The 72089-nt window shown below is 35.8% G+C and overlaps 5 protein-coding genes and 1 long non-coding RNA gene across 6 annotated transcripts in view; 4 read left to right on the top strand and 2 right to left on the bottom strand.

Annotated features, from left to right (window-relative positions):
* LOC132614496 (uncharacterized) overlaps window positions 1-8113 on the bottom strand; it is an 8790-nt gene extending 677 nt beyond the window's left edge. Inside the window, exons 1-5 of the mRNA XM_060328956.1 lie at window positions 7867-8113; window positions 6802-6934; window positions 6624-6727; window positions 941-1112; window positions 708-848 (exon numbers count right to left, since the gene is read on the bottom strand). Of these exons, the coding sequence (XP_060184939.1) occupies window positions 708-848; window positions 941-1112; window positions 6624-6727; window positions 6802-6934; window positions 7867-7916 (600 nt within the window). The 5' untranslated portion in view covers window positions 7917-8113. The remainder of the gene's footprint in view (window positions 1-707; window positions 849-940; window positions 1113-6623; window positions 6728-6801; window positions 6935-7866) is intronic.
* A 13824-nt stretch (window positions 8114-21937) lies between these two features.
* Window positions 21938-24333, bottom strand: LOC132615462 (uncharacterized). Its single transcript, XM_060330069.1, has 6 exons — window positions 23914-24333; window positions 23589-23833; window positions 23037-23246; window positions 22853-22945; window positions 22211-22765; window positions 21938-22060 (listed from the first exon to the last, which is right to left on the bottom strand). The coding sequence occupies exons 1-5, from the start codon at window positions 24242-24244 to the stop codon at window positions 22622-22624; spliced, it is 1023 nt and encodes a 340-aa protein (XP_060186052.1). The 5' UTR covers window positions 24245-24333; the 3' UTR covers window positions 21938-22060; window positions 22211-22621.
* Window positions 24334-28095: 3762 nt separating this feature from the next.
* On the top strand, window positions 28096-29676 carry LOC132613231 (uncharacterized). Its single transcript, XM_060327268.1, has one exon. The coding sequence runs from the start codon at window positions 28096-28098 to the stop codon at window positions 29674-29676; it is 1581 nt and encodes a 526-aa protein (XP_060183251.1).
* LOC132614879 (uncharacterized) lies at window positions 29552-32351 on the top strand. Its single transcript, XM_060329430.1, has 4 exons — window positions 29552-30360; window positions 30451-30759; window positions 31137-31191; window positions 31478-32351. Exons 1-4 carry the CDS (start codon window positions 29864-29866, stop codon window positions 31868-31870), a joined length of 1254 nt encoding a protein of 417 aa, XP_060185413.1. The 5' UTR covers window positions 29552-29863; the 3' UTR covers window positions 31871-32351.
* Window positions 32352-47837: 15486 nt separating this feature from the next.
* On the top strand, window positions 47838-48359 carry LOC132613232 (uncharacterized). Its single transcript, XM_060327269.1, has one exon. It carries the CDS (start codon window positions 47838-47840, stop codon window positions 48357-48359), a length of 522 nt encoding a protein of 173 aa, XP_060183252.1.
* Window positions 48360-62826: 14467 nt separating this feature from the next.
* On the top strand, window positions 62827-68176 carry LOC132613985 (uncharacterized). Its single transcript, XR_009572143.1, has 2 exons — window positions 62827-63069; window positions 67596-68176. It is a non-coding gene; the product is annotated as an uncharacterized LOC132613985 (long non-coding RNA).
* The last annotated feature ends 3913 nt before the right edge of the window (window positions 68177-72089 follow it).

A 72089-nucleotide genomic window follows, 5' to 3' on the forward strand; every position in this document is an offset into this window, starting at 1 on the left:
GGCAGCAAATAAAATTCAGGTCAAGAACAACAGAGCACTTAAAGTTCAATGGTGTCAGGTAGAGGGTGACAAAATCAGCCTATGAAAACATAACTCGTGCAACCGCCCAAGTTTGGGATGGTCATTGGCCCGCCCATTTATTATCTCAGACCATCAATAATTGGCTGATATGTAGCCCAAATTGACCCATGAATAATCTTGTCAAAATATTTTTAAAATACATTCTTTATTTGATATGATATATATAGCCATAATAAAGAAATATCAGTTTTAAATTTAACAAAAAAAAAAAAGGGAAGAAAAATCAGATTTATTAGGCACCAAAAAATTATATAAGTTGCAAACAAAAAAATTAAAACTTAGTAAGAATTGGGCGGGTTGGGTCTTGACCTGCTTTCTAGCCCCAATTTCAGCCCAAGTAACTTTTGGGCGGGTCAATAACCCACTCATTTATTAACTCATCCCATTTTGACCAGCCCAACCCGCTCACTAGACACCCCTAGTCGCAGGGATATACTAGAGTTGATTAAATTAACAATGCCCCAACACCTGGCAAATTATAGTGGAGATCCTTGTGAATGTCCGAAGTGTTAGTTCTAACAAATTTTAAGGAGTAGCTTCTAATTCAGACATTTTCAAGCTTCTGAAGAGGAGGACTAAATATTCAAGACACACATACAACTAGAAGATTTAACAAAGGAAAGTACCAGAAGGTCCTCTGGCTTTTTACTCAGTTCTGCTTCTGTGTTAGAACAATCCCACTCCACGTTGTACTCTCTTGCAATTTCCTTCAATACATTGAGCCTTACTTCAGCTGATGGAGCACCGACTGAAAGTTTCTCTATAATCTGCATATTCAAAGAATTAAACGTTTAATATGGTCAACCCTGCAAGTATATCATTAGCACAATGAAGAAGAAGAAGAAGTAGAGAGCATAACTGTACGGTTGACACTTGTATCAGGCCGAAGCTCAGATGCTGCAGCTATGAATTCCTTTCCATATTTAGCTGCAAATAGATTCCTGACATGCAATAAATCTGGCAAATCTGAACATCTTGGAGCTGCAAAGATTATACTTGCAACAGCTTCCCGCAATTCCGTAGGGCATTCTCTGATACACCAAAAGAGATATTTAATCTCATCACGTATAGTTTTTACCTTATATAAACGAATAAGACAAACTCTTGTGTCCATGAGTTCGTGTCCACTAGACAGATGCTCGAAATGATTTAGTTGAAACACAAAACTACCTAGAAAGAGAATATGTAGCTATTCTTGCTTTATAATGTGCTTGCCCTAGTGGCACCTTAAATGCTTCACCTACCAAGGTCAAAACGAAACAACGTTATAGCAACGATTTTGGTGGTCAACTTAGACTTTGCCATTTATGAAGGAACGAGGTCACTAGACCTCAACAAAAAGTTCAAGTCAGCCAAGGATCATATGCTTGTCAAGCTATAAATTTTAACTGACCAAAAATCACGTTTGACCAAGGTGCAAGTAACAGTTATTTATGATGAATAACTGATGGTTTGATCTACATAGACCTCTATAAATGCACCGCATGTAAGAGTTAAAATATGATGACTGAGGACACTGAAAAGAAAACAAGATAAATCCAAAATTACATGAAGTCATCTCAAATTCTCAATAGACCAAAACCTCTTGAAATATAACAAAACACAATGGAAGCGAAGTATCTGCATAGTCGGTTTCATTGTTGGGACTCTTACATTAGGTAGATGTTTTAGTTAGGTTACATTTTTCATGTTGGCTTAGGGATAACCATGATATTAAAAGAATCTCTAGTTCCAAAGAAACTGTAATCTGTTATAATTTAGAAAAATTTGAGCATTGAAAAAAATAAACCCACATAAAGCAGAATGAATATTGACAATATATATAGCCAGTCTCGTCTAATTGGAGATCAAGATCCCATTTGGATTAGCAGATTGTAAATAGTTGATAAGCTTTAAGTGCTGAAATTGATTTTATAAATAAGTAGTTACGTGTTTGGATAAAAGTGCTAAAACTATTAATAAACATCAAATGTGTTTGGTGAAAAAGTGTTGATAAGCTTTTAGTTTGTTAGAATGATAAAAATATCCTTAAAATTTTGCAACAAATTACAACATGCCCAATAAAATCCCACAAAGTGGGACCTGGGAGGGTAGAGTGTATATTCGAAATAATTCCAAGTACAAATTAACCCACTATGGTGTTTCACAACGGTGTATTAAAAAAGCGATGAACACAACAAAAGCTTTGATGTCAATGTAAGAATAATTAACGGGGCAAGAACGAATCGTGTTACCCTTTTTGTGTTGAGCAGCGTTGCCCTCTTCTAGGTGAGCCAAAGTGTGGTTAATACCTTCAAGAGCATTTTGCTCTTCCAGTACATACCACATTTTATGACTCGAGGTGTCGTAATTCTCACCGTTTAGTCTCTCACCCTTGTTAAATCAACAATGACGCTCTTTGATGTCATGTTTGTTAAATGAGATAGCAAGTTTTACTCATCAATATTTACTTTAAACAATTTCTGCATGTGGTATACCCACTCAAGCAAATCGATTTCCATAAAGGTTTCACATTTAGTGTAAAATTTGAAAGGTCCCTAAAGTTTCCAATCCTCATCTACGCACTAAATGTTTAACCAAAATTAAAATCATTTCTTAATGTGTATCAAAAAATATATTTGAGTCTAAAATCACATAGATTCTTAAACAATTTATGCATGACTTTCTTCACATTACGGGGGTGACAAGAATTTACAACACTTTCTCCCACAATTTTTAGTTTATCTATGGGAGAAACTCGAGAAAGCTGCGATTTAGGAACTATCGGACATAATCTAGGTCTAGAACAAGTCTTTAGTAGCCAAGATTTCTTAATCTTAGCTGCTATATCCTTTTCCTCCCACTTGGCTTCAAGTTCCATAGTGTATACCCAAATGTGCTTATTGAGACCAAACTTGTGATAAATACTAGCCAATTGACACCTCCAATAATATGGTAAGGATTGCTCCAATATACACAAGACTCTCCAATCCGAAACATATTTAAAATGTTCAAACATTAATTATGTCCGTTTCTTCCCAAAAAGGCGAAGATGATATGGTATAGATGCAGATAGGTCCATTTTGAATTTTTGGAACTCTTCATATTTTCTTTCTCCGCCCCTAAGCAGAGCCCTATCCTCCCTAAAGATATTTTGTAGCGTCCTTAGGACAATCCTGATGACTTCAGGCTCAGAGTCTGAACATTACTGAATCTAGTCCTTCGACGACGCATTCTTCTACATTGTCTGTTTGCTCGAGTTTTACCACTACTCCCACTTGAGTAATTCGAGCTTGTTCTCGTCCAGCCATGTCTGAAATGGGAATAAGGAAACAAAATGGTTGTTACAATTCAATGGGCATCTAGTTCGTGGAAGAATACTTTCTAAGAACACTAGATGAATTTTTCTCACACAGAGAAAAAGCATTCTAGTATCGTTTAAAGCAAAAGGAGGATAAGCGATTTAAGAGCAAAAGTCACTCCCACACACGTTTTAACATATAGAGTAGTGGTAACCTCTTTGTAGGAAACTGTTTATGTTTATCTTACTAACCAGGTCGGGTCAGCCCACATGGAGCGACCCACAGCCCATTATCAAACATCTCCCACTTCGCTCATGGGGGGCTAGACCCAAAACCAAAAGGACATCTAGTTCGTGGAAGAATACTTTGTTTCCAAGTGATTCAAAGTTCGACTTGGGGCGATTTGGTGGCAAGTTCAACCATTAATCTTCCGCTGCTTTAAGGTACACAATTCGTTGTTCTTGCTCCATGAATTATTCTAGCAATGGCATCAGCGCCTAGGGTTATTTGTTTCACACAGAAACACTACTGCTGCGAATAGAAGTTTGCTCTTCTTGTTTGTATTTTTTGAATAGACAACCATTTTGTTTCCTTGTTACCAGACATGGCTGGACGGGGACAAGCTCGAATTACTCCAAGTGGGAGTAGTTGTAAAACTCAAGCAAATGGACAACGTAGAAGAATGTGTCGTCGAAGGACTAGATTTAGTAATGATTCAGACTCTGAGCCTGCAGTCATCAGGAATGTCCCAAGGACGCTACAAAATATCTTTTGGGAGGATAGAGTTTTGCGTAGGAAAGGAGAAAGAAAATATGAAGAGTTTCAAAAATTCAAATGAACACATCTGCATTTATACCATGTCATCTTTGTTTTTTAGGAAAAAAACTAGCAGAATTAATGTTTGAACATTTAAGTATGTTTCAGATTGAAGAGTCTTGTGTATATCGGAGCAATCCTTACCAGATTATTAGAAGGGTCAATTGGCTAGTACTCATCACAAGTTTGGTCCCAATGAGCATATTTGGATATACACTTTGGAACTTGAAGCCAAGTGGGAGGAAAAGGAAATATCAACTAAGATTAAGAAATCTTAGATACTAAAAACTTGTTCTATACCCAGATTAAGTACGATAGTTCCTACATCTCAACTTTCTCGACTTTCTCCCATACATAAACTGGCTAAAATTGTGGCTGAAAGTGTAAATCCTTGTCACCCGCGTAATGAGAAGAAAGTCATGTAAATATAGACAAGTAGTATATGACTTGTAATTGTGTAAATTCTTTTTATGAACAAATATTTGTTTATCTCTTATGTTTTATATATATATATATATATATATATACACACACACATATATCGACATATATGTATATATAAAAGAATCTATGTGATTCTAGTCTCTCTCTCTTTTTTTTTTTTTTTTTTTTTTTTTTTTACTACATACACACTAAGATGTGTTTTTAATTTGGTTAAACATTTAGTTTGTAGATGATGATTGAAAACTTTAGTAACCTTTCGATATTACACTAAATGTGAAACTTTTATGAAATTGATTTGCTTGAGTGTGTATATCATATACATAAATTGTTCAAGTGAATATTGATGAGTAAAACTTACTTAATTGTCTCATTTAGCAGACATGACATCTAAAGCATCATTGCAGATTTAAACAAGGGTAAGAAACTAAACGGTGAGGATTACGACATCTGAAATTGTAAGATATGGTATGTACTAGAAGCGCAAGATGCTCTTGAAGGTACTAATCATACTTTGGTTCACCCAGAAGAGGGTAACACTGCTCAACATAGAAGAAATCTCGAGGCTTACAATGCATGGAAAAAGAAAGATGCCACGTGAGTCGTGATCCCGAGGCTTACAATGCAGTTTTACTGACTGAATCTTATCTTGCGTGGATTGCAAACTCCGGAGCCACCGACTATGTGAGCCATGATCGAGAAGCGTTTGTAGAGTTATGTCGAGTCTCACCTGGATCAAGGTGGATATATGTAGGAAATAATGCAACGCTTGAAGTCAAAGGAATAGGCAGTTGCAAAATGGACTTGTATGATGTAGGTGAAAATTTGAAAGGGCACTCAACATTTTGGTTAGTTATGGGTGTGTAGGAATGTCTTTGACACCAACCAAACAATTATATTAGAGTGCTAAATACAGAAACCTCTCTTGAGGTTACAGCATGTAAACATAGTTTATTTGGTTTCAAATATTATATAAACCTTCATATTCCAATATGGTGTATTACAAAACAGAATTTCACCTATAGCTTACTATAGAGGTCCTGTATGCATAAATTTTATTTATTTCCATTTCTCTTTCACTTTGCTATGACAACCCCTTCCTGAGCTAGCACTATGCTCCTTTCCTGCACTTTCCCCTTGCCAAAAGGGATTATTTTAACCAAATGGTACCTAACTTTTCTCTGAAAGCTGGTAATTCAGTAACCTAAAGGAAAACATTCTTTCTGAATACCCAAGGGTCCGCATCTTTTCTCACCTTTTCGAAGAGAAAGAACATCGCTCACATGGGTCTAAATCATCTTTTCATTGTTTTAGAGAAACTATTATTATAGAAATTCAGCTGGGTAAGTAGCACTGATTGTTATTAGAAAAATAAAGAAGCATATCTTAGAATTTTCAAGCACTCCTGAAGCCTTGAGGAGAAAGCATGTGGAAGATAGTTTGTTATACTGAAAATTTCATTAAAGATAACAAGAGGCTATAACTAGCATTAATTGAATCGACATACTAGAGTATGATCTTAACTTAGTCTTTTAAGTGAAAGAAATGGATAATAAATGTGAATACAAGCCTAGTATTGGCAGCCTCAATTGATTGGTACTCACATTAGAAACAAAAATGCCCTCCCCTTGCCCAAACCCTGAAATTGTAAGAGGAGAATAAGAAAACAAATACAAAATTGTACATATATTTTACTTGGCTGAGGGATGACTAAATCAACTTGAAAGGTATGTGAAGCTTCCCCCCCCCCCCCCCCCCCCCCCCCCCCCCCCTTTTCGAAAAGTGGTATCTGAAGCTAACTTTAAGCTGAGACTAGGCATATTGTTCACAGAGAGGAAACCAAAAGCACTTGGTGAAGTCTCTGTTTAACATAGTGCAAAGAGCATTTTGAAGCAACATACAAAACATCTCCTGATCTCTAAATAATGCCATAACAAACCGGACCTAATGAGTAAAGAAATTTCATTGATTTGAAAAAAGAAAGTCAAGCGAGAGACAGCTTACTTTTGGCTTTCAAGGATAGGGACACGGGCATAAACAAACTCGCAGAACAACTCCAAAATTTCATAGGCAGCCCATATATTTTGCTCACGTATAATATGCTCAACCTGAATGAAGGCATACTAGTTAGATAAATACCTAATTGAATGATCAACAAGTAAAAGTATCTCAGAATTTCTACCCTAATTCGAGCTATGGATTCCTGGCCGGCTTGCAGAAATTGGGCTATCTCCTTGCGCATATTTTTGAGCTGTGCATCTCTCTTGTTTTGTAATAATTTGATTCGTGAGATTGCCAAGGTCAAGCATGTCTTGCTACAAAGTCATCCACAGATAGAGTCACAAGAATACAACAACAATAAGCTTCAATCACTAAGTTCGGGTCAGCTATATGAATCCTGTTTTTTATTTTTATTTGAATAGTTCGACCTCTCTATAACAACCATCCTCTACAACAATATTTCATAATATCAGCCATGTTTTCTGTGAAACCAATCATTCATGTTACGTTATATTATACATTCTCTATAACAGCCGAAAAAATACCAGAACAAAACTACGCTGTTATAGAGAGGTTTGACTGAGATGACTGTTATGGTCTTATAGATAACTCAGTCAAACCTCTCTATAACGACCGTCCTCTATAACAACATTTCATTATAACATCCATGTTTTCTATGGAACCGATCTTTCATGTTATGTTATATTATATATGTTCTCCATAAAGCATTTCGTTATAGAAGCCAAAAAATATCGAAACAAACAACGCTGTCATAGAGAGGTTTGACTATAGTTCAGCTTTATGAACCTTATTAACCATTATGCTTCATCTGGACCAGTTTCATTCCAATGCTTAATAATTTCATTTTACACATTAATTAGGTATTCTCTGACTAACAATTTTCTATATTTCCTAACAAGCAGTCACATGAATAATTAGCAATTTATTTTTTATTTTTTAAATAACCTAGATACAAACATAAAATTAAGCAGAACAACAGTACAGTTCAGAATTTCATATCAATTGTGTTTCAACAAACACTAACTACCCTTAAATCACATAAACCCATTTTTAAAGCTTTAGAGGTGATACTTTTAGAAAATTGAAAAACCCCATAAACAGATCACTGACTTTTTTCGTAAAATTTGAACAAAAAATTAAAAATGAGTTCTTGAATTCATTAAGGGAAAGAAAATACAGTTGACAGAAAAAAGAAAAAAAAAAAAAGATGGAGTGTTTGACTAACCATTTCGAGCCTTGAAGTCCTCTGTTGAAGAGTTGATTCAGTAGAGACATGAGTTAAAGAACTCTAAAAAAATGGTTATAAGTGCAAAAATATATATCACAGTTTTGTTAAGAATTTTGGTACAAATTGATATATGTTTTGGAAAAGAGAACTTTAAACTTAGTTCTGATCGGTGATTTTCTATGTAGTTTAATTCCAATTCCAATTCCAAAGCTTTTTGTTTTTTCTTTGCAAAATTCCGATGATTTATTTATTGGCAGTATTTTTTTTCTTTACTAGTTTGGGCTATATGGGTAGTTTTTTAGGGGGACATGTGCACAAATAGCCAATTTGAGGACAATATTTATTTAAGCCATTTTATAAGTTTTTGTAAGTTTAGTCATTTTAGAATTAATTTCAGACCCATGAGATTGAAGTTGGTTTGATTGAAGAAATTTGAAATTTGAAGATTTATTGCTTATTTGAAGTTGTTTTGGTTGAAGAAATTTTGAAACCACCATCATTGATTTTATTAAGCTTTGATTATTTAAGAAGATAAAGTTGGATTATTGATTTTTGAAGGTTTATCTAGAATCTAACCATTAGATATTGTTGGATTGGTCCAATTTGTTACAATATATTAATGGCTAAAACCATTAGGAATCTAACAATTTAATCAGGAAGTTGATTTTTGCCCCTTTTTTTTGGTAAGCGTGTATTTGGACATACTTTTAGTCGGATGTAAGATTTAAACTTTATGAGTTCAACCTTAAGATTCTCAGTGTACATCCGTCGTATTTTAAAAGTTATGGGTTCATGTCTAATATTTATTGCAATTTTAATAAATATTTACCCATAAATTTATGCTGCGCGACGAAAGTTGAGGGTTCAATGAAACCCCCACCTAGAATGCTAGATCCGCCACTGCTTCTAGTAGGTTCAAATTGTCCAAAATGAATGTTTCAAAAAGCATGACTTGGATTGGCCTCACGTACATATCATGCGTCGAGTAAACTATACAAATATCCACTTTAGGGTAGGGGTGGGCGTTTGGTTTTTCAGTTTGGTTTTATCAAACTTCAGTTTGGCTATTTCGGGTTCGGTTTTTTGAAAGTGGACATCAAACACCGAACCAAACTAGTTCGGTTCGGTTCTTTCGGTTTCGGTTTTTTAAAGTTCGGTTCGGTTCGATTTCGGTTTTTTCAATTCGGTTTTTTTAATATAATATTAGAAGCGATTCCATTGACACTAATTCATATTCTCAAAAGCAATAAAACATAAAACTGATAAATTAAAATCAAAATTAAACAAACAGGATACACAAGAACAGAAAACTATAATCATGACATAAGATTACTAGGTGTTATATACATACCGTAAGAATAATTAAGAAAACACATAAAGGACATACATTAATCCTAAAGAGACATCCTAGTTACCTTTCTTTGTTAAGGATATTTGATTTTTTCAATTGAAGTGGAAAATTAGGGATACAAATGCAAAAGAGGACTTATTACAATTTGGTTTTTTTTTTGCTTTAAACTTAATGGGCCTGAACCATTTTAATTTTTTTGGATAATGTATTAAATTTCGGTGCGCGTTCGGTTTTTCGGTTCGGTTTTATCAAACTTCTGTTCGGCTATTTCGATTTCGGTTTTTTGACGATGGACACCAAACACCGAATCAAACTAATTTGGTTCGGTTTGGTTCGGTTCGGGTTTTCGGTTTTTAGTATTTATGCCCAGCCCTACTTTAGGGGCCACTATTTAATTTGTACCTGATTTTCTTTTTGGCAAGTTTCCCCACTCTGCGAGCAACTTTAGACATATGCAACTAAAGTTGAGAAAATGTGAGTCTAGAGTTTGGCAAACTTCATAAATTTTTGTCTGAAGTTGGCCTATTGGGCTTTAAAGACATAGACTTTAAAGATGAGTGTAGTGTGAATTAGAAAATGGAAGAGAAAATAAAATGGAGGAAAATGAAATTCAAATAAATTTCATTTTGTAAAGGCACTTTGTCCCTCATTGGTGGGGGAAAGCACTTCTTGTGTGCTTATATATAGAATCACTTCTTCTAACTCTTAAAGAGTTGAGAAGAGGAACTCCCCTCATGTCGTCGTCATCGCTCGGCTTGGCTTCGGATTTGGTCAAATGATTGATTGATAATTTTTTTGGACCAAATTTATATCTAAAATTCTATTATTTATTTTCCCTTAATAATATTTTCGTGGAATTTTAATTAAATAAAATTCGCGGAATTGTTATTTTTATTCCCAACCGTAATAACCGTTGAACAGACATAACACTTTAACGAACAAGCATTTCTGCACCTGTTCAGAACAAAACGTATGGCTATAAATTTCGAGGCTTTGCCTCAGTTTTCAACCATTGAAAATTTACATTTTTTTTACTCTCCTCTCTCTGCTGCATTCTGCATATTTTTCCAACGCAAAAACATAAGTGTCCAGTGCGATTTGCTGCCGCTCTTTGAGTTCACCAAAGTTTTGCAATTTGCATTGCCGCTATTGCAGAATAGTTTTCCATTTTATCTTGGGAGAAATTAATCCATTAACCTTAGCAACTGTGAGGGGATTAAATTTCTTAAGGAAACACAAGAAACTTGTGGGCTCGAAATTTTTTTGTTTCATCTAATTTCTGTCCTTCATGTTTCTGATTTTATAAAACAGAAACTGGTTTTAGTAAATTACTGTTAAATTACTGGTTTTAGTAAATTTCTAGTAAATTACTGATTTGAACACTTAGAGTAATATGGCGTTGTGAAGGTCAAACATTAGACATTTTTGCCTGAAAGTTTGGTATATATAACTTGTTAAAGCCAACTTCCAGTATAATTGACTGAATTTGTGGACTTGACAAGGCCAAATTATGGAATATTTTCTTATTGCACTTGGGGTCTTGGGAAGGCTCCAAATATATAATGGTTTGCCAAGGCTAACTTCAGAGATTCTTGACTTAAGTTATAGCCTTGGCAAGACCTAACTTCAGACATTTTTTTACTGAAATTGTGCTTGGCAAGGCCAATATTTAGATAAAATTTTGCCATGAGGTTAGGACGTATATTTTGCTGAACTTCAAACATTTTGACATGAAGTTTAGGTGAACTTATATTTTTTTTTCCTACAACTAGCAACTTGTTCTTCAAATTACAATAATCAACATACACGGTTCAACACCCAACTCTACCTCAAATATGATTAGATTTGACACATAAGTTGCATATATCATGAAGAACAAATTCAAACATCGATTTGTCAAAACAACAACATATCAAACAACTCATTTTAAAACAACGGTGGTTTGCCATTGTTTTCAAGCTTTTCCGACAGCACTCCTTTAGTTTAAGCTTTTCAACCATTATAAACTTATTATTTCATGTAAATTTAAACAAAATTAATACAAATTCGATCAATGAATAGAACATATCTGGTAATCTCACATCCCAGATACGAGAAGAAGAAGGAGCAGAATAGGAGGAGGAGGAGGAGAAGCATGAGCAAACGGAAGCGGAGCAACATTTCGTTTGAAGTTTATTAATGCTGGGTACAGATTAGATAACTTTTAAAAACTGGGTACAAATTAAAATAGCAGTGACCAAATAGAGCAAGCCGTGAAAATTTTACTAGGAGGGGGGGGGGGGGGGGGGGGGGGGGAGAAGGGGGGGGGTGTGGGGTGAGGGAAGGGGGAACCGCTACTTTTGCCTAACAATTCATTTCTCGTGTCCACAGGCCAAATTCATTTTACTAGCTTGTAACAAGTCTAATAAAAGATAACTCATTATAAAGTTAATAGAGAATTTGGTGCTGCATGACAACATTGACAAGCATGCTCACTATATGGCATAAACCCATATTTAAGAAGTCGACACGGCCCCGATAGCCAATATCCACATTTCAGGCTACAAAACTTTTGTCTCATAATTGAAAAAATCTTCCTTATATATAGAAAGATATGTTCCCAAATTTCTCAAATCTTCTCCCAAGTATCTTTCCAAATAAGCATACTTTAGCCACATATTGTGTTCAATATAACCAAATATAGCAAGGAATCTAGCACAAAACTTGACTTATTCTTAATAGAAAAACTCAATACCATGCAAAAATGTCACATTTTTTCTCTCGATCATTCAATAGAAAGGTATTAATCACGACAAGTATACATATTAGAAGATAACACATCTAGATTATCTTGAAATATATGAACTAAGTCAACTTGTTGGAAAATATACCACTTTATAACATTTGCATCTTCACTGAGTTTTTTTTATTTTTTTATTTAGTTCTTTGATGCTCTCTCTGCTGAAGTTTTTCGTCGAGACATGACATTATTTTTGGCATTCAATATTCAGACAAAGCAATAACAATAAAGGGTTGGTGGTTCTTTTCTTATGCTTCCTCAATTGTCAATCTCCACCACGGATATTCCAATCAGGGATATAGATTTTTTTTTATTTGAAATACATCAGCGATACATCATTGTTTTCTTATCTTCTTCTTATTCAGATATTTGGTCGTTACACTATACATTAGGGTTTTGTTTCCCTTGATTCGTCGGTGATTTTTTAAAATTGCCATTGATGATGAATAAAGGGTATGCATAGAGAAAATGTAACAGTGATATACATGAATATACACTGTTATACTAGATGATATACATGGATATATAGGTGCTGTTTTTGTACAAGTTTTACAGTGATATACATGAATATACATCAAAATATACGTGTTGCCATAGAATCATTTGAACTCGTGAGATTGAATCTGACTGAACTTCTACAATTTTTTTTTTCCTGATTCAGATGTGAGAACAATTTCTTTGGATTCGCTATTGATGCACCTTCCTCAACTTTCTAGGACACCACAGATATTGGTTTGTGTGAAGTTGGATCTGGGAAGGAGAAAATCATGAAATTTATATATATAGTATAAAGCTAGGCAAAAGAAGAATGATGTGACACCTCTCTATGGCCAAAGATGCTATTTTTTTTTTTTTTTTTTTTTTTTTTTTTTTTTTTTGGCAATTTCTCCTATTTTTATTTTTATTTTTTCTTGTACAAGGATAAATATTTCTTACTACTCCATCATAAATTCATATGCTTTAATGTAAAACCTTAATGAATTTTATTTTCATAACTCCCACAACTTTTTATTACCATAACTCCTAAATTACTAATAGCTATGACTTAATGGTCTTTATTCCATTACTCCCACAACTTTTTATTACTATAACTCCTAAATTACTAATAATCATGTTCATGGCATCATTTGATATTCCATTTGGTAGTCCTATTAATAGAGGAATTGTAAGACTTTGTTGCAAAAAGATATGATCACATTAGTCAAGAATGCCACCCTCCTTGAGCATCTAATATTGTAAATTCATATATTTTGTTTTGTGAGACCCTACCTAAAGTTATCATTTCATTCCATATTTAAAGTAGTAATGTTGTAATATTTACTGTAGTATTATATTCATGCTTTAGTTTGGCTTGAAAAAGAGAAGATTCCTGAGTGGTGATCGGCTTGTGGAAGTGAATGTCGACAAGAGTTCAGAAAATTATGCTTTGATTTCGTATTTTTCCTTTCTATTCTTTTATGATTAAGATTGTACTTTATTATTATTTTTTTGTTTGGTATATTTTCTCTATGATTTCTCTTATTTTGATTTTTATATTAATTTCTGATTGTCGTAAGCGTGTATATTCTTTTGGTTCAAAATAGTAACTTTAGACTTTGTTGGATTCATTCCATATTTGAAGTAGTAATGTTATTATATTTACTGCAATATTATATTCATGTTTTAGTTTGACTTGAAGAAGAAAAATGTTCTTGAATGGAGATCAGCTTGTAGGAGTGAATGTCGACAAGAGAGCTCGGAAATTTATGCATTGATTCTATATTTTTCTCTTCTAATTTTTTAATAATTAAGGTCGTAAGAATGATGTGTATGTTGTATTAGTTTCTTCTTTATTTTTCCCCCGATATATTCTCTCTATGATTTCTCTTTAGTTTGATTTTTGTATGAATTTCTTATTGTCGTAAATTGTGTAATTTCTTTTGGTTGAAAATAGTAACTTATGACCTTGTTAGAAGTCTGCTAATTACTAACCAAACGTTTGTTTTTTTCTATGGGATCAATTGTACGTCTAGATATTTGTATAGAAATGGCCAAGTGGGTATATATTTTTTTTGTTGTGTTTTTCTATTTTACATTCTTTTTTATGTAAGGAGAAACTCTTGAAAATAATTTAGAAACTCTGACTAAGATACACATATATTAAATATATATTAAATAAAGACATTGTTAGTTATATAAAAAGGGACATCGATTTTCTTCAAACTTCAACATTTTAAGCAATCAAGAAGATAATTGATATTTCTCTCTCTCTCTCTCTCTCTCTCTCTCTCTCTCTCTCTCTCTCTCTCTCTCATATATATATATATATATATATATATATATATATATATATATATATATATATTTCAATTTCTTATACTTCTCTATTTTTTATTGTGCAAGAAAAAAATATCAACGAGTACTTCTCCATTCGTCTATATTATTTAACATAAAAATTTAATGGTCTTTATTTTCATTACTCCCACAAATTTTGATTATTATAACCTCTAAATAATTATTAGTCATGTTCATGGCATTATCTGATATTCCATATTGTAGACCTAGCTGTGTGAAGAACCCAAAAGACACTTCTTACTTTCAATTAAATCTTAATTATTTGTTATCCTATTGATTTAATCACTAATTAAATGTAATAATTTCAGATAAGTTACAAACCTTTTCACCTCTCCTATCTTCTTCTTTTCCCATAAATTCATATTAAATTCATAATTGTGGGGATGGCTAATGCCACAGACCAGCTGATATATAATTGCACGTATGTAATGACAGTCAAGAAAACCATCGTGGAAATTGTGAGGGTGAAGTAATACCATTTAAAGAAGCTGCCGATTCGTCTTCTTCCTCTTGCAGTGTTGGGTTTAAATTGGTCAATTCCATATGCCGAGTTACAAGGCCTAATGTAGATTTTGTATTACAGTCATAGTTTTCGTTGTTGCTATATGATTTTCATTGTTTCACGTCTAATTTGATTGGAAGCTTATATTCTTATATTTTTGCTATGTTCTTTGTATAATGTGTGTAAATGAGGACTCAAATTGGCTTTTACTTTGTGCTTTCGGGCCGCCATACATTTTATCTTTATATATTTTTTGAAATGATCTTGGGATTTTTTGCCTTATCAAAGCCTTAATGCATGATATAGCACTGCTTTCGGGTTTGGGTCGGTAGGCAAAACGCCGCTACTATTACTTGCTTGCTTATTTTGTTTAGCTGGAGTTTATTTTGCAGTAATGTAAATGGAGAGACACAATGGGATTTAGTGCTAGATTAGAAAACAAAGAATTTTCTATCATATTCTAGGAAGAAGATGATGAAAATTGAAAATAATGTTTTTAGTTATTTTAGGGCGAGTCAAGAATTGAAATATGAAAAGGTATTATCTATTCTCATGGGATGCATATGTTCTTTGAAAAGGTGCCATAGTAAAATACGATTCCTTCTATATAATTCCAGCACTTGCAAAGACTTTCTTTGTTGAATGTCAATAAGGGCCTCTATTAAACACATATAGAGAAAGGTGAATCAACGTGCCAACTTTATGGTACATGAAAGTCACGGGCATAACGAAAGTTTAATAATCTAGAGAATAATGCGCTCAAAAATATGTTGTTTGTTCTTCCGATTCTTTCCCCTTTGTGGGGTTTCATATATATCTTTGATTTCAATCAAGCTAATATGGAATTATCACCCTTAAATTTCCTTCTCGAACTTCGATTCCCAAACATCTAAACAGTAAAGCCATCAAATTAATTTTCTCTTTAAACCTCTGTTTCATAAATTTTTGAAATATCTTGTTTTTCTAGTAAACCCTAAACCAAACCCGATTATCAAGTGACCTCGAGATCTCAGTGCTACGAAGCTACGGACATAGCCAATTCAACTTCACTTTGAAAGTGCGAGCCCTAAAAGTGAAATGATAGCAGAAGAGATTATCAAACGATTACATCAATTTATCCTCACCGAGGAATAAAAGGAAGCTGTGACAATTGAAATTCTAGAGATTCTGTCAAGCATGAAGGATTGTGAAGTAAGTCTTTTTGGTTAGGTGATTTCCGATAAAAAAAGTAAATTTTCAGGGCATAAAAAATGCTATGCCTTTGGCTTGGGGAAAACCTCCAGGATTGCAAATAAAGGAAATACAAAAGGAAATAGATTGGAACTTTTTCCAATTTATTTTAGAGATAAAGAAAGTATGGATAAAATTCTGTTTAGTACACCTTGGCTGTATGATAAGTTCCTCCTAAATATTCAACCTTGGGTACCAGGATTGAAGAGCAACTCTCCATGTTTTAATGTATGCAATTTGTGGGTTCAAGTGTGGAACATCCCTCTACATTGGATGTCAAAGGAGGTTGGGCAAAAAATAGGTAATGCTTTGGAAGGAACCGTTGATATTGTAATCCTGGAGAATGGAAGCAAAGAGGGACAATATATGAGGCTCAAAGTCAAGATAAATATTAGCAAGCTATTGCCTAGAAGCAAATTGAACAAATTAGGTTTGAAAACTACATGGGTTGAAATAAGATACGAAAATTTGCCATATGTTTGCTATTATTGTGGTTTGCTAGGACATAACGATAAAGCTTATGTACAAAGAGTCAAGGATGTACAATTAAGCACTATAAAAAAGGATCAATTTGGGACATGGTTAAAAGCAGAAAATCATATTCCTTTTTCGGAAAATCAGAGGCTTCAAGGGATTAACACTATGCGGAGAAATTATCACTCTACAATAGTCTAGGCGAAAAGAACTGCGGGAACTTCACCCAATCCGCTACACCTGGAAAGAGGAATTGATATGATTAGTATGCGGGATCAGAATGAATTGAAAGGGAAGAGAATTATTGGTTTGAACCGGGAAGACAATGATGTACTAAATATAGAGGACTCAAGCCAAGCGCAACCTATGGAGATAATAAATTCTAAATCACGAGAGACGAAATATTTGGTGTTAGAAATAACGCTAGTGAGGGAACTTTCGTTGGGGCAAAAGAGAATGCGAATCAACTTGACACGAAGGAAATGCAAGAAAACATACTTCAGGATACTAAAATTGCCGATCAGATGGAGTTCCACAACAAAAACGTTGTCAAAAAAGGAGAAAAGGACAGGTAGGTACTACGCCTCTTGTCCCAATGGGAAGGGAGGATACTGCTCAGAATACCACGAAGGAGACGCAAGAAAATATATACCAGTCTACCACATTCGGGAATCTGATGGAAGGCAATATCGGAATCACTAATTTACATGACAGAAAGGACCAGGTATGTACTACAGCTCTTAAGCCTTACCTTGCAGCTTCATCTCATTCTTTAGAAATTGAACCCTTGAAGGAAATTATTAATCTATTTCCACCAATGAATGTTGATCATAATGAAGGTAAAAATAAGAAAAAGTGGAAACGAATGGCTAAACTAGTTGGTACTTCTGATGGTTTAAATCAGGACACAAATTTAAATACTATTAATGAAAATCGTGGTGAATTTGTTAAAGGAGAAGGTATGCAAATTATAGGAACTAAACGAAAGAATGCTACTGTTTTGCTTACGGACGTGGAAAATAAAAAGAATAAAATCATGGTGGAGCGGGAGGCCAGCCCTAAATGGCTTCATTCATCACAATGAAGATTATGGTGTGGAATTGTCGAGGGTGGGGGGTGGGTGGTTAGGTGGGTCCTTGACAGTTAGACAATGCGACTCCACTCCCCGCAGAACACTAGCAGAATTAGAACATTTTCTTGCCATATTAATCTTATCATTCCACCACAAAGAGAAGTCAGTAATATTGTCAAGATCATTCCACTTAATAGGGCTCCTTTTCCAAATTATTTGTGAATCATGACACTTAAAAAGCATGTGTTCCACAGTCTCATTATCTAACCCACATCTCTTAGACACACTACTTACATGATTTATTCTTTTCCCTACTATATAGTTTACTGGTAAAGTATTAAGCACACGCCTTCTTAGAAAACGTTTATGTTCACTTTTAATAGTCATTCCTATAAAAAAAATCTCAAAAAGCTTTAGGAAAAGCATGACTTCTCGATTGACCATTATTACCCGTAGTATTCCCCTGCTTGCTTAAATTTTTTGCAAGGTGATAACCTGATCTACTCATAGCTACCTGATTTCGTAAAGTGCCAAATTAATTTGTCCTTAGAACCATTAGAAAATGAAGGAATAGTCAAAATAGCATTAACATCATTCAAACAAAAAAGTCTATTCAAATCGGTCATCTTCCAAATATGCACTTCCACATTTATTAGATCAAGCACTTTCACATCCAAATTTTCTAGATAGATAGTTCTATGAGGTTTAAACCCATGGTATTAGGAATCCAGGGGTCTTTCCAAACATAAACATCCTTACCAGTCACAACTCTCCATCTCAACCCTTTTTCTAACAATTCCAGGGCCCAAATTATACTTTTCCATAACTAGGACGCTGATGATTTATAATTGCATTCAAAAAGGATAAATTTGGAAAATAGTTACTTTTCAGAATTCTTGACAGAAATAAGTCTGGGTTAAGCAATATTCTCCAAGCCATCTTTGCCAACATAGTTTTATTAAAAGCATTAATATCTCTAAAGCCTAAACCCCCACGTGCTTTGGGTTCACATAAATTATCCCATTTCTCAAAAGAAATATTTTTCTTTCCATCACCCTGACTCCACCAAAAATTAGAAAGTATGTAAGTTATTTCCTTACATAACCCCTCGGGATGTTGAAAACAAGATAAAGCATAAGTAGGTACAGCGGTTAGCACTGCCTTTAACATAACATCTTTCCCAGTTAGACTTAAGAAAACACCTTTTCATCCTTTAATTTTAGCTCGGACCCTATCCTTAATAAAATCTAACATGTTTTAGGCCTTCCTATCATAGCGGGTAATCCAAGGTACATACCCATTTGATTTCCTTGGCTCTATCCCAATATAGAGAAAATACTGTCCTTTTCCTCCTCTAAAGTATTCTAGCTAAAATAAATGGCAGGTTTCTCTACAGTAATTACTTGGCCTAAACATTTAGCATAAGTACTTAATACGTCAACAACAGTCCTGCCATTCCGACTATTGGCCGAACAGAAAATTAAAGAATCATTAGCAAAAATTAAATGAGAAACACTGGTTCTATTCCTGCTTAAACTTAAACCTCGGATTTGACCTTGTTCTTTGGCCTTCTTAAGAAGTGTTGATAGACATTCAGCACAAATGAAGAATAAATAAGGTGATAACGGGTCACCTTATCTTAGGCCCCTTGTAGGTTTAACCCATCCAGCAATTTCACCATTTATATTAAATCTATTGGTGGTATAAGTGACACATTCCATTATCCATCCTACTAAGGTATGATCCAATCTCATTCTTAAGTGCATTTCCTTAGCAAAAGTCCATTCAACTCTATCGTAGGCTTTAGACACATCAAGCTTCATTGCCATAAATTTTTCTTTTCCTCTTCTTTTATTTTTTAACAAATGCATAAATTCATGAGCTAGCACAACATTATTAGTAATTTGCCTATTTCCTACGAAAGCTGACTAATTTGGAGAAATTACCATAGGAGGGACTTCCTTCATTCTAGCAACTAAAACTTTGGTAATAATTTTATACGCATTGAAATTGGGAAACAAACATAGGAATTTTAACTTTAGGAATTAGAGTAATTAAGGTTTGACTCCACTCAGGTATTAAAATTCCCGAAGAAAAGAAACTTCTGACTGCCTCACAAATGTTCTTTACCAATAATGTGCCAATATTTTGAAAAAATAAAGAGGCTATTCCATCTATTCCGGGGTATTTTAAGGGATGCATGGCAAAAGCAACCCTTTTTATTTCAGCATCCGAGACTTCTCGTACAAGTCTTCTATTCATAGACTCTTCGATAGGAACATAAGACAAAATATCGTCAAGATCCATCGGCCTAGATGATCTAAATAAACAACCATAGAATTCTTCTAATATCTTTATTATTCCTATCGGATCTGACACCCATCTTTCATCATCCATTTGAAACCGTTTAATAGCATCTCTCTTTCTCCTCTAGATAGTAGTCATATGAAAAAATGATGAATTTTTATCACCTTCTTTTAACCATAGATTATTTCCAGAATATCTCATCTTTATAGGCCTGACTTAAATCTTTGTGGAGCATCCTAAATTTATTAAGGTCTAGACCATTTGGACACCTCCTAACCTCCTCAGTTTTCTTCTTAATCTCTAAAATCTCTTTCCTAGAATTACCATTGTCTCCCCTTAACCACACAATTAAGGAATGCTTGCATTTCTTAATTTAAAGTAAAAACGAGATTGCTCAAAACCATTATAATCATTAGTCCAAGCTTGCTTAAATAATATTCGTTATTTCCTCTTTCTGACACCATCTCTTATCAAAATAAAAAATAAAAAATTTCCAGGAGTAGCTTTAGTAGAGATAATAAGAGTTGCATGGTCAAAAGCCTCAATGTCAACATGAAACACATTAGTGTTATCAAATTTAGCTCTCCAATAAGGGGATACTAAAGTCCTATCAAGACGCTCTTGGATTACATCGTCATTTTCCTAATACCACCACCAAGTCCAAGGTTTTCCTTTGTATCCTAAATCAATAGCTTTTAAGTTCCAAACAAAATCTTTGAAATCAGTGAAAGACCAAAGTTTTCAAATCCTTCCCCCAGATTATTCAGAGTTATCAATTATGTCATTAAAATCCCCAATAATAATCCAAGACTAACCCCATTTTGTAGAGTTAGTAACAAGTTCATCAAATTGTCTTCTCCTAGTAATTCGATCAGTACTTAAGTATACAAAGATGCACCAAAACTCACAATCATTGTGCTGATCATAAATTAAGACTTCAATAACATAGTTGGAGGAAGAAAAATGATGAACCTAAATATCATCTAACCATAGAATGCACAAGCCATCAGACAGCTCGACAGGATCAATAACCCAAAAATTGGGTATTCTAATCTGTCGTTGTAATCTTCGAATTCTTGTACTTCTACTCTTTGTTTCACATAAAAACACCAAATGCCACTACAACACAAAGCATCTATTGCTACAGAATACGCTGTAGCTAAAGATGAAATTTTCCGTGGCTAAACACTTTAGCCACGTTTTTTTTTGTTCCGTAGCATTCGTAGCAAAATGTAGCGTAGCTAAAAGTTAGCTACAAACTTTACATGATCCGTGGCTAAGCACTTGTCCTATTGCTACGAGTTTTTTTGTGTTGTAGCTGCGAAGATAGAAAATTCCTGCCACGGAAAATATACTCATAGCAAGCAACTTTAATCTTTTGCCACGACGAACAAATTTTGTAGTTGTCTTCATACTGTAGCCACAAGGTATTTTATTGTAGCAAAAGATTTAATTTGTTTGCCACCAAACTCAAATTTGATGGCTATTTCTATAGCTTAGTTTCGTGGCAATAGCAGTCATATTTAGTTACGAACTAAACAATTCATAGCTATGAGTTAAAGTATTTGCCACAAATATTATCATATTGTAGCTATGAAGCCGTACCTTTAGCTATGAAATAAATAGCATTATAGCTAAAAAGAACCTTCATTTGCTACGGAAATTGTAAATTTGTAGCAATGTTAGGAGTATATGTCTAGCTATGAACTCAAAAGTTCATAGCTAAAAGTGTATACTTTTTGTCACGAGAGACAAAATTGTAGCAAAAGATTTTTTTCGTTTGCTACGGAAATAAAAATGTGCATCCATATTCTCATTTGCGTGGCAATTATATGTACGTTTAGCTACGAATCCAAAAATTTCATAGCTACTAATTGAAATATTTGCCACGACATTGTTAGCCAATATAATGTAGCTGAGAATTCATTTTCAACATGAAATTTATAGACAATATCGTAGCAATATGTCTTCAATCGTGTAATAAATGCAATACATTAGAAAAACGATGTAACAAAGGTTCAACAATGTCATCCAAAATAGTGAAACATCACTTTATTCAAACATATCAATATACTTTTGCAAGAGAAAAAAATAATTCTTCATGTCCCCATCGATTTTGATGCTTCCATACTACTCCGCAAGCTGCAATAACAATTAAGAAAACAAATAAAAAAATGATACAATAAAGTATTCGTTTAAAAATTAAGCTTTGTTTCTTAATATGAATATTTTATAAAGAGATCACATATTTATTGGATTAGTAATATTAAAATATAAAAATAATCTACTTACGGTTAGATTTGCATAATTTGATTGTCGGCCTTGAGCTGCAACCAACATTTGAAATTTTGCTGCCCATTGTTTCTCCAACTTTGCTATCCTATTATCCGTTTCTTTCTTCATTTCTTCAATTTGCTCCTTAGCTTCCCTTTTAACTTGTTCCACACGCTCGTTCGATTCTTTTCTTGTCGATTCTAATTGCTTTATGAGTTGTACCTTTGTTGGTCTACCCCCGAAATATTCACTAATATTTTTTCCTGGGCCATATGCACGAAGATATCCATTTTTTTCTGCCCCAAGTACTTTTTCGAAGATATCATCATCATTTAAAGAAATTTCTCCTTTTTCTTACTGCTTTTTAAATTGGCCAAATTGATCCTACAATAAAAAAAAGTCAATCAAACATCTATGCAAATATATATTTTAAGGAGATAAAGAGGAAAGCCAACACGTTGAAATTACAATAGCATCTTGTTGAAAAGCATCAACTTGTTTTCCTTTTTTTCTCTTGCGAGATTCCATGAAAACTTCAACACGAGAAGGAGTTTTTCCATCTTTTTTCTCCGCCTGTGAAAATAATAATCATTATCATTAGTTAAATTTTGATAATGAAATATGATTTTTCTAACTTTGTTCTAAATATTAGATGTGTACCATTTCGTGTCTAAGTCTCGCATAGCTTTTAGTTCCAATATATGGAGGCAATGAACGTTTCGATCTATTCGTCTTGTTCTGCATGCTTTTTTTCTGAACAAAAGTTGATAAACAAACAATAATTAATATTAGTTTCTATACCACAAAATAATTTAAAAAACAGTAAACTAATTAATTCAAATACCTGAAAGTCAGCATCACTCCAAAGGTTGACCAAATATTTCCATTCATCAGCGTTAACAAGTTTAGGCTTGTTTCGCAAGCGAAGTTGATAAGTTGTCTTTGAATCGAAATACCTGCTTTTCATCTTGTGCCTATAACCTCTGTAGATGTCACTCATATGACCAAGAATTGCGCCTTTTCTTCCCTCAGAAACATCGAAATTAAATTTTTCCTATAAAAAAAATACAATTTTAGTAATCTCTGGGAACACCATATAGACTTACCTCTGGGATTCGCTAATATTATGTCATAAACATTCCTTGCTTTTAGAACTGTCGGCTTTGCCAATTTGCCAAATGTTTATCAAGTGTATGTTATACTTGCGAAATCATTCAACTATCCTGCTCTACTGCAATTCTACTTCTCACCACACATGAGGATATAGCAAATACCATTTTCATTGTTGAATCAGTAAAACATTCAACAACAACGAACATGGCAACTAATAAGTGGCATGTTCTAACAACTATCAACCATAAAAAATTAAAGAAGAAATATAAATTTTATTTCTTACCAAGATGATGTCCCACATATGGTCGATCTTTTCTTCCTCAATCTCTTTCCAACCACTTACTTTTAAGGGGCAACAAATTCGATTTCTAACTGTTTGCCCCAAAAACCAAGTAAATTGAGTTGCATTCTTGCCAATAGCTTGATCATCATCATCAAATTCTACAGGCAATTTTTCACCCTCCTGTAAGTTGATTATTTTTATGCATCGGGTAGGCCCTCTAGTTTTTCTTTTCACAACGTTTGAGCCTAAAATTGAAGATTAAATAGATAACGTCAAGTAAAAATATTGATAGAAGCAAAAAAAATCAATAAAAAATAAAAGGTACCTGTTGAATTTGCTGATTCGAGCTCTTCCACAAATACTTCATTGACCTCTTCTGATGCATTTTCTCTAGAACTATTTTCTTCGGTACTCATAAAAATATCACAATCTTTTGATAGCGCATAAATCTCGATAGACTTCTCCTTATGCCTTTTATAACTAACTAGCATGTTCCTAACATCCGAATCATCACGACATTCGACTAACCCTTCGTAATCACTAACAACTCTATCACCTCTCAGATAAAAGAACTTATCTCCCTCAAAAACATCGAAGTTGCAATTCTTTTTTAAATCAGCCAATAAATCAAAGTAACTAATAAAATCAATGTCCATGTTTGTTTTTATCAAATTCCCGTTTACATATTTTCTAGAAGGCGAGAATACAAAATAACCACCATAATGGTAGCTAATTTCAATCTCACTTAGCGTGTCCACACTTCCTACAAAATTATTGAACATGAGTTAGCTATATATGATTAAACAAAACGCAAATTCATCTAATTGAAAGGAATAATAATAATAATAATAATAATAATAATAATAATAATGAATTCAATTTGTACCCGGATAAACAAGTTCTTCAACATGTTGTGTGGGCAAATTTTCTTTAACCGGCGCTGTTTGAGCACTTTTAGGAGGTTTCATATTACCATTATCAGTCAACCGACTAGTTTTTTTCCGAAGACCATTCCTACCCATGTCTGGCTGTAAACAAAATTTTGTTAGGCGCAAAAATACTTTGAAGTTTCAGTAAATAATTTCAATGGTAATATGTTTACACTTTGAAGTTCCAGCAAATAATTTCCGGGTGGCAGGATATCAATTTCAATCTCACGTCCCCCACAAACCCATACTTTTTCTTCTATATATTATGGCATATTAAAGACCAAGACATACTTAGTGAGCAGACCCAATGCACCATAACAGTTATCACCAATTACCACATAAAAAGAATATCAATACGACTTGCATTGATATCAGTATCATAAGGAAAAGAATATCAATGCCACATAAAAAGAATACCATACGACTTACATCAATATCATAAGGAAAAAGAAACCAACAAAGAAAAGGATATTTTTTTTTTCGAAATCGTCATGTGTTAATACGACTTACATTGATGGAGGACTTTGTGATCTTACTTCCAAAGCATCGTATTAACTTGATTCGAAAGATGGATGGTTATTATGATGAGACTATTAATCTACTACTCTAGATTCAAAATTGACAGAGACGGCGAAAGCTATGACTTAGATTTCTTTCTGTAATCTGTTGCCTACATATTATGCTATGGAATCATTATTTTCACTTGGAAAAAAAAAAACAAAGAAAAGGATATACAATTACCTTACTGTGCCTTGAAAACAAAAGTTGAAACTAGGAAAATTGGAGATGGAGAAGTGACGTGATTTTTTTTCTTTCTATCTCTAAAGTGCTTAATCTTTTAGGGTTTTGGGGTCTCTAATAAAAAAAGAAATCTATAATTTAGGCATAAAAATTAAGAGGGAAATAATTTGGAGGGAACTTTTTTGTTTTTGTTTTTGTTTTCAAAATTTCACCACAACTCTTTTAATTTTTAATTTCGTAAATTAGAGAAAATTATTGTGAATTCATCATGTTTCCCTTATAATAGACAGAACACTTAAAAAAACGTTAGCCAAAAATTTTCTTAATAAAAAATATATTGTTGTTTAGACACAATTGCCTATTTATTTAAATACTATTTTAAACTTACAATTACAATAAAGTCTCGTTAAAGTAAGTCGAATCGAACTAAATATGAGCATCTAATCGATAAAGTTAATGTTCCAAATTCCAATAATAGAGTTAATGTTAAATTGAATTAAATAGGACGATCAACACCTAATTACACTAGATCGATAAAGTATTGTCTTGATCGAACAGGTCTGACTCAATAATAATTCTCGAAGCACTTGATCAAGATGAACTCGAGTGAGACCATCCCACAACCACCCAAACAAAAATTTAAAACTCTTTTAAAAAAAAAATTAAACTCTTTTTTTTTAAGGGGCTAAAGAAAATATTTTCCAAATTTGGAATTGCCAGGGAGGGGAGGGAGGGGGGGGGGGGGTGATGTAAAAAGTCAAAGAAAAAATTAATTCTTTTCGAGGGTGGGCACGCGGTGGGGGGGGGGGGGGGGGGGGGCGGTGTGGTGCGGGTTGGTAGGAATGGTTGGTAGAATGTCATTTGCAGGATTGGTTTCCTTACTTTCATTAGGGAAGTAATTTTCCTCGTTCTTAAAAAACTTGTTTTCTTAGAGAAAATATTTCCCAAATTTGGGGGGAAGGGTGGTGTTGTGGGTGGGGTGAGTTGGGTGGTGGGGGAGTTTGGTGGTGGGAATGGTTGGTAGAATGCCACTTGTAGGACTTGGTTTTCCTACTTTCTTTAGGGAACGATGCATGTATATGCATCAAACGATGAACAACTCTAATTACACTAAAATGTATTATTTCGAGTCAAATAACAATTTTTGGAGTACATGAGTATGAAGCTTGAGCTGGATTTAGCTAATATTTAGATATTATCTATTTAAATATTTAAAACTTACACTTACAAGTATGGTTGTGTAAAGTTAAATCGAATCGAACTATATATGAACATTTAATTACATTAGATCGATAAAGATATTATTCCAATAACAGAGGTCCGAGTCAAATAACATGAATTCTTGAAGCACTTGTTCCGGATGAAGTTTGAGCAACCTTAGTGAAGTTAATTTGTTGCTTAAATCCAATATAAGTAGTCAGTTAAATATATTAGATATAATCTAACTATTTATTGAATTATATTTAAAATTTACAAGTAAACCATGTAAATTGAATTAAATAAAACGATCGACACCCAATTACACTAGATCGATAAATGTATTGTCCACGTCGAATATGTGTGAGTCAAATAAGAATTCTCGAAGCACTTTATGAAGATGAACTTGAGCAAGACTTATAGTTTGTTTGGCTAAACTTCTAAAATTAGCTTATTTTGAAATGTGCTTTTCAAAAATGTACATTTGGCGAAAAGCAGTTTGTGTTTGACCAATTAATTTAAAAACACTTTTGAGGAGCAATTAGTGTTTGACCAAGCTTTTAAAAAGTGTTTCTAAGTATATTTTTCTCAAAAATGCTTTTCGAAAAAAATGTTTTTGGGCAGAAGCTATTTTTTTTAGCTTCTGAAAAATAGTTTCTGCTACTCTTTAGAAGCAGTTATTTTCTTCCAAAAGTGTGGCCAAACACCTCACTTTTTAAAAATAAGCACTTAAGGGAAAAAAAAATAGCTTGGTCAAATAGGCTCTTAGTGAAATTCAATATAATTACTTAATCAAAGATAATTAAATATAATTACTATTTATTTAAATTATATTTGAAACTTATGAGTATGCAAAAATTGAGTTGAATGGCATCGAACAATGAACACCAATAATTACACTAAAAATGTACTTTTCAATAGAATTGGTTCAAGTCAAATAAGTAACTAATTGAGGACCCAACCCTTCTCCCTTATTTTAATTTACTCTCTCACCCAGAATCCCCAAAACATATTTGTGCGCTCTCCCTCACCTCTGCGGACCACACTTCTCACCAACAATCCCCAAAGCCATTAAGGTATGTATTCCTCCAGCTTTCTCTCTATTTGTTTTGCTTTGTCTTATCACACTTGCTGATAATTTTATTCCCTTGGCACAAATTCCACTCCCTATTTTCCCATGAACCCCTTCTAATGTATCCTTGCTCTTCGATGTCTAGTACTGTTTTTTTTATTGTTGTTTGGTGTCTAAGATTGGTGATATTAGAATCCTCAATCAGAAAAGCAGAAAGTAAAAGGTTCGCTATTAGCCATGATTGGAGTTCTGTCAATAAGGTGTTTGGGATAATGCCTGAGCTTTCATTCTGGTTATATAGTCATGTTTAGGTGCCTAATATATTGAACACTTGTTAGAACCATTTATAAGTAATTCAAAACCATAATACACTTGGTAGAACGACATCTAAGGTATGATAAGTAAATACAGATATAGCACCAAGATGTGAAATTTAGTGAATTGGGTTGAAATACTAGGATGTTTGAGGCAATCATGTTCTGCTTTGCTGAACTCTTGAAAGTTCGTGAGTTTTTTATGCATCTTGATCTCAATCTTAATCTTTTTTTTCTTTGTAGGAAATTTGAAAATGGACAAAACTTGGATGCGTTGTGAAGATAGATTGAGCGATACTTATGTAAACGGAGTTGACAGTTTTCTGGAATTTGCTTTTAAGCACTCAGAACTAGAAGGTGCAATTCCTTGTCCTTGTAAGAAATGCAACAATGTTTTCCACTGGCCTAGAGGTGAAGTCAGGGATCATTTAATAATTAATGGGATAGTCAAGGGATACACGCGGTGGCTTTATCATGGAGAATTTGCACCTAAAGAGAAAAACACTAACAGTGAAGTAAGACCAGAAAAAGTAAGAAAAGAGCGAGGTGATGATATATTTGAAATGATTTACGATGCTGCTGGCCCTGAAATCATGGATGATTCCAGTGGGAAGTTTCAACATGGTGATGCTTCAGAGCCTACTTCAAAAATTTTCAAATTATTGGAGGATGCTACACAACAACTTTATCCTGGTTGTGAGACATTCTCCAAGCTGTCACTGATTGTGGAACTATTCCAAATCAAGTGTCTTTTTGGGATAAGTGATAAAGCAACTGATAGCATACTGAAGTTAATTAAGCGAGCACTTCCTTCTGGTGAAACTTTACCAGAGACATTCTATGGAGCAAAGCAATTGATTAGAAATTTAGGCCTTCGTTATGAAAAAATACATGCTTGCGAGAATGACTGCATGTTATTCTGGAAACATAATGCAAAAGCTGAATCTTGCTCGGTTTGTGGTGAGTCTAGGTGGAAATCAGTTGAAGGTCAAAAAACTAATGGCGGTGCTCAAGGAAAGACCAAGAACAAAGTTCCTCGAAAAGTTTTACGTTACTTCCCCTTGAAACCAAGATTGCAAAGGTTGTTTCTGTCATCAGAAATTGCTTCAGACATGAGATGGCATCATGATCAGCGTTTGAAAGATGGGGTTCTTAGACATCCAGCAGACTCAGAGGCGTGGAAACATTTCGATTCATCTAATCCAGGCTTTGCTAGAGATCCTCGTAATGTTAGACTTGGATTAGCATCTGACGGGATAAATCCTTTTGGTAACTTAAGTGTTTTTCATAGCACTTGGCCAGTGATTATTACTGTATATAACTTACCCCCTTGGATGTGCATGAAGCCACCATATTGCTTCTTGTCTTTGTTGATACCTGGCCCTAAAGCTCCTGGAAATGATATCGATGTGTACTTAGAACCATTGGTAGAAGAGTTACGAGAGTTATGGTATTACGGAGTCGATACATATGATGCTTCGAGAAGAGAGAATTTTTGTATGCGGGCAGCACTCTTATGGACTATAAATGATTTTCCAGCTTATGCCTACTTGTCTGGATGGAGTACGAAGGGAGCTTTGGCTTGTCCTTCATGCAACAAAGAGACTCCTTTTACTCGATTAAAGTATGGTCGTAAGTTTTCTTACATGTGTGCTCGTAGGTTTCTATCATCTAATCATAAATGGCGGCGGAATAAACGTGATTTTAATGGAGAAGTAGAAAAACGATCTGCTCCTAAAGCTCTCTCTGGAGATGATGTTTTAAACCAGTTGTCCAGTTTGGAAGACGTGAAATTTGGTAAGACCAAAAAAAAAACAAAAATACGAAAAAAGTAAAGGGATTCATAACTGGAGGAAGAAGAGCATTTTTTTCAAACTTCCTTACTGGAAAAATAATTTAATACGCCACAATTTAGATGTGATGCATATTGAAAAAAATGTTTGTGATAATATCATTGGGACATTATTAGATATATAAGGAAAGGCAAAAGATAATTTGAATGCTAGTCGTGATTTGAAGGAAATGGGTATAAGGAAAGATTTGCACGCAACTCAAAAGGATGGAAAATGGTATTATCCAGCGGCATGCTATTCTTTATCACCAGATGAGAAGTCTAAAGTATGCAAGTTCTTGAAAATGGTTAAGGTTCCAGATGGTTATTCTTCCAATGTATCACGGTGGGTGAAGTTAAAGGATCGTAAAGTTTATGGAATGAAGAGTCACGATTCTCATATTCTGTTGGAACAGTTGCTTCCTCTTGCAATTCGCGGAGTCGTGCCAAACAATGTCTATGATGCTATCACCGAGTTAAGTATTTTCTTCAGAGAGTTGTGTTCAAAAACATTAAGGGTTGATGTTTTGGATCAACTTGCAGCTCAAATTCCAATAACATTATCCAAATTAGAAAAAATATTTCTACCAACATTTTTTGACGTTATGGTGCACTTGGTCATTCATCTCCCAACAGAAGCTAAGGTTGCTGGACCTGTACAAAACAAGTGGATGTACCCAATGGAGCGGTATGTTTTTAATATTATAATTTTAATTTAATGTTATGTGATTTGTTAATTTATCATGCTAAGCAATTTAACTGTGTGTTTATCATGTAGATTAATGGGCAAATGGAAATGTTACGTTCGTAATAGAAATCAGCCTGAAGGATCTATTGCAGAGGGGTATATTGTTGAAGAAAGTCTAATATTTTGTTCAAGATATTTACATTGTGGCGCGAATGGATATAATCGAATGGACAAAAATTACGAAGGTGATCATGTTGAGTCATACAGTGGATTATCAATATTTGAACAAAAGGGTTGTCCGTTATTAAGAGATACATCCAAAAATCTTGAAGAGTTTGAGCAAAAACAAGCTCATCTTTATGTCTTGAGAAATTGTGAAGAAGTTCAACCATTTCTACGGTATGTTTCATTATATTATTGTGTTCACTAGTCTCCCGTCTCAAATTATTTGTTATGTTTCTTTTCCACACGCCATAATATTAATTTTGGGATGTTTGACTATTTTACCCTTATTTATGTCTTAAGAGGGGTAATCTCTTTTCATTGAATATTTATTCTATTTATATGTCATCTCCCCATAACTGAGGTGTTTGTGTTTGTAATCTTCAAAAACAATTACTATTAACGGTAAAATGGGAAAAAATAATAATTTTTATCTTGAACTTCTAAAATGACAAATAATTTGAGATAACTATTTTTAGAAATCACGATAAATAATTTGAGACGGAGGGAGTATTTGTTAGCTTTTCTCACTTCTTATGGTTATGTTTAAACAGAGAGTATGAGCAGAACAATCGGGACATGAACTTCGATGATTGGTTTTCCAATCGAGTAAGTTTTTATTGTTACTTTGAATTCAATTTTTTTTTTGGTAAATACCTTTCTGGACAAAGTCCCGAACTTAGTGCAACATATGAACTCTCAAGACCCAAGGTCTTTCTACTCTTTCAGCTAATCTACTTAGTCAACTAGGATATACATCAAAGTGTTGGACATAAACTTCTTTGGATACCCATGCCATGAATTTCTTCCAGATAGCTCCAGCTACTAAACACTCAAAGAACAGGTGCTGAATTCAATTTGTAATACTTATTTATTCATTTATTTTTTTGTACAGATTGTACAAATGCGCAGAGAAGGGAATTCACTTGCAAGTTGTGAATTGTATTCTTTGGCTAGAGGCCCTTTTAATGGAGTTCAAAGATTCAAGGGTTATGAAATAAATGGTTTCAGGTTTCACACTAAACTACTTGAGGAAAATAGGGTGAAGCAAAATAGTGGGGTTTTAGTAAGAGGAGTAGTGAATGGTCAAAATATTAATTACTATGGTGTTCTAACTGAAATAGTAGAACTTCAATACTTCAAAAGTAAGCGGGTTGTTTTGTTTAAATGTGACTGGTGGGACGTTGATCACATAGGAAGAGGAGTGAAAATAGATAAACATGGTGTTGTTAGTGTCAATACTAAGCGAAAACTAGCAACAAATGAACCATTTGTGCTTGCATCTTAAGCAGAACAAGTTTTTTATATCAAGGATAATCTTCATCCAAATTGGTCAATTGTCTTGAGTGGTCATTCTACTTATTTTACTGGAGCTGTTGTAGGTGAAGATACTTTTCAACAAGATGCTTGTAATGATTTCTTGTGTACATTTGAGGAAGATGAAGACTTTATAAACTGGGGAAGAAATAATCTTGATGTTATCAGCACTGATGTTGCTTTAGCTGATGATATTATTGACGACATCGAATCGGAGCCTGAAACCGATGATGAAGATTTGTTATTGTGAACATTTGAAAATCTTATATGGATATGGCTTATACTAAATTGATGTTAACAAGTTAACTTATTTCTTGAGGGATGATGTTTATTTCTTTATTATATTGAGTTATTCTGATTGAATATGAGTTAATATTTAGTAATGTTGAGTTGATAATTTTGATTGGATTGAGTTGAAATGTTATTTTCTACCGGGTGTATGTTGATGGATTATTCAGTTACAGGGGAAACTTTGTCGATTTTTTTGTCAGATCAATAGACTAAAGTAATAGCCAGTTTGACATTATCCGTTTGTTGAATTGAATGACGTTCGAGTCTTGATAATGATATTGATTTTTGGTGAGGCTAGTTATTCATGTCATCTCGTGTTGGCATTTTGTCATTTTAACAATGTATTTTGTGCTTCCTTATGTAATGTGCAGGTATATATGGTGATAATTTTTTTTCAAAATAATTTTGGTAATGACATTGATTTTTGGTGATTGTTGTAATTCATTTTGCCATGTATTGACATCTTTTCATTTAAAAAGACAATGTATTATTTTCTTCCTTGTGTAATGTGAAGGTATAATTTTTTGAAAATGGTAACAGAATGTGCATGTATTATATCTGTAACTTCTGGAGAATGGTGAATGAAAAAGCTAATAGAAACATTGAAAATTCTAAGCTACAAGTATATTTCTGCAGCCATTTAATTTAATGTGTTTATTATGATTGTATTCATACTATTTTTATGGTAACTACAAGTGTAGGAAATCAAATTATTTAATTTGGCTAAAAGATTAGTATTGCTACAACAAAATTCAATTCGTGCTAAATAATACTAATTATTAGCTATGAAATTTTATCATAACAATAAATCTGTGGCTATATGATTCTGTCATGACAAGTAACTATATCTATTAAGCCAATTATTGTCACGAATTTTAGTACTCAAAGTAAAAATATTTATCTTGTTGGAATATTTTATTTTAAGTATTTTTTTATGGCTAAAAGGTTACAATTGCTACAATAAATTTCAACACGTGGCGAAAATTAATAATTAGCTACGAAATTTTACTATAACAAAAATTCTATAGCTATATTGTGTAACTATTGCCACAATCTTTTATAACTTGAAACAACTATATTTATTTAGCTACAACATTTTGTTTCAAATAATTTGTTGTGGCTAAAAGGTTACTATTACTACAGTAAGTTTCAATCCGTAGCAAAAATTTATAATTAGCTACGAAATTTCTTTTTAGCAAAATATTCGTGGTTATATCATTTAGCTATTGCCACAAATTTTATAGCATGAAGCAAAATTATTGATTTAGCTACAATATTTTGTTTCAAATAATTTATTGTGGCTAAAAGGTTACTATTGCTACAGTAACCTTTATCGCGTGGCAAAAACTTATGATTAGCTATAAGAGTTTATCGTAGCAATAAAGTTGTAGCTATTTCGGTAACTATTGCCACGATAGTTAGCAATTATGGCAAAAATGAGAAATTAGCTTTGTCAATTTGATTTTCGTGGCAAAGAAATTTTACGAATTTGTAAATAGCTACGGAATTCAAATTTTTGTGGCTATTAATAGGCAATAGCTACGCTTTTTAAATACGTAGCTTAGATTTCGTAGCTATAGATACACTGTGTTGTAGTGGTGTTTGACGGTAATGATAATGTGGCATATATGGAAGTCAAGAAATGCTTGGTGTTTTAATAATGAATGAGCTGACCCTCCAAACATTGTAGCAAAAGCTTTATTTTAGTATAATGAATTTCTTGAAATAATGATAGCTGATGCTTCAAAGTGTAATTTACAAAAGACTCATGAATATCAACTAATAGTGCCCGAAAAAGGGATTTGTTTATTTGTTGATGCAGGGCTGCAGGTTGAATCGAAGAAAGCAAGCATTGGATTTGTTGCTATGGCTAGCAAGGGTGTTTTGTTTCATGCCCATGGATCCCTGATTCAGTTCGTTGAGAATTCTATGATTGCTGAAGCGTTTGTAATTAGACAAGCTGTGGAAAAAGCGATACAAAATGGATGGAGGAAACATTATATCTTTTCTGATGCGAAAGGGTCGTATATATATTTAAGAAAAACGCGCGGGCTACCTGGGACATGGATGTAGCTTGTGAAGATATTTGAAATTTGTCTTCCTATCTAGATCATGTTGTGTTTGTAAAAATTCCTAGAAGTTTCAATGTATACAGCTCATAAAATAGCTAAGTTTTCAATTTCTTTGTTGCATGGATGTTTTTGGGAAAACATTTTTTCAAGCTGAATTGTAAATGATGTTGTACGCTCATTCGGACATATCATGTCTTTAATGAATTAATAGATGAAGATCTCTGTGGAATAAAAACAAAGACTTAAGCTATGTCGCTTTTGAAAGCCGTAAACGTTTTAAATCTTTTTCAAGCACCAAAACAAAAATTACTCTCTTTGTGATTGAAGTATTGATTTATATACTTTTTAATTTTATAATTAGGAGCATAGAGGTTCCTTTCAATATTATTTAAACAATAAGAGGAATTTGTTCTTCCTTTTAACTATTGGTTTTATTTTTGTTATTTGGAGAAAAATTTGATGAGTGAGGAATAATTGGACCAAAAATATCTATTTTTTATTGTGATTCACTATAATTTAGAAGCTTTTTCAATCAGGAATTATTATTTTATAATACTTTGCAAGGTTTACTTAAAAGGAGATTTGATTTGTTTAGTATTTAGACACAATTTTTATGAATGGAAATTAGCTGAACTATTTGTCATGTTTCATCTATTTTTATATGAACTAATTTATAAAATGATCAATTAATAAATTCATTAATATTTTCTTATGATTGCGCGAAGCGCGGACAAATTAATTAGTTAGGAGTATAAGTGAAAATGAAGGAGGTTTGAAAGAGAAGCGTAAAATTAGGAGTTGAATAGTGTGTTTGGTGGAATTAGGTTATTCACTCTCAATTCTTTTAGCTTCAATTGCTAAATCTAATTTTTGTCTAAACTTTTGCCATTAATTATTAAGTGTGGTATATAAATGTCAGTACCCCTAGTCTAGTTAACAAGAGAGATCTTCCTAATAATGGGTGACACTTCCTTTTAGATATTATTCACAATCTTCAGTTATACCAATTAGTCTATTATATTTCATAGCATATCACTCATAAAATGCAAAATAAGATATTCCAAATCTTAGAACCAAACACCTCTAAATTTACTACTATAATCTGGGATTAACGAAAAAAAAAAAGTAAAAAATCAAATGTACTTACCTCAATTTTCCCTAATGCTTTGATTTATCATTCCTTAGTTGGAGAAATATGTGACTATGAAAGAAGATTTAGTGAAACAGAATTAATTAGATGGTAGAGTCAGAAAAAAGCTTGTTTCTTTCATTTTTTTTTTGGGTTTAAATTATCAGAAGGCAAGCCTCCTGATGTTTTATTAATAATCAAAGCAGTCTACAGAAATAAAGAAAATACAAGTTGATAATCATCTTGAAATACTCCCAAGATGATTTTACACTTTGCCAACAAAAAGAAAATAATTTCATCCTATGATTAATCTGTCTTCACTCCTATTGGATTCTTCTAGTTTTGATTCTCATTGATGGAATTTGAGCTTTGTCCAGATTCAATATCTTCCTTCCCTTAGATGGTAGATCCTGGAACATGTGATATTCTAGTTTCTCTTCAGTTTCCAATGCTGTTTTGGCTAGAAAATCTGCAAGTTGATTTCCTTCCCTGAATGTATGTAGAACCTGTATTTTTTAGCCGCCTCATTAGATGCTTCATATGTTCCACTCTTTCAACAAGCTACCAAGGGATCTTCCATACATCTTGCAATATGTTCTTCAGGGCCAATGAATCAGTTTCAATTTGAACATTCTGCATATTTTTGGCATGAAGATAGTAAACTGCTTCTTGGACAACAACTGTTTCTGCTCCCGTGTTGGTAGCAACTCCTATATTCTTGGCTTGTGCATAAAAAAGGTCACCTCTTTCATCTCTAATGCAAAAGGCATATGAACTATGGCCTGGATTTCCTTGTGATGCACCGTCAGTGTTGCATTTGAGACCATGATGTGGTATCTTCCATTGTGCTTTACAGAAATGAAGTCTAGGCCTGTAATTACTGAGAAAAACTATAATTGAAGGACAGTCTAGTGGCAACTTGCTTAGCCATGGATACTTCACTTTGATCAGCTGATAGATTAATTGTTAAGCCCGATATACCATACTGCTATAAGTAGTAGTTCTTCGATGCTTTATTGAGTTTCTTCTCTTCTATATCTCCCATAATAAGATAGCAGGAATGGCCTGAAAAATGCATTGCAACTTATAAGATGCAACTGTTGTCCACCATAAGGTGATCACCTGCTGCAGTTGCAATCCTGCTATGTTTAAACCTGCAAAAGAAGTAAACTGTTTCCAAAGCTTGAAAGCTATTGGAGTTAGAAAAAGGTGGGACATTGTTTCCTGCTTTGAATCCTCACAACACCAGTATCTAGAGACAATCTGAATATGTATTCTTCTTAGATTGTAATCTGTAGCTATCATTCTTTTCCATAATCTCCATAAGAAGAAACTTATCTTGATTGGTAAACCTTTCAAACATATGAATCTATATACTGCACTGCTCTCTTGTTTACTTCTTGTTTCCTCCCATGCACTTTTGACTGTAAATTGGCCATTGTTTTCTCCCATCCACCATGCCTTGTCATTGTCTACCTCCATCAATTCAGGTCTGATGTTTTCTTGGATGTAATTAACAGTTTCTGTTGATTCCATTCTTCACCAGATATAAACTCTTTTACTTCTATCTCTTCTTCTATATCATGCTCATTATCAAAAAATTATAATGCACCTTGCTTAGTCCAGTTGTCAAACTAGAAACTAGAAGTGCCTGCTTTTATTTGCCATCGTATCTGGTGTTCTACTTCCTCCCTGACAGCCACTATTTTCATCCATGCATGTGAAGCACCTTTGTCTTGCGCAATCATAGGATGCAACTTCTTACAATACTTATTTCCCATAAATGCACCCCATAATGATATGGTTGTTCTGAAGTTCCACCAGAGCTTGGCAAAAAAAGCTTTGGATATGTCATGCAGAGATCTAAAACCAAGTCCCCCTTCATCTTTTGGAAAACACATTTTGTCCCAAGCAACGCAATGTCTCCCTTTAACCCCAGCAGTATTGCTCCAGAAGAACTTGGCAAAAATCTTGTGCAACTGATTTATGACCCCTTTTAAAGGATTCATAGCAGATAATAGGTATACAAGCATAGTTTGTAATACATGTGCAATCAATATGTATCTTCCACCAAATGAAAGCAGTCTATTACATCACCATGTTCATAACCTTTTTGATACGGCTCTCATAGTACATAATCTTCCTTCTACCATAGAAAATCGGACACCCTAGATATGTGAATGGGAATGAACCTTTTCTCATCACAGTTTTCCTCCCTACTCTACTGACAATATTTGGTGGAGCTTTTTTATGCAAATAAAAGGAACTCTTCTCATTGTTGACCAGCTGACCTAGTAATTTCTCATAGTCTCCCAACACCTTAATCATTTTCTTCAAAAAAGCATTTTCAGCTAAACAAAACAAGATTGTGTCATATGCATATGACAAATGATTTATCTGTGGACTCCACTTTGGCATGACATACCCTTTTAAAGTAGCATCTTCATGTAAACTATTCAGATTTCTGGCCAGGACTTCAGCAACAATAATGAAGAGGGTTGGAGAAAGTGGATCCCCTTGTTTTAGACCTTTTGAAGACTTAAAACATCCATGAGACTGCCCATTGATTAATATTGAATACCAATTATTTGAGACCAGCCTCCATGCTATGTCTATGACCACCTCAGAAGTAACCAAACTGCCTTAGCACTTTAGTAAAAAAGATCCATGAAACCATGTCATATGTGTAACACCCCGTAAACTTGAACTAGGTGTGAATGTGTAAACCTTTAGTATTAAGATGATATTATATCTATATAAAACCATTCTTGATGAATTCGGGTAGGAGATGGTTGTTTTGAAGTCAAACCAACTAGTGAAGTTCTTAAGGCCTCTTAAATTCGCCTAAGTTTTGGTAGGTCTGTCTTCTGGGCGATTTTCATGAAAATTTGTTGCGAATTTGGAAAATCTTCCTTGATGAAAGTTGTAGATCTTTGAAATATCTTTCCAACGGTAGGTCTCCCAGCCTAAGAAACGTTGTGTACAAAGAGTTATGCCCGTTTTACTAAATTCTGTCTTCACTGGAAATTTTCATGACTTCGACGGAGCAGATCGACGCTCCGTCCTTTGAATCGTCGATTGTGAGGAAAATAAAGATTGCTCACTGGAAATTTGATGAATTCGACGGAGCATATCGACGCTTCGTCCTTTGAACCGTCGATTGTGCCTGCCGGGCTGAAAATTTATAAGTTGCAAAATTTTAGTTTTTCTTCCATTCTTTTCACTCTCAAAAACCCTAAGGACGAAAATATCTCTCTAGGGCTCCAACACTAAGGTAAGAACATCTTAATCATTGATTATCAATCCTAACAATAATCCCATGATTCTTGTGACCAAAACCTAGGGTTGCAACATAATTCTTCCCAAAGTGATTCAAGCTAGGGTTTGGGTGTTCTTCATTAGAAAAGTGATTTGTTAAACCTTGTTTAACAAACTAAGGTATGTCTCCCTTTTAAAAACCTTATTTTGGATGTATGTCTATTTTGGTAACCCTTTTGACTATGAAGGTAATTTGTATGTCTCTTTTGAAAATCCTTTTTTGACTATGAAGGTGATTTGTATGTCTCTCTTTTATAAACCTTATTACGGATATATGTCTTTTTCTCGAAAGTTCTTTATTGAATAAAAAGGGTGAACTTTTCATACAAAACCTTACTGATAAAAAGGGCAAACTCTCTTGAAAGATCGATTCTTTATAAAAGCATGTTTTGAATGATATGATGAATTAGTTTTACACTCTTGAAATCTATTATAGGTTTGATTAATGGTTAATGTGTGTGAGGGGACAAACCCACATTAAACCTAGATTGTAACAAACCCTACATATGTATGTGATATTATGAATGTTTTCCTCTATAGGAGGTGCTTAATAATGATGGTTAAGGGTTGGTAATGATATTCTCATTGATGAATTAGGACGTGGAATCTTTCGTAAAGAAGTTATACGTTTTCAAAACATTCTTTGAAATGATTTATCTTTACGATATGACATAATGAACCTTAATGGTAAATGGTGATGTGATTACCTTGGGATGAATTGTAATTCGGCTTTTATGCTATGAACTCTGTGGATGTGATTTTGCCTAGCCATTCGGGAGGATGAGTGGTCACCGGGGTTTTCATATTCCGGTGTGCTTACGCCTAGCCATTCGGGAGGATGAGTGGTCACCGGGGTGTGCTTACGCCTAGCCATTCGGGAGGATGAGTGGTCACCGGGGTTTTCATATTCCGGTGTGCTTACGCCTAGCCATTCGGGAGGATGAGTGGTCACCGGGTTTTTCATATTCCTAGTGTGGTAATTGCCTAGCCATTCGGAAGGAGGAGTGGCCACTACCGGGTTCGCTATCCGGGGTGTGATTCAAGCCTAGCTATTCGGGGGGAAGGATAGCCACCGCTGGGTTGGCTACCTGGGGTGTGATGTATGCCTAGCTATTCGAGAGGAAGGATAGCCACCGAGAATTATATGTTCCAGTGTGGTGCGCTATGCGCGATATGATTGATTCTTGGGCCTGTATTGGCATGTGTGATATTCTTATTCTCTCGTGGAACTGTTGTTGACAATCATGATCAATTTGAAAGGCATAATTGAAAGTTATAAATTGACAAAAGGCTATGTAATCGGTTTTGATAATTCTTATTGAGATACATATGCTGAATACCCGTTTTTTATATCGATTAATGGATTTGTAAACTGTTTAACAAATGATATTAAAAATCACAAATTGTAATGACTGTTTTTTTATACTATCCTTTCAGAACTGATTTCTTTATGTATTATTATATTTTATTTTTATAATACTTATTGTCCCCGAGGCACTCACTGAGTACGAAAGTACTCAGGCATACCATTGTTGTTTTTGATGGTATGTTAGGTAACGGAGAAGAGCAGGTTCGTGATACTCTCGACGCTTAGGAGAACTTGCTGCTGCTGTTGGTTTGGCGAGCCCACATCCTTGTTCGTGGACACTTCCTGTTTCATTTACTATTCTAGATTTTCGGGCTGCATCCCGAAGTTAGATGATTGCTGTGTCTCTTAGAAGCTCCATAGATAGTGGTCAGAATTGTGGATAGATTGTCAAAGTCTCGTACGACTTACTGGGTGGTTGCCACGTTTATGACTATTACTTATATTAGACTTCCGTTGATCTTATTTCATAATTATGATCCTGATATATGCAGTTATTTATAACTTTGTTTAATTTAATAAGGAAAGATTATTAAAAAGAAACTTGATGTTACATTTATTTTATAAACTGCTGGAGGTGAATGTTGAACCTGGCGGGTTCAAGTGTTATTATTGCATTGTTTAGGTTCTTCCGATGTTGTTTATGACGTCGGATGCCGGTCACGTCTAGGGTGGGTTTTGGGGCGTGACAATATGCTTTAGCCATATCTAGCTTTACCACTACGTTATGCATTTTGTGTCTCTTATTAATGTCTCTGATGATTTCTTGTGCCAACAATACATTCTCCACAATACTTCGTCCCTTAAGAAAACCAGTCTGAGTGTTGGAGATAATACAAGGTAGAATTGAGACAATCCTTTCATGCAACACTTTAGATATGATCTTGTTGGCAAAAGTGCTTAGACTAATGGGCCTTAAATCAGTAAAGGTAGAAACCACTCCTTTCTTTGGTATGAGAACAAGATTAGTATGAGTGATGAATCTAGGCAACTCCTAACCACAAAAGAAAGTCGTTAACATCTTTGTCACATCCTCTCCAATAATATGCCAACAGTTTAAAAAAAAAATGGCCTGAGAAACCATCTGGTCCACTGGTGCTATCAGCATTCATCCCAAAAACTGCAAGCTTGACCTCTTCATTACTAGGAAAGACTCTCATACATTCATTTTATTCCTATGAAACCAGTGTAGGAATTTTCTTTAGCATCTCATAATCAGTAGAGGTAGATTCATACCTGAAAAGGTTCTGGTAAAATGACACTGCCTCCTGTCCAATGTCATTATTAGAGTTTATCCAATCTCCTTGACTATTTTGAATGCTATGCAGTGCCAATTTTTTTCTTCTTCCTTTGACATATGAGTGAAAGAACTTTGTGTTTCTATCACCATCCTTGAACCACCTCATCCCAGATTTCTGCTTCCAATACTCTTCCTCGAAATGTAGATATCTGTTCAAATCAGCTTGGGCTTTATGTAAGGCTATCCTATTCAAATTGTAAGGATTCAATTCAAACTTCAACTCCTTAACTTTGATATCATCTTGCATAGTGGAAATCTGCTAGAAAATATTGCCATATGTGTCCCTACTCCATTTTGCCAAAGCCTGTTTCACCTTTTTCATTTTAGCCTGAAATTCTGTGAATGGATTAGCTGCAAAATCCAAACACTAATTATTCTGAACCACTTCCAAGAACTCTGGATGATTAGTCCAAAAGTTAAGGAATTTAAAAGGCTTCACAACCACTTCCTCATGACTGTCACAAATAACATGGAGAGGAGCATGGTTTGATCCATGTCTGATTAGATGGGAAACTTCAGATGAAGGGAGTACATCCATGAACTCATGATTTCCAAAGACTCTATCTAGCTTCTTAAAAATGCAATCCTCTTCTATTCTTCCATTCCACCAAGTATATTTACTACCAATGAACTTCAACTCTAAGAGACCACAAGTATTCACAAAATGAGCAAAATCAGCAGTTTCAGTGTGATGCACTGGGAGGCCTCCCAACTTTTCTTCGGGATATAGAATCACATTGAAATCACCCCCAACAAACCAAGGCTCTTGAATATTCAGCTACTTGACCTACAGAATCCCATAAAACCTGTCTCTTAGCAGCAGTGCACTTAGCATATACAACTGTGACGTATGCAACTTGCTGCAGATTGATATGAGTTATTTTAATAGTAACATGTTGCGCTGCATCAACAATAACTTGAGATTGCCAGTCATCAGTCCAGAAAAGCCAAATCTTCTTTGATATGTTAACCATTGCATTTTGAATGCCTAACCTCCTTCTATAAGATACAAGTTCCTCAGGCTCTTGGAAAGGCTCCATAAGTGCTATATATGAGTAATGATGCCTCCTATGTAACTCAGCTCATCTCTCAAAGGAATTTTGAGTGTTAATTGACCTAATATTCCAAAATAGGAGTTTGTCTAGCATTGATCACTGAGGGATTTAATCTTATTACTCATTGTTGTAACCTGCAGTGGAAGCAAAGTGTTTTGCTTGTTCTTCTTCCCACAACTTTTGAGGTTATTAATCTACCTAGGAGATCAATCTCCTTCTCTTGCCATTTGATCAATATTTGCATCCAGAGACTCATGCTCTTGCATGTCTCTTTGCTGTATAAGCGAATGATCATCAGATTCTGGTTTTGCTTATTCTACTACTTATAATGTTGGATTTCCTGGATCCAAAGTGGTTGGATTCTCTCCCTTGTCTGTGACCTTTTCATCACTATTCACTTCCATTTGATCTCTAGCAGACACCTCCACAGCTAAAGGTTTATCTGGAACCAAATTTGTAGAAACAAAACTGGAATGTTCTGTGCTGCTTTCTACATCTTCTTTATTATCCTCTTTGGTCCCCACAGGATCTTGCCATTTTAACAATTCAGAACTATCAACAGGTTGTTGATCACCAGCTGACATCTGTGTATCAGGAACAACTTCTGCCACTTCTACTAGTTCTCCTGATTTCTTATTATCACAAATTATTTTTTTTGCCAAAAGAAGCTTCTATCCATGGTTTTGTATACTCTAATCTATCTCCTTCGGTGAAGCATCTGCCTTGACTGAATTCTCTTCATGAACTTCCAGCATCTCTTCATTTTTGTTTGCCAAAGCATCAAACATGTTTGCAGTGCCATCTGGTTAGATTCGGTATCCTTAACCTGTCCTATAATATCTCTTTTGTCTACCTTAGCTTTCCATCCTTGAAGAGGCTTATTATACCCCCCCCCCCCCCCTTTGTATCTTCTTCTTCTGATTTGCTGCTCTTGCTTCTCCTTTTTCTGATTCACCTTATCTTCCTCTTTTTTCCTAGAATTGCTCTCAACTGCTTGGGCAACATCCTTATTGGTTTTTCTTTCCACCTTGCCATCAGTTTTTTCCACAGCATTCTTTTTGTTTTGATTTCCTTTTGAAGTATCTCCTTGTTTTGTATCTTCCTCTTCTTCCTCCTCATTAGGATATAATTCACGATGAATCTTAAAATAATCCTTTTCATTATGACCTTGCAACTTACAAGTCTTGCAATACTTTGGTAGGTGATCATAGTTGATCTAAATCCGTTTGTCAATGATTTATCCAGGTCCTTTTTTCTTCATGCCAATGTTTACCCTTTGAGGAAAATCACTTAGCAGATCGACTTCCACCTTAACCCTTGCACAACTTGGTCTGGTTTGATTCCTAGTAGCCATGTCAACTTGCAAAGGTTTACTAACAACCGATGCAAGAGTAAAAATAACTTCTATGACAAAAAAATTAGGAGGCAAAAATGGATAGGAAATCCATGCAATTGCTGTAGTAGTCTCCGCATCTGGATCAAACCATGGATCTCATTTAAGGTTCTCATAGGATACCACCAATTCTGATGATTAATATAGAAAGCAGGCTTTGACAATAAATTTACATAATCTTCCACTAGAGTTGGACATATCAAAACATACCTATTCCTCAACAAACCAATGGAACAATCTCCTTTCAATTCACATTATTTTGGAATAAGTTTACGTAACTCTTTTATATCTGGCCAGCCATAAGAAAACTTTCCAACGATTGCATATTGCAAATTTTCACGTAGAATCATCTGCTCAATCTCCTCCTCATCCATAGAAATCTAGGTTCTCTATGCAAGTACGTAATCCTCTTTTGTAACAATGGAGGGAAGGAGACAGTTGTTTGTTTTGGTTTCACAACGTTTACATACGAGTGGGGCTGTATGGGTTATGGTATAGTGTTTGAGGGAGTCAAGGGTGACTGGACACCCTCCGGTGGAGGCTGTCCAATAGCCGTGGCGGCCATGGTGGCCTGAAAAGGGTAGGAATTTTTTTTAGGGTTTCGGCTATATTAGGGTTTCTCTTGAAGCAGATTGTTGCTTCAGTGATTAATGTTCCTCCGCTTGTTTCTTTCATATTTTAGACTTTAGCTGATTTTTTTTATTTTGTGAAAGCAAAGAGGAGCGTGGCAGTCATGCAAGCAAGTGAACTGCTGAAACACAGAAGAGTTAAAATCTGTTAGTGTGAATTTAAGTTGGTTTGGCACTTGATACATGTTAGTGTTATAGTTTAATCCATGATAAAAATATAGTGGTGCTTCCCACGCTAATGCGTTATCTAATAAATTTTCCATCAACTATTAAGTTATCCCACGTTAATTAGATTACATGTTTTATAATCTGTTAATGCCTCACTCAATTGTCATCAAATTCATAAATACTAAAATACTCAATCTCTAATTATGTTTAATCATAATTTAAGCCTCTTAAAGGTTGGTGATTACGGCGAAAACGACATTTAAGGGATAATCATAATTAATTGTATAAAATGTGGAGTTGTACTTCAGCCAAGTGGAGGATGCAATGCAAGCAAGGCTCGGTTAGTGTATATTTGTATAATATTTGATAGTTATAAAATGCTACTTTACTGATTAATTAATCGGTTTTAGACGTCCCTTTCTCTGTTGAAAGAGACAGATTAAAAAAATAAACCTAAAATGCAGTTAAAAGCTCTTATCATTGTTTTTGGAAGAAAGTGCCTCTACTTCAATAACTTATCAACTCTTGTTAGTCAAATGGAGGTTTTGGCACTTAGAAAATAAACTGGGATTATCGCTTAGTATATTATGTTTGAGTCATTTTCAGGCTCCATTAAATGAAAACGAACCACTAATGTGACTGCTAAGGAAGGTTGGATAATATTTACAAACTGCCAGGGCAACTCAATTAACTCAAAAATGGAAAAATCATAATTCCCACTTCAATTACTTACTTAGTTTTTGGTGTTGGTGTATTGGGCTAAATTCATAGAATACTGCTGGAACTCGGATCCGAACAGCACTTGGCGCTTCCGGTAAAGGTCTAATGATATCAAAGGAGTTAAATGGTCCGGTTGCGTGCTGTAACAAGATGGCACCGGTTGATAGACAACAATCAACTGTTACAAGTAGACCTTCCGCCTTCTACGGGGCATTAATAGGCTTTATTGCTCTCTTTATTGTACATCATTATTATGACATTAATGCACATTATTAGCTGGGGCACAATTCGTGGAATGTATGCCCCTAGTCCCTAGGATAAATAGGACTTATCATTTCATTGTAAAGGACATGAAAGCCAAGAGATGTACACATAATACATTGCACACTTTCAGTATTCTTTAATTTCTTTATTATACTTCAATCCAATAAGATCTGAGCCGGTAGCATGATCGAAGCAATAAGCCCGAAGCTACACCATAGATCTGCATCAAGGTTCAGGCTATTTTAACTATTTACTTTATTTATACATCATTCACATCGATTTAGTTGTCAATTATATTGTCTTTACTGGTCACTTTGATCCACGTGTCCTTAATCACGTACACAAATTCAACTTAACCGATTTCTGGATAAATAGTTTGATGCCCACCGTGAGGCTAGGACAGTTGTGGTAATCATTGTGACCACTGTTTGTTTTATTAACTCTTTGTAAACTTTGTTTCTTGCCTTAGCATCAATTACAGGTATGTCAGGAGTTAACGATAACACGAAGGTTGGGAACAATTCGGGCAACAATCAACTTAGTCCGAATGGCCAACCACTCTGAGATCCAGCAACATATCTGTTGCCCCAGAGCACAGACGGGGTAACAACAGGAGATAGGCAGGAGCATCCAGACATCGAGGAAACAACTCCTACCAACGAAACTCCCGCCGAGGCGATGTAGCTCTTAAGGGAGCAAAGCCACCCAATGAAGGTGGAAATGAAGCAGATGAAGCAGGTCATCACTTCTCTTATGTCCAATCCTCAAGCCAGAGTTATTGCTCCCGGTGCGACACTCATGATTCCAACCAATGGGAACGCTGCCACTAGCAGCGGACAAACAGCGGGAAGGAATGGATAGCTATCAGGGAGTGAATCTACCCCGGAAGATCCTTTCCAAGCAGGTTCGACAGTTCATGAGAGAATTCACCAGCAAAGTGGATCAGACAGCCAAGAAGGCTGAGAAAAATGCTAAGGAGTTTTGAAGGATCCTAACTCAAATACTTGGGGCTCCCCCATTGTGGAGGCACAGATGCCAAGAGGTACATCCAGTTGGCATATAAACCCGAGGCCGTGTCGGAGTTGATCCCAAAGAGAATCAATATGCATGACATCCCCAAGTACAACGGGACGACAGACCCGCACGAGCAGATCATGGCCTACACTATGGAGGTCAAAGGAACAAGAAATTGAGTTGGTACTGATCAAGAAGTTTGGTGAGACCCTCGCATGGGGGGTTCTAACGTGATACTCCTAGCTACTTGAGCATTGAATCACTCCTCGCCATGCTGGTTGACACGTTTATCAAGGCCCACGCAGGGGAAAGAAAGGTAAAAACTAGGAAGGCGGATATATTCTGCATCGCACAAGGAGAATCAAAATGTCTTCGGGACTTTATCACCCGGTTCCAGAAGGAATGCATGCTCCTTCCAGCGGTACCGTATGAGCTGGCTACCGAGGCTTTCGCCAAGGGGTTAAATCCCTCAAGTTCGGATGCTTCCCTGAAACTAAAAGAAAATCTCCTGGAGTTTCAGGCTACTACTTGGGAAGCTGTTCATAATAGGTATGAGTCGAAGATCCGGGTGGAAGACGAACTGCTGGGGACTCTCGAGGGAGAACTCCTTGGAAAAATGAACAAAGGTTTGGGTCCAGATAGGGGTTTCTCGAAGAATCTATTCCAGCCTTATTCACCTATCGATCATTGGAAAAATCAAATGCCAGTAAGAAAGAGAACCACAAAAAGAACAGTCATAGGTTGCAGAACCAGAACAAGGGTAATTCTTCAAGATCCTCTTCGAAGGGAACAGAATATCCAAAACATGCAGATTACAACTTTACCATCAATGAAGCGCAAATGGTGGCTATTCTAAGGACCCATCTGGCATAGTGTCCCTCTAAGCCCTTGCGATCCGATGTTAATACCAGGGTTCAAATGGTGTGGTGCGATTTCCATGAGACCTCTGAGCACAAAGCAACGGATTGCAGGAATCTCCGGGAAAAGGTGGCCAACATGCTTAACAGAGGGTATCTCTCAGAATACCTAAATTAAAAGGCAAGAAACAATTATGGGAGAGCTAGACCTTCTGATGAGAAGAATGTCCTGATGCCCCTTCGCACGTTTCTAATATGATTTTTGATGGATCTATAATCGTCGATACCAGTTTCACCGCTTCAAGAAGATGAAGATCTCTATAACATGAGAAAAAAGGACTCGGGAACTCTTAGATGAAGACATGATTACCTTCTCTGCCGAGGATGATACAGGTGTCACTTTACTACATAATGACGCCTTAGTTATCACTGTGTTCATCGACTGCTTCCAAGTAAAGCAAGTGATGGTCGATCCGGGGAGTTCTGCCAATATCATGCACTTGAAGGTGGTGGAGGAGATGGGACTGCTGGAAAAACTCATACCAGCTGTAAGGACCTTTGCTGGTTTCAACATGTTTAGTGAAATAACTAAGGGAGAGATCGACTTGCTCATGGAAGCCGGAGGAGTTATCAAAGAAATGAAGTTCTACGTTATTGACGGAGACATTCGTTATAACGCAATCTTTGAAAGACCTTGGCTCCATGACATGAAGGCAGTTTCCTCAACTCTGCACTTGCGGCTGAAGTTCCCTACTTCAGAAGGGATCAGAAAGATCCAGGGGATCAACCGGCATCAAAGGAGACGTTCGCAATTGAGGAGCCTAAGGCAGGCGAAGCAGCCCCAGCCGATCAATAGCAATCACAGGAGTCGCAACCTATCCTAAAAGCAGTTCAGCAAACTCCCATAAGATATAAAAATGAGGTGGGTTTGAAGGAAGAACTCGAGGACAAGTACAGAGTTACGAGATATTTTCAGCTGCTTGACGACTCCGATGCCACAAAATCTATGACCGAAGAGCTCGAGCAAATCACTTTGCATCCGGATCTACTGGAAAGAGAGGTATCCTAGGCATGGGGCTAACCCCAGAGCTCAAAGAGTTGTTTCTTAATTATTTAAAAGATAATAGTGATTGTTTTGCTTGGTCCTACAAAGACATGACAGGGATACCCTCAGATGTGGCGACCCACAAGCTTGGGCTGGACCTCAGTTTCCTGCATGTGACCCAATAGAAGCAACCCATTATCGAGGTCCACAACTGGTTTGTTAAGGAAGAGGTATCCCGTTTCTTAAATATAGGGTCCATACGGGAATTCAAATAACCTGATTGGTTAGGAAACGTAGTCGTGGTACCAAAGAAAGAAAATAAATTTAGGACGTGTATCGATTTTAAAGAACTTAATAAAACATGTGCGAAGGACTCATTTTTGCTTTCGAGTATAGATCAGATGATGGATGCTATGGCTAATCACGGGCTAATGAATTTTCTTGATGCCTACTCCAGGTATAACCAAATCAGGATGCACTCGGAGAATTAAGAGAAAACATCCTTCATCACAAATTTTGGAACCTATTGTTATAACATAATGCACTTCGGGTTAAAAAATGGCGGAGCCACTTATTAGAAGCTTGTCAATAAAATGTTCGTATGACAAATAAATAAGAAAATGGAAGTTTATATGGATGACATGCTGGTTAAGAGTCTCTGTATAGGGGACCATCTGAGTCACCTGCAGGAAACATTTGAGATCCTGCGGTAGTTCAACATGAAGCTCAACCCAGAAAAATGTGCTTTCGAGGTAGGATCTGGAAAGCTTCTAGGTTTTCTTGTCTGTCAAATGGGGATAGAAATAAATCCAGACAAAATTAAGCCAATCAAGGACATTCTGGACACTCTGGAGGATTTGAAGGCAGTACAACGGTTGACCAACAGGATCGTCAGCACTGAGCAGATTCATATCCCGATCATCGAAAAAATGTCACAAGTTCTTCTTATTGCGGAAGAAAAAGAACGACTTCAAATGGACACTGGAGTGCCAGCAAGTGCTTCGTGAACTGAAAGCATATGACGAGCTCTGGGCATATAGGTTTTTTTTGCTCGTACTCGGTCAAATTATAGTATAGTTTAAGATATCATCCCACAGAAATTGAAACCACCTAGGCTACAGATTTATATTATTCCGGTTACTATTTGAGAGAATCAAATTGATGAAAAGAGAGTAGTGTCTTAAATTTTTAAATTACTTAAACAAAACAAACAATTTCCTAAAGGTTTAAAAAAAGTTGGGAATAATTGATGTCACTTGGTAATACTATTATAAGACAATCTTAATGTAATATATTTCACGAAAGAATAATTTCTTATTGCTAATAAAATTACATTGTCTCATTTGAAAATAATCAATTAATAGCACTCCTTGAGGTTATGCATATTAATTAAATTATATCTAATGACAACTAAAATGTGTCATAAGGCATAAAGACCTCTTGAGATTAGTCTTTATATCAATGAACTTATTTGAGTCAATTCCTCCATGAGGATTAGAATTAAAAGAAATAAGATAAAGATATCCTTAAATCAATACACTTGCTTGAGTCAATTGCTTCTTACGAATTAGATTTGAAAGAAGCAAGATCAAATATTTGGAATAATATATAACTAAAAATTATTACTACTCTAATATTTTATGCAATAATTATAAAGTATTAACTTTGCTTCGTGAGAATTACAAAACTAATACAAGAATAACCACAACATAAAGTATAATAGAGTAGCGATCATATTTAGGAAAAGTATAAAATTCCAACACAAAGTAAATATAGAGATAAAGAACTTTAGGACAAGGAATAATTAAAATAAAGATAAATACTATAATAACATACCAAGCTTGATCAACTATCCCCATAAAATGATATTACTCCATTAAGGAGTATAGAAACAAAAGATCTAAAAGATTTTAAAATAATTAAAAAATAAAAAATAAAAAGAAAGAAAGAGCAAGAACAAAATTAGAGACAAAAGTGGTTATTTTCCTACTACTCAAGATGTCTTCTATACAAAGAGTTGCCTTCTATTTATAGAAGTGAATTTCCTCATTAAACGAGAAAATGTAGTGTGAGGAAGATGTATCTTGAGAAGATATCTTTTGAGAAAAATATAGGCCAAAGTCATAGATGGACCCCTGAACTTGTCCTGATTTTCCATTTAGACCCCCCAATTGAAACGTTAACCATCTGAACCCCCCGAGCATAAGATAAACTGTGCCATTTGAACACCTCGTGCCAGCTGGGCACACATCTAAAGCTCACTGCTTTAAACAGAGCGTGAGAGACCAAATTTCTTCTTTTTTAAAATTTTTAATCATTAAAAATTAATTTTAACAAAAACTCTATTTAAATAATTAAAAAAAAATTGAAAAACCCAACCCATCCTCTCCGATAGCCCACTCACCACCGCAGCTGCCTCCGCCGCCGCCGATTTTTTTTTTTAAATTTTTAATCATTAAAAAATAATTTTAACAAAAAATCTATTTTAAAATCTATTTAAATAATTTAAAAAAATTGAAAACCCCAACCCATCCTCTCAGATAGCCCACCTTGCCGCCGCAGCTGGCTCCACCTCTACTGCCGCCGCTACCTCCTCCGCCGCTGCCGCCGCTTTCTTTTTTAAAATTTTAATCATTAAAAATTAATTTTAACAAAAACACTATTTTAAATCTATTTAAATAATTAAAAAAAATGAAAAACCCAACGCATCCTCTCCGATAGCCCACTTCACCACCGCCACTGCCGCCGCTGCCTCCTCCTCCGCCGCCGCCGCTGCTCCACTTCAAAATCTATTTAAACAAATCTCCGACGAAAAACGACACCATTTTTTTAATTCTTTAAATAGATTTTGAAGCGGCGGAAGAGGGGACAACGGCGGCAGTGGCGGTGGTAAAGTGGGCTATCGGAGAGGATGGGTTGGGTTTTTCAATTTATTTTAATTATTTAAATAGATTTTAAAATAGAGTTTTTGTTAAAATAAATTTTTAATGATTAAAAATTTAAAAAAAGAAAGCGGCGGCAGCGGCGGAGGAGGCAGCGGCGGCAGTAGAGGCGGATGCAGCTGCGGCAGCAAGGTGGGCTATCGGAGAGGATGGGTTGGGTTTTTAAATTTTTTTAATTATTTAAATATATTTTAAAATACAGTTTTTGTTAAAATTAATTTTTAATGATTAAAAATTTTAAAAAAAGAAAGCGGAGGCTGCGGCGGCAGTAGTGGCGGAGGCAGCTGCGGTGGTGAGTGGGCTATCGGAGAGGATGGGTTGGGGTTTTCAATTTTTTTAAATTATTTAAATAGAGTTTTTGTTTAAAATTAATTTTTTTTTTGACATGACTTTTAAAAAAAAAAAAAACAGGTAACATGACATGGCTTATTTGTATGGGTCTATTTTTTCATGTCACAGCAAGTGAGCTTCACGCGTGTACCCAACTGGCACGAGGGGTTCAGTTGAGGGGTCTAAATGAAACATCAGGACAAGTTCAGGGGTCCATCTATGACTTTGGCCAAAAATATATCCTTGATGATGATGTAACTTCACTTCTTTTATTGTGAAGCAGATGTGCCACAATCTCCTCTTTTATTTCATCTTCAGCTATATTCATGGTTTTCTTATTTCCTGCAAAATATTGTTAGAAAACACATAGAAATTGAAATATTATATAACTTCTTTATTTAAAATAGTATATTTTTAATTATATAATATATGTATATTTTATATCCATCAACTTACCGTTCATCTCCTCCCATGTCGAATCCAAGGGACGGTGAACAACCGTTAGTTTATTTGGCTATTTCAGAGGTTGCGGTAAGCGCTGCTTTGGTACGGGAAGAGCAAGGTATGCAATTTCCCATATATTATGTGATTAGAGTCATGTCTGGGGCCGAAGCACGGTACCCGCTTCTGGAAAGATTGGCCTTCGCTTTAGTGATGGCATCACGAAAGCTTCAGCCATGTTTCCAATGCCACCGAATTTCCGTTTTGACCACGTTCCTATTACGGAATATGCTCCACAAACCCAAAATTTTGGGACGGTTGGCAAAGTGTCCAGTAGAGTTAAGCGAGTTTGATATGGAGTACAAGCCACAGACTGCGATCAAGTCTTAAGTTCTTGCAGACTTTGTCGCCGATTTCAATTCGGGTATAACTCACCAAGATGAAAAGGAAGCTTCCTTGGTACTGGCGCTACACCTTAGGTTTGGATGCTCTATATTGATGGAGCATCTAACGTAAAAGGAACCGGTTTGGGGGTAGTCCTACATATCCCTACAAGAGATATTCCGAGGCAGCAATAAATAATGTACCTTTAACTAATAAAGAAGCACAATATGAGGCTTTGATTGCAGGTCTCGAATTAGCTCAGGGACTAGGTGCGGAATTCATTGAGGCAAAATGCGACTCCCTGCTAGTGGTGACCCAAGTCCACTGCGTATTCGAAGCCTACAAGGAGCGCATGATGCGGTACCTCGAAAGGGTGTGGAAGTTGCATTCTAGGTTCCAAGAATGGGTGGTGGTACACGTATCTAGGGAAGAAAACATGGAAGCGAATGCCTTTGTGTAACGACCCGTTAGATCGTTTTGGTTGTTTTCTCATTTTTGCTTATATTGACCTTATGAACCCGCTTGTTTGCTTGTTTTGGGATTATTGTATAGTGGGTGTGGTTAACACGATTCCCGAGGTTGTTGTAATCTCTTAAGAATGGAAATTTGCTAAGTTAAGGAATCTTTAAGTGTTGGGTTGACTTTAGGCATCATCGGGAGTATTTGATTTATTTGGGAATTTTGTCAATTCCACGAGCTTCAGAACGTCGAATATAGGATGTTTGAGTGTTTGGTTTAGTTCCTGAGGGTCTTTGGGGCATTTTTGTCATTTGGTCAGAAAGTTTATTTTTGCCCGTTCGGGGTTGACTTGGTCAGCGAGACCTTATTTTGGAATTACGAGTGGACGATTGAGTTTATAGCGCGTTTTTACATGTGTTTGTTTATTTGGTTTGTGTCGGGGAGGTTCTGAGAGAGTCTCGAGATTTCGGGTGATGTGAGTCAAAAACCAAATTTCTGTTAGTTCTGGTGCACGTGCAGGTGCGAGAGTGGTCCCGTCCCTGCGGATGCGCTCCAGCGATTGGAGGCCCGTAGGAGCGAGACTTTGAGGATTTGGCCTGGGTCCACTTCGGCGAAGATATTCACACAGAAGCGAGACCTCAGCTGCGTGGGTAGTCCCGCAGGGGCGTGACCGAGATATTTTTTGAGAGGTACGCCTTGGAAAGGTTATTTCTGCCGGTGCGAGTTTGCTGGTGCAAGCCTTAGTGCGCAGGTGCACGTATCGCTGAACAAAATGAGGTTTAAGTGTCTTCCTTCTTTGGACATTCCATTTCTAAACCCTTAAGTTTGAGAGCGTTCTTGGAGGAGAATTGAAGAAAATTCAAGGTAGAATCAGTGGGTAAGTCTCCTAACTCGATTTATGATTATTTCCATGATTAGAATCAAAATACCATGCTTAGAATGTTGATTTTAAGAGAAATATTGAAGGGTTTTGGAACCCAACCTAAAATTTCAGGGTTTTAGAAATTGAGCATGAATTGGTGATTATTATTAGATGATTTTCAATTTATGGGTTATATCAAGTATGAGGAACATAATTCTAGGATCAATTTACTGTTTTGCCATTTGGGGTCGGAATCCTAATTTTAGGGCTAAATTTGAGGGTTTTGGATTATATAGCTATATGGGTGTTGTTGGATTCGTGTTCTAATGAATAATCCATATTTGATTAGACTTTGTTCGTTTGGAGACTATGCGAAATGGCAACGGGCTTCGTGATTCGAGGTTCGGCAACTCCAGGTATGTTGAGACCTCAAACTCTTTCTTGAGTATGTGTGTTGGATAAAATGAACCAAATAAAAGGGTAATTGGGTGAATTAAGGGGGTTCCGATACTTGTGAGGTGAAGAGCACTAGTATCGGATACCGCTCATCATGTTATGGGTACTTGTACAGTTTCAATTGTATAGTTGGTCTGAATGCCATGTCTGGGCACTAGCTGATAGAATAGTACGATCTTTTGGATCTGTGATTGCGGTCAGATACCCGTACTTTATGTCTCTTATCATTATTTTCCTGTCTTGTCTGTTTGTATGTATATCACTCATACATATATCCTCGTTGGAATGAAAAGAATTAAAAAGGTGAAGCCTTTACGGTATTATGAACATGAGAATGAACTATGCTTTTATACTTGTTCTTGACTTGATACATGCCATATTTATGCTTTACATGCATTCATGCATACGATTGAGGATATGATTGTGAGGCCGATGGGATCTTGTTCCGAACGAGTGATGATGTTGGCATGTTATATTAACAATTGAGCCCGGTTGTGTAATGACCAGTTTAGTCATTATTGCATTACTGACCCTTTCTCGAGCTTCGTTAGCTCACTTTTGACATGAAAAGACCATTAATATGCTTCCCGAGGTGTTCGGTGTTGATTTTGGTAACTTTTTGGGAAAAATGATTTTATATGTCTTACTTGTTGATGTTTGATATGAGGATAGTATTCTATATGGCTTGTGTAGCCTTTTCATGATATTGTTGGCAAGCCCATGCATGGTACTTGTGATATTGATCTAACTGCTGATGATGAGATCATGCTTACTGTTGAGTTGATTTATGTAAGCCTTGATAGAGCTTATAGTGTTGCGACTTCCACAGCATATTCGTTGGCATTTATTGCATTGATTTAGCATTTATGCATTCATACATTCAAACATGATGGAAATGGTTTAGAACTGATTAATGAAAGGCTTATGATATCTATAAGAGAAAATGTTTTAAATGCCCGATGGGAAATGGTTCCGGGTGATGTGATATTATATGATATGATTTGATAAAGACTTTCCGTGGGCAAAGATCCGGAGACTCATTACCATTGGGCAAAGATCCGAGGCGAGTGGTCCATGGACTCCGCGGGTCCCCCATGGGTTGTGCTACCGAGACATGGATACTTCCTTTCGGAGTATATGTGTACATATCATTTCATTGCATTCACATTTCATACATTATTGCATTGCATTGCACTATGGCTTGATTGTAATGAGGTTGGTGATATACTTGTGTTATTTGGATTCGGATTGGATATATTAAGACTTGGCACACTTGGATTTAGATGCTATAACCTAGGTGATGATGTGTACTCAGTTCCTGGCTTATGTTTGGATTATACTTGTTGATTTACCTATTTATCTTACTTTATTGTCTGGATTATATTAGCTAAACTTAGTCGGCCTATGATACCTACCAGTATTGTGGTTTTGTACTGACCTGCACTTGCTGCATTCTTTTACGAATGCAGAATTCCAGGTGGGTTCGACGTCTGTTTCTCGTGGCTAATAGTCGCTCCGAGAGTTGCTTAGAGTCTACAGGGTGAGCACGAGACGTCTGGCGCCATGAAGATTCTTCCTTATTTATGTCTTATTTTCTATTCCGAGACATATTCGGACTTGATGTATTATTGATATTCCAGTATTGTAGATTCTAGTTAGATGCTCTTGTATGACCAGACTAGATACTGGGGCGGATTTCATTTACTTCCGCTTTTTCTTATTTATATTATAGCTGTGAGACTTTCACTATTTTACTTCTTCCGCTACTTTCTATTATTTGTGAATGTTAAGTTAAGAGTTTGCCTACCGAGGTGGGAAAGGTAGGTGCCCGCACGACATAGTGAAATTGGGTCATGATAGGTTGGCTACGAGATAGGTTATTGAGATATGATATCATTGAGGCTGTGATCCAAGGAAACTACCGGAGCGGCTATATATGGGCCTCATGAGTCCTCCATGGGTCACGATTCGCTAATATTCGAACGTGTGTATATCGGGAAGTGGAAACAAAGGCCTTGCATTGCATTTACATATCATTCATCCATTCTCTATATTGTGGTTGTGATTATTGGTATTTGACTTGCCTTCTCTTGGATTCTATTTACTATTTGAGCTTAATTGTTAAAATATGGTTATCTTGTATTTGGACTAATAACGGACAAGTGTGGTTGAGATGTCGAAGACTAACCCTCGTCCCCGTTCCGAAAAGGGTCGGTCAACGATGCATGTTGAGTACCCATTGTTTATTTTACTCATGCTACACTTGCTGCACATTTTTGTGTGCAGATTCGGTTCTTAGACTAGTGGAGCTCGTGATTACCAGGCTACCTGGTAGAGCCTTGCTGAGAGATCGAGCTGAGCCCATCATTCTGGATGGCTCCGGACTCCTTCCTAGCCTTTATTTTTCTGTCTTTCTTTATTTAAGACTGTTTCATTTATGTATTTAAGACTATCTTTATCCTCTAAAAGTCCTTGTATGTGGTGACATCAAATATTGGGATTGATGTAATAACTTCTAAGTATTTTATCTAAGGTTCATTTTAGACTTGAAATTGACTTGTATGATTTATTTCCACTTTTGGTATTTCTGCTTATTTTGGGTTATTAATTGTTTGTGCTGGATTACTAGTACGGTGGGACTAGTGCCATCAAGACTTGGTAATTTGAGTCGTGACACCTTTCCAACTTGGGCTCTTCCACGGATTTAGCAGGAAAGTCCAATTACTCCACTCGACGCTAAATCCAGAGATGCTATTACGGCCTGATGGCATGATGTGTAGGGTACGAGGAAGTTGACTACGTAATGAGAGAGGTCCATGAAGGAATATGCGGTAACCATTCGGGTGTAGAGTCACTAATGAGGAAGTTAATCAGGGTTGAGTACTATTGACCCCGAACGGAAGAAGATGCAAAGGAATTCGTTCGAAGATGTGATTAGTGCTAGCTGCATGGGCAAATGCTGCACCAGCCGGGCGAATAATTGCACTCAATCGTGTCCCCTTGGTCGTTCATGAAATAGGGGATGGACATAGATGGGCATTTGCCAGCCGTTCCGGCACAAGTACGGTTCATGCAACTCATGACTGACCACTTCTCTAAATGGTTAGAGCCAGGAGCTAACCAGAAGATCCGTGAAAAGGAGGTGATAGACTTCATATGGCAACATATAATATGTTGCTTTGGGATCCCGAAGGAGATAACTTATGATAGCAGACCTCAGTTCATTGGATCCAAGGTCACCAAATTCCTTGAGGACTTAAAATATCAAATGCATCACCTATTCTCCTTAGTGTGAATGGACAGGTGGAGTCAATTAACAAAATGGTAATTCAAAATCTGAAGAAGAAATTGGAAGACGCAAAAGGGGTCTTGGACGTCCACGCTGCCCGAGGTGCTTTGGGCGCACAGGACAATGGCCAAGTCTAGTATTGACGAAACTCCTTTGTCCCTGGGAAGAGGCATTAATCTCGATAAAAGTTGGTACCACGAGTTTATAATACAACTGTTCCGACGATCAATCCAATTCAGACGTGATGTTGGTTCAGCTGGACTTACTTGAAGAACGTAGAGATCTGTCATATATCAAAATGATTGCGCAAAAGCAGCAAATGGAACGTTACTACAGCCACCGTACCAACCTCCGACATTTTAAAATTAGAGACATAATATTCCGGAAGGCAACTCACAACACCAGAGACGTAAATACAGGAAAGCTGGGTTCGAATTGGGAAGGTCCTTATAACGTGATCGGTATAGCCGAAAGTACCAGCTGGAGGATAAGAATGGCCATAGGCTTTCAAGAAATTGGAACGCCAATTTTCTAAACTTCTATTATGCATAGCCGGGGATGACACTCTTTTTCCCTTCGACCGATTTTGTCCCAATTGGGTTTTTCTGGCAAGATTTTTAACGAGGTGGCAGCTGGATTGTTCCTTTTTGTATTGCATTTATGAGATTGGGGAAGCAATAAAGGCTCCACTTCTTTTCAAAAAAAACCTTATTTAAACTTTGAATTTTTCGCCACACAAAAGCAGAAAGTATTGGCGGATGCTATTAATGACATATCAAAAACTTGTGCCAAAATGAATGGGAGAGGCCATTTTTTGAAGCACCGTAACAATAAGGTCTCTCTTCTATAAAGAACCGAGTTAAAACCTTGTTAAGAAAAAGGGCGATTCGTTTTTGGCTATACATACATTTTCAAAAATAAACTGTCCAAGACTAATAATTTTAGGATTTTCTAATCTCGCAGAACAGAATGTGATACGATGAGATAAAATGCAATAGAAACAAAGACAGGGAAGGTGAAGTTCCATTGCCTTAGCGATTGAACAAATTGTCACCGGTACAGTAGTCGGGTGTTTTAACTGAGAGACCATACAGACTCATTAAGGGGAGTTGAAGTTTGGAAAACAAAAGATCAAAAGAATTTCTTTCCGGCAGGTTAAGATTAAAGCCCTCCGGTTCGAAACTGCAAGGCCTTAAAGTCGCAAGTTTATTCTCCTTATCTTTTAAAGCAAAAGGCGATTTGTCTTTGCAAAAGAAATAAATCATGTTGAAGAAATTTAATATAAGAAACAAGTCATTGGAAGCATTAAGATAGTTCGCCATTATACGATAAAAACTCTCCGAGCCTATAAGGACCCTGAGACAAAAGGTCACGATCCTGCGAAAGGAACTAATACGCTCAATTCCATGGTCCGCCAAGGCCCTTACAAAACAAAACATTCAAAATACTTGTTCGAAAATGACAAAAGGGGCATGGGAACGCAGGTCTGAAAGACTGAAAAACTTAAAACTAAGAGGACGGAGAGCCAACCGCGATAACAAGAAGGGTCTCTGGGCCCTCGCTATCCGAGCTGCTCTCCTCGGAGGACTGAAAGTTTAACATTACAGATTTGGCAGCCACAAATTCTACATCGGCATCTAGCAGGGCCTTTGAAAGATCCAACTTGTTGTCTAAAGCTTCCAAAAGACGTCTCGGCTTGACTTCAGAAAATCCAGGTCATGGGCTTAGCTTGCCTTATGCTCCTCAGCAATCTGACACCATGGCAGCCTTTCCCATCTGGTCTGGAGTCGAGCTTGGAAAGCTTCTGAGAACCTCATCTGTCCACGAACGGACTCCAGACAGCGGATTCTTGCTTGAAGGTTTTGATGGTCAAAGGTCATGTGCCGAAGGGATTCCTCTTTCTCTTCCAGGCTCTGTTTTACTTCGTCATAGCTCAGCTGTAGGGAATTCTTTAAGGACTCAGATCCTCGGCACCTCGACCGGAGTGTCTCTACTCCGGAGTCAGCAAGTCTTCAGCCAAAGAGCTCATCACCTTCCCGGCCTTCTCTATCGCTATAGTTGTGGTTGCATGGCTCTTAAGGATCTGGTCAGCAAGTTGGGACAACAACACTTTCAAATTTTGATCTTGTGAGCCAGGCTGAGCTAAACATTCACTCAGTTCGGTTGAGTAAGGTTATGTTACCTAAGGCTTAGGGTGTGCCTCCACCCCCAGTTGTCTCTGTAGGCGCTATATCCTTTATAACCAGGAGATTCTCTTCATCAATGTCAATATCGACCACACCGCAGTTGGCCTGCACCTCCCTCTATGCCTCAATACGGGCCGCTCGAGGCTCGAGTTGTGGCGTTCATAATGTTGAACAAAGCAGCTTTGCTTGAAAGAATCTACCGGGAAGACGCCCGCCTTGTGGGAATGTCTGTATGGGGGAAAATGATTATGAGCATGGGAGAACACACAAAGCATTTGTAAGGCAGGGTTCAGTATCTCACCCTGAGTTTTCCCTTTCCACCAGTCAGAAGTTAAGTTTTTCCAGGTCCTAACAGTGTCAAGAGAAGTTCGCAACAGATCAATCACCCAATCAAATATCTCCTGAATGAAACCAGGAAGTACGGGGGCAGCTGTAAAATAGTGATTGCGTTAGCAGTCACAAATGTGGGTAGAAAATGTAAAAGAATAATAGAAGTTCGAAGTTACAGGTGTTGTTCTAGGTTTCTGGGAAAGGTTCCGGAGATGCACGGTGGAGAAAGTCGGTCTGGATCATAACGCAAAAGGTCAAACCAACCTTGGTCAAAGTCGTCTGCAGCACAAGTTATTAGCCCGCGAGTGCCCTGAGGGAACATATGAACCATTCCTCCCCGGAACAGACGAGGAGAGTAAAGCTGCATCAAGTGGTAGATGGTGAAGTCTAGTATGGTACGGTTGGCTAAGTACTGAATATAGAAAATTATCCTCCACAATTGGGGTGCAACTTGGCCAAAACAGACCTGGTACCTACGAAAAATGTTTTCAACTAGCCGGGGGACCGAAAGCGTAAACCCTATGGTGAAGGGGTATGTATTAATCATGGAGTAGCTCTCAACATGGTGTATCATCTTGCCCTCTGCTCCGACTAGGAAAGCCATGAATTTAGGGCCCCTGTTACAGCTTGCATATACCTTCAACCCCAGCAAATTGATCTCACCCACCGATCCGTGGTGGGTGTCAATGCGGAAACCTCCTAGGTATGTACAATCAAGAGGAAAAATCTCGGTAACGACGGAACGTAGTTCAATTTCTTGAGTAATGGAAGTTTCGAGGGTTTTTTCCCTTGCCTTTGAGAAAGAGAACCCTCTATGGAATGAGAGGGAGAAGAAAGCGAGCATATGGGGCTAGGTAGTGCCATGGTAGAAGTTAGATGACAATTTTTCGTGAGAGGTGAGAAATTTTTTACTTTTTGTAAGGGAAGCAAGCACGTGAAGTAAAAGGAAAGAAATAAGTTGCATGGATGGAAAAGATTTGGGAGGATCTTGAGTTTATATAGGGAAAGATAATCTCAGACTCACGCAAAACAATGAGTCACTTACTATAATGAAACGTCAATCGTCGCCACCTTCAGTGGGCAGTGAGGGCTCTGACAGTAGACATGACGGTTGATGTGATCGATCAGTTTTTTTCCCATGTAAAAGAAAAAAGGAGTTCGAACCAGTTGACTTTTCGGTTACACTTGTTCGGATTAATAGAAAGTGGGGGGACTATCTGTATTGGGCTAAATTCGTATAATACAACTAAACGAATGCCATGGTGACACGTGTCAATAAACATGACTTGGATCCGCATCACTCGGCGCATTCGGTAAATGTCTAAAGATACCGAAGGAGCTGAATGGTCTGGTTGCGTGCTGTAACAACATGGCACCGATTGATAGGCAACAATCAATTGTTACAAGTAGACATTTCGCCTTCTACAGGGCATTAATAGGCTTTATTGCCCTCTTTATTGTACGTCATTATTATGGCATTAATGCACATTATTAGCAGGGGCACAATTCGAGGAATGTGTGCCCCTAGTTCCTAGGATAAATAGGACTTATCATTTCACTGTAAAGGACACGAAAGCCAAGAGATATACACAGAATACTAGTGACACCTAATTTTTGACCACACGTAGTTTGTTTTGGTTACTCAGAATCCTTGGATAATAAATAAAATGAGTCGTGCATCTTAAATGGTTTAAATAAATTTTATAAAAAAATTGTTCAGGTCAATACTTTAGGAATTTAAATTGATAAAGAGATTTTATGACATTACAAATCATTTAGGAATTAATTGGCATTTTATGACATTTATGAAATATTTTGTTGGGATTAATCAAAGGCAAAACAATTTTAGAATAATTTTTCACTTAATTGCTAATTTGTCAAAAAGACCAATTAACAAATGATTTATTCTCTTTAAATCCAAGGAATTTGAGAAATAAAAAAGAATTGACCATTCTACCTCTCAACCTTTAATTCTGTGTGCTTGCATAATTGATTTAAATTAATGAACTGACTTAGTACTTAATTAGATTGATTAGCCAATAGGAGGGGAATTATTGCAAATTGATTTTTAATTGCTTAATTGTTTTGGCTATAGCCACAGTTGAATTAATCAATTCGTGGTTAAAGCAATTGGGGCCAATTTTGCAAAATTAGCCTTTTTATGGGCTTAATTGAAATGGCCAAATTCATTTGGCTCAAATTAATTGAGGTCATTAGTGTAATTTAACTTTAATTAGCTAGTAAGTCAAAAAAAAGTTATAATTAGAATGGTCAATTAGATTTTAATTCAATTAAGGCTATATTTGTGAAATTGAGCTTGTTTACACAATTAGACATATTTTAAATTAATTAATATGTTAATTACGTCCTAATTTGTTTATAATTAAAATGCTATGGTCGATAATCGATATTCTTATTATTTGTCCATTTGTCAAATTACCCGTGCTACCCGCTATGCACGTATATACATTTAAATATACACGATATACATTATATATATACATGAAAAGGAGGAGGGGAAATGTCCAATTTTTTCTAGACTGAGTGCAGCCCAAATGAGCGTGACCCAACCCAACCCTTTTTCTTATAAGGGGGTAACAACCCTTTTACATTTTATGAAGGTAACAACCCTTTTACATTTTATTTCATACCAAACACACCCCTTTACCCCTCTCTCCCCTCTCCTCTCCATTAAACCTAACCCTAGCGCCGCCTTTTCCCCCCTTTCCCTCTCTCCTCGCTGGATTGCCAAAAATGGCATCAATTCAGAGAGGTTAGACGTGTATCAGCCTTAACACAACCAAATCAGTGCAACATTTAAAGTTTCGTGGTCGTTTTCTTCCAATTTCTACTAAACAACACCTACGATGGTAAGATACACTCTTTTTCACCTTCTTTTTTTTTAGTCAAAGTCTGCAGATTATCATGCTGATGTCGTTATTTTTTGAATTTTTAAACTTAATTCTCATTGGTCCGTAGAGGGTTGGTTCGGATCGACCTAAAGTGTAACACATCTGACCATATATGCATGTTTGCTTTGAATCCTAATCGTTAATTTCACAAGTTGAGTATTTTGCATCCAAAAACTTGTTTGGCCCACATCGTTAGTAGTTTATATATATATATATATATATATATATATATATATATAGTTTTGGGGGTCTATAAATAGAACCTCAACCCTCACAATTTGATAAGGTGGACAACCTGAAAAAAGCTAGAACTTTAAGTTTAACTTGAAGTTTAGGCTTAATAGTAGAATTTTAGACTTAAACCTTTTTTAAAGAGTTGTGTCTCTCAATTTTAAAAATTTCTTTACTTTTGTTTTGTGTTGCTGAGTGTGGGAGTGGAAGCACAAGGCTCCAAGTTCGACTCTTGATATGGCTGCACATAAAAAGATAGCAATTTATCTTGTTATTGTTTCTTTTTTATTCATTCAAGTGTCAATTTATATGATATGTTTCTTAGTTAAGTGTTATGATATTAGTCTCCTATTTAGTTCAAGTGTTTATTCATGCTTGTATGGTTCAAGTAATGATGTTGTAGGTGTTGTTGTTGGCTCCAAACTTTGGTCTTGCGATGCTAAAAACCTCTTTTATGGTTTCTAAGGATAATCATAATAGAAATAGATGAACATATGAAGTTAAAATATTGATATTGTGTCAGGGAGTTAATCACTTAGTTTAAAAAGGTTAAAAATCTAAAAGAAGAGAAAAGGATAAGAAGTTGATATGAACCTACCTAAATCCTTTCTTATGAGTCTGTTAGTATAAGAATTCTATGGATTGGTATTTGTTTGCCCAGGCTGGGGCTTGTATTAACAAATGAAACAAATTAAGTATATTTACTAGTATCTGTGAATGTCCCATATATTTGAATACTCTAGAATGTGTTTGTTTATTTTATTGAATGAGTCTAAAAGGTTAATAAGTGTGAGTGCACTTAAACAAAACTAAATCTGATTAAGAAGCATTTGAAGATGATTGGATGGGACCTGGTCCCCGAACTTGCTCAAGTCTGTCTAAATAATTTTGGAGTTAGCCTAAATCTGTCTGAATATATATCAGAACTGAGCTGAACATGATTTTGAAATGGTTTGTTTGTTGTAGATTTAGGTAAAACAAGGGATAGGTATAGATCCTTAATAGTGGTGTGTGAACCAAAAAATAAAAATAGACTGCATCCTCTTATCTTCAACTCTGATCTAGTCTAGGTAATCAAGAATAAACTAGAAGGCCCTGGAGGCACTTCACGTTCAGGATTTAGAGTGTTTGAAATGAATTGTGTGCATGAAACTGACTTTGTGTGATCTTTAAAATTAGGCCTTTTTTTTAAAATCTAGAGCTTGAAGCATAGGAAAAGAATAAGTGTAGATAGGGACCCCTCTGATTCTTTGATGTGTTGCTCCCTTTCCCCCACCTCTGTGTGTGACTTTGCCTCTTTTTGACTAAGGCTACCTAAATTTCTTCATAAACTGTTCATGATTAACTTGGAAGTTGATATCAACAAATAAATAATGGTAAGAAATGATATTATAAGTAATTATATTCAGAGAAGAAATATGCTTGTTGTGGTTCTGTCTTGATTTGCACTAGCTTGAAGATCAACCTTAAATAGGATGTATATGTGATTTTAAATTCTGCCAAGATCAAAAGGGAATTCAAAATAGCTTTCAGAAGTAAGATCCTAGGTTGAGTTAACTGGAACTGTTAACTTGTGTCAATGTCAACTAGGTGTTTAGCTGGGAATTGATTTAAAGGCAGTGTTAAACTAATCTTAACCACAAAGTCTTAGTGGTTGTCACTGGGTATGAGGATGATCATAAAGGTCTTATGTTTGGTTAGGAGAAGTTTAACCATGCCCGTGAGGATCTTTTGAGATCTTATACTATCAAAACCAAGTTAGAATAAAGCATAGGGGTCTATCACATTCTCTTTCATGACCAAAGGGATTAAAAACTGCATCATGACCAGAATTCTGGGGTAAAATAACTAAGAGACCAACATGTGCCAATGTTTATCAAGTGTTAGATGGGGATTGGTTCAAAATGATGGTGTTTACAGAGTCATAAGTGTCCAAGATCAACCTATGAACCACTTGAGATAAGAGAAGCCTTTTAAAGACACTTCAAAGAGAGGATTGAGAAGGGCCAAGTTCAATTTGGCTCATAGTACCTCTCCTCCGAATAACGAGTGTCATGACATGCTTTATAAGTCTATGGGGTGTGTGCTTGTCATATGGATGCATTTTACTTTACAACCCCACCATTTGATCAAGGGGGACCATTGAGTCTATCTTATTCAAACAGTTTGATAGAGACAAAGATGGAATTTGTCTGTGTGAAATAATTGATTTTTTGTGAACTTGGATTTGACAAATTGAAGTCTTAATGATCAAATGGTTTGTTCTGGAGTGAACACTAAGGCATTGTAAAATGTTTGATTTGTTTGAACTCCTCTATGTCATCCCTTGTCTCTAGATTCTTTTTTTTCTTTTCTCTTTTCTGTCTTGTGCATTTCTTGCTTAATAGATTGAATCAATTGAGATTTGAAGTATTGCCCCCTTTACCTTCCTGGGAACTGTCTTGTGCACTACTTTGGTTGTTCAAATTTGTTTGAAATCCTGAATTTCTCTGGACTGATTAACACCCCTAAGAACACTGATCCGAAAAAAAATAGGAGAAAAGACCTTGCTAAGTTGAAACTGGGATAATAAAGTCCTGCTTTAAAATGAAGTGCCAAGTCTAATTCACTTAGTTTGAAAGCCTTGAGCTATTCTTTTTCCTCGGAATTTTGTTGCAAACCGGATGTCATAGTTGTTGCTTTCTTTCTTTTCATTTTACTTAAGTCTTAGTACATATGTATCCTGTGTATTTTTATACTGCTTTTACTCTACCTAAAAACTTGACTAGGACTTGACAGGCCATTCTTATGCTGAGTGCTAAATCTATTTAAATCTTGTCTGCTTGTGCTGTGTTTGCTGGTTCAAAACTGTATGATTTTTATACTTCTGCATCCTGTTTCTGAATAACTAGACTTAATTAAATCCTGCTTTTATTATGTTGAACTTGTTTGTCTAAGGCAATGGCTCCTACACCTTGTGCATTCTGTTTTGATTGTCATGACAAATCACTTCCCATGGCCTCTCTCGTATTCTGTCTTTGGTGCACTGTATGAACATGTTATTTCTATTTTGACATTGCTTAGAATAGTGAAACAGTTAGGACTCCTACATTATGCTATGTAAACTGCTAGGGGCCTGAATTTGTGCCAAGCTTTGTGTGAATAAATCACCTACTTCAACATAGGTTTGACTAGTTTGAACCTAAGATAGTCTTGGTGTGGGAAAGATGATCCTTACCTACAGAATTAAGAGTAGATGTTTAGATAATTGGTGGAATCATAGGTTCAAAAGCATATTCAAGGCTAGATAGACATAAAAATATACTAAGTTGTTGAGAAAAGAAGAAGGCATACACATGGCATATACATGTTATGCACATTATGTGTGCATATCATAGACGTATTGAGTGTATATGGGTAAGTAGGCCAGTCATATATAGGATATATATATATACACTGAATGAGCAAAAGGGATAGGAATTCCATCAAACATTGATTTTTTTAACTTAGTGTCACTTTAGAAGATAGATGGCCCTAGCCCAATTTAGATTCAATTAAGGGTGGACCAAGTCCCAAAAGTAAGAGGAAAAGAGTGACTCTATTTTGGTTCATCTCATGATTAAGTGCTTTGGTGCTGTTTCTGTTTATCTTATATTTACATGGTGCGGTCTCTGTTTTGGTTCCATTTTTATGACCATGAGTTTGGTTTTGGCCATTATTCACCTTATGCCCACATATTGAGGTTTGTTTTGATTACTCTATATCCATGTGTCTTTGGTATGCTTTGTTCACATTATACCTGCTGGTTACAATATTGTTTGTAATTACACTATATCCACACATGCTGATATCCATACCATACTTACGCATGATTATGGGATTCTGATTTATTATCCTATGGATATACTGGTTTGGGAAGATGAGGTGATTTGGGGCCTGGTATTAGCCTTCCCCCCGATGTCCTGCAATTCCTGGAGTTCATGAAACCCCTTGGATCTTGTGCGGCGTCGGGAAAACGGATGGTGACAACTTTTCCCCTTTTTATTGTATATATCTCTACCAGTGAAGCCCACTAGCATATAATCGAATGCCTTAATTGGATAACTTATAATTATATGTGTGTGTGTGTGTGTGTGTGTGCGTGCGCGCGCGCGCGCGAGTTATACACGTGATAAGTTCAGTAAATATAAACTAACCGGGGTCCTTTGTTTCTTTTCTCCTCCACCACTGCATGGCCATTTGGGCCGAGTCACGTTCCAACCTGTTGGGTCAAGGCTTAACAGGCAATTCTTTTGAGTCATGGTCGAGCCCAGCGAAGAAATGGAAGCTAATATATATATTAAACGCGTGGAAGGCCCAGCCATGGGTGAAAATATCTCTACCAGTGAAGCCCACTAGCATATAATCGAATGCCTTAATTGGATAACTTATATATATATATGTGTGTGTGTGTGTGTGTGTGCGCGCGCGCGCGCGCGCGAGTTATACACGTGATAAGTTCAGTAAATATAAACTAACCGGGGTCCTTTGTTTCTTTTCTCCTCCACCACTGCATGGCCATTTGGGCCGAGTCACGTTCCAACCTGTTGGGTCAAGGCTTAACAGGCAATTCTTTTGAGTCATGGTCGAGCCCAGCGAAGAAATGGAAGCTAATATATATATTAAACGCGTGGAAGGCCCAGCCATGGGTGAAAATGGTCAACTAGGGGCTTGGTACACCCCTAGCCTACCCTTAACTCTATTTATTTGCTTAAGTTATACTTTTCCTTTAGTTGTAAAGTTGTTGTATTTATACTTCTAAAAATCTGTAAAAAAAACTCATATATTGTTGGAATTTTACGGTTTGAACTAGTCATCTTAGGACAACGGTGCCTACACCGTTTAGTAGACTTTAGGTCCCCAAATGACTTTCAAAACCCGGATTAAATATAATGATTTTAAAATGCGATAATAACATTTTTTTTTTTTTTGCGAAAAGCCAAATAACATGCAAGCAATGAAAACCTTCTATAAATGCGGGAATAAACACGAAATAAACAGTTCATGCAAATACTCATACATTGGAATTCGAAGGTCAACTGTATAGTACGGATCCTTAATACTAGGTTGCCTAAGACCTTCCCTAGGGGATCATCAGAACTCTTACCTAGAACTTTGGATTACGAAGGATTTATCATGGTATTTGAATAAACCCTTCACCCTTGGTTTTCCTAATTTCCTAAAAATTAGGTGGCGACTCTGTAAAAACAAAGTCTGAAAGAGTACCAACGAGTTTGAAGTAGCTTTCCGAGCGCTAACCCCGCCCGCGAATGAGAACCATTACAAATACATTCCACACTTTCATTATTCTTTAATTTCTTTATTATACTTTAGTCTGACAAGATCTAAGCCATTAGCGTGATCGGAGCAATAAGCTCGGAGCTACACCATGGAGTTGCATCAAGGCTGAGGCTATTTTAACTATTTACTTTATTTATAACTCGTTTGCATCAATTTAGTTGTCAATTATATTATCTTTACCGGTCACTTTGATCAACGTGTCCTTGACCACATACGCAAATTCAACTGAACCATTTTCCGGGTAAACAGTTGGATAACTAATAACTCGTTGCTGTATGCTCCTAATCAAGTAGTACTTGATTGTTCCATTTTATTTGACATAGTTTGACTTGACACGAAATTTAAGAGATAAATAGACTTTTACGAAATTTAAGAGATAAATAGACTTTTGAATCTTGTAGTTTTAAACATGCCATAACTTGACAAAAAATAAATAAATGCCATAACGTTAATTTAGTGGTATGATCTCAGACTCTATATACGGAGTATTACTCCATTTGTCCAAATTTATGTAGTATTCTTTCATTTTTAATCAACCCCCACAAATAACTTTTCATTTTTTATTTTTTATATTTAGTAATTATTTAATTTGAAACTTCTTATTTTATCCTTAATGAGATGATTTTCACCAAAATCGCAATGGCTTATTTTAAATCACAAATTCTAAAAATCTTTCTTTTTCTCTTAAAATTAGTACCCAATCAAACATCATCACGTAATTTTGGGAGGGAATATGCTCTTTTAATTCTTGCGAAACTAGTTTTCCTATATCACCAAGTAAGTTACTTTCGCTATTCTTAAAGAGCTTATTTTCTTAAAAAACCAATAGAAAATTTATTTTTCTACATATTCTTCAGTCTCAGAATAACAAGGTTTAAATTATATCCGTCTCACCCATCAAAAGAAAAAAGTAGGCAGTTGATGTGTCAACTAATCATGATATTGCAACCCAATAATACGCTGTAAATTGCAATGGATGTCAACTTTAGAAGGTTCCCATTTGTATGTGATAGGTTAAGCACTCAGCTAGTCCACATCAAGTACATGGCGATAACACTCTGCCTATGTATTCCCTAGTGAAAAGATTCAATTACAGTCCTTATCATTTTGTAATACCGATGTTATATATTGTAATTATTGCTCGAGCCCCTAAACATCAAGACATCGTCAATCTAATCATCCACCATTCATGGATGTAAAATGTGTATTTGTAATTGATAAGATCCTCTATAATTCATAAAGTTAATGCTTCACTTGGAGAAATTAATTGTTGGCATAGTATTTAAGCTTGTAAATAACTAGTCAGTAGATCTACTTTTTCTCTTGCGGAAGCCGTTCTGCAGCAAACACGAGTCATGTCACATGTCGTCGAAAATCATCTTGAAGCCTACATATCCTTTAGGAGATGCATCACATTGTTTTACTTTCTAAATCCTAGCATCATATTATGGTGGATTTTTTTCTAACTTCCATACTGATGTATTCATACTTTATAGGTAGGATTTAGGAGGAGGACAAGCTAATGGGCTAATTAGCATTCCTTATGGGTGGATCCGACCCAAGAGCTATTTCTAACCGTTGGGATGTCAAACACACCTTCATGAGCAATTTATCGGGAACATTATGTATCTATTAGTCAAACTCTAATGAATTTCTGATAGGATATTGCTCAAAAATTTCCATTTTTTAGCAGCTAGTGATAGTGCAATCTCTGTATGAACTTCGGACGATCATAATAACTCGACGACTGGAAATACTACATTAAGGGCTTTGATGGCACTTCAGCATATTCAGAGCAGCACGTTCTAACCATTAGAATCAATGTTTCTTTTGATACATACAGTCAATTTAACCAAATCTGAATTAATGTAAACCAATTGTTTTCCACTAATTGAAACATGAACAATTGTAACTATAAAGCGCATGTTAGATGTTAATAAACCACGTACGCTTGATGTTGGAGTTGTTTGAATTGTGTGACATCTTAATTATGTTGAAAGCGGTTTTCATCGCTGTTAGATTAAAAGACATGTGAATCTCAGTTACTTACGGAATTGTTTGTCCATTTCCTGGGTTCAAACCAAGCTAGTTTTCTTGTAGTTTAAGCACATAAAAATTCTTTTTGATAATAAGGGACCATAGGGACTATAAAGTCTTGAACTTGAGATTTCTAGCTGCTCTGGTACCATTTTAGCTTGTGTTACCACTTTATTTAAAAGTTAAACACTTTTATTTACGTAATTACCTTTTCAATAAAATTCAATTCGACTTGAAATAAAAGTACCTGTGCACTACCAACAATTTAATAAAAACTTTGAGGGCTAACGTGCCAAAACCAATTGCTTAAGACGCAATAACACCTAGATAGTAGTCAAGAAAAAGAAGGGGGGAAAAAAGCTCAAAAGATCTAAGATATTCTATGAACATAGCCCAGCAGAGCACGAAAGCATCTAAGCTTTTTAATTATTACTACATATCCTAGGGTTAGATCCACTGGTTTATTGTCATCTTTGATGAAATCAAGCCTTGTAATAGCCAATTTTGGAGTTTTGTTTCACTATTCCAATTTATGTCATGAGCACTAAGTACTAAGCTATAGCAAAATCAAAAGTAACCACTATTATGAAATTATGTTTTAATACACTTGCTTACATGCGGGCTTGATTCTTTTCGCCGATTAAGTACGTGGAAATCCTTTTTGATAGTTAAGGGACAATGAGCCTTGAAGATTTTGCTACTATTTTAATTTGTGTATTATCTCATTTAAAAATATAAAATGTCAAAGATGATACACTTTAATTTATTTACGTAATTATGTCTTCAACAAAGTTCAATTTAACTTAAAGTAAAAGTACATGTGCACTACCGATATTTTAAAAAAAGCTTTGAGGGCTAATGAGCCAAAACCAATTGTTTAATAGGCTATGGCACCTTGATAAATTCAAGAATTTAAAAAAAAAAAAAAAAAAAAAAAACCTCAAAAGTAGGGGCAGCAAATGGGCAGGTCGGGTCGAATTTGGATGGGTCAAATTAAGTATTAAATCAAGACCCAACCTGTCCAAAGTTTGCTTGGTTCAAAAGGGGTTGGATCAAGATGGGTCAAATAACGGGTCATAACCCAGCCCGCCCAACATAATCCAATCTCTCCCCTCATTTTAAAATGTATGAATTGAAATTATTGACACGTTCATCTTGGAAAATTATCGTTGCCACTGTAGACTTTGAAATCTCTCACGTAGGCATGATTTGGAATATAAACAAATATAATTGCATGATAGTAGTTTCAAATCTTAACACTAAAATTTTCATGTTGGTTAATTATATTAAAAAATGTGTTGTCATATATAAAGAGAACTGTATATTTTACATATACTGAAAAAATATGTGAAATATCTTGTGTTATATATATAAAAGTAATGCAAAAAGAG

Source organism: Lycium barbarum, chromosome 10 (genome assembly GCF_019175385.1).
Source record: "Lycium barbarum isolate Lr01 chromosome 10, ASM1917538v2, whole genome shotgun sequence".
NCBI lineage: Eukaryota > Viridiplantae > Streptophyta > Magnoliopsida > Solanales > Solanaceae > Lycium > Lycium barbarum.

Bases quoted from the DNA above. Each gene is read 5' to 3' on its own strand.
- LOC132615462 (XM_060330069.1), bottom strand. From the start codon at position 24,244: ATGGACATTGATTTTATTAGTTACTTTGATTTATTGGCTGATTTAAAA. The intron at 23,247-23,588 runs GTAAGAAATAAA...TTTTTTTTATAG, and splicing joins ATATGTGGGACATCATCTTG to GAAAAATTTAATTTCGATGT. The intron at 22,766-22,852 runs GTACACATCTAA...TTATTTTCACAG, and splicing joins CGAGACTTAGACACGAAATG to GCGGAGAAAAAAGATGGAAA.
- LOC132613231 (XM_060327268.1), top strand. From the start codon at position 28,096: ATGGACAAAACTTGGATGCGTTGTGAAGATAGATTGAGCGATACTTAT.
- LOC132614879 (XM_060329430.1), top strand. From the start codon at position 29,864: ATGGGTATAAGGAAAGATTTGCACGCAACTCAAAAGGATGGAAAATGG. The intron at 30,361-30,450 runs GTATGTTTTTAA...TTTATCATGTAG, and splicing joins TGGATGTACCCAATGGAGCG to ATTAATGGGCAAATGGAAAT. The intron at 31,192-31,477 runs GTAAGTTTTTAT...TTTTTTGTACAG, and splicing joins ATGATTGGTTTTCCAATCGA to ATTGTACAAATGCGCAGAGA.
- LOC132613232 (XM_060327269.1), top strand. From the start codon at position 47,838: ATGATTACCTTCTCTGCCGAGGATGATACAGGTGTCACTTTACTACAT.